This window comes from Macaca nemestrina, chromosome 7 (assembly GCF_043159975.1).
Source record: "Macaca nemestrina isolate mMacNem1 chromosome 7, mMacNem.hap1, whole genome shotgun sequence".
NCBI classification, from domain to species: Eukaryota; Metazoa; Chordata; class Mammalia; order Primates; family Cercopithecidae; genus Macaca; species Macaca nemestrina.
This window is the reverse complement of record NC_092131.1, coordinates 135047012-135118870: the sequence shown is the minus strand read 5'-3', so window position 1 is coordinate 135118870 and position 71859 is coordinate 135047012. Positions and strand designations below refer to the sequence as shown.

Below are 71859 nucleotides of genomic sequence, written 5' to 3'. Positions count from 1 at the left end.
AGGACCTCAGCTGCCTCATGTTTGGAGACTACATCAACCCCAGTGCTGTTGCCAGCCATGCTTACTACTGCTGACTGGAGGAGAGGGCAGAGCCAGGGGCTGGGAGAGGAGAGGGTAGAGCTAGCAGGGAGAAGCCAAGTGAAAGAAGGAGACGGATTCCAGCTAGGCCTTTGGTCAGAGATTCCAGGAGTTACCCCAGGCTCCTTTCTGTAATTTCCATATCCCTCCCCCTAACATTTTTCTTTTTCTTGCTATAGCAAGTTTAGGTGAGTTTTTGTTGCATGCAAATAAAATAATTTAATATTTTAATTATATATTAAATAATATAATCCCAAAATAAAATAATCTCATGTGATATAAAGAAAAGCATGGTGAGATCTCACCTCAAATGGCTACCTCTCTTTGAGCCAGCTGCTTCGTTCACATTATTTCGTTAGATTCTTTTGATGACTTCATAAGGTAGGGATTATTACTGTCTCCATTTGACAGATGAGAAAATTTAGGCCCAGAGAGGTTAAGCAGCTTTAGAAGAGTCACACAGCTGAAAGGAACTTGAGTCTGGGCTGGTTGCTTCTAGTCATAGGCAGTGTGTTGCACTCCTCCTATGCACTTACCTGCCCTTTTGGGGAGGTTTGCATCTGAAAGGCTGAGGGATCTGTTGGGCCTCCTGTGGAGCCTGTGATTCTCTGGAGTATTTGACTGTGTTCTACTAAATAAATCTGTACATGTCGAAAAGGAGCCAAGCTGACTGGCCTTTAAGTTTTCAGTGCTGGGCTGGAGGTGGCCCCCTTGGGGAACCCAGCCAAGGTCTGGCCAAGACCCCAGACCAGGCTAGTTGGCCCACAAGGCTGACATCACGTCCTGCCACAGCAATGAGGCCTGCTTGTGAGTCATGGGCTCAGATGGGCCTGGGACAGATATGGCCCTCTCCCTGACCCTGAGCCTAAGCCACCCACTCAAGGAAGCATTTCAGGGCCCAGGTGACCTTCTTTCCTCTGTTCTCCCTGACACCCATTTTGCCATAGTCACCTCTCAGGGCTCTGCTGAGTTCTGCTGAAGAGCCATGCAGGACAAGACTGAGACTAAATGAGGCTTCGCCCTCGTCCCCTTCAGGCACGGATGATTGTCCTCGGAAGGGCAGATGGAGAGAAGATGCAACACTGGCTGGGCCATGGGAAGCCATGTGATCCTAGAGGAAATAGCAGGAGACCTAGTAGCTCAGGGAAGACGCTCAGAGCCATAGCCGTGTACAGCCAGGTGGCTTCTCCAGAGACAGAGGCCAGCCCACTCCTGTCCTTTAAAATATTTAACGTTCGTTCATTTGAATTCTACGAACATATAGTTTCAAAAGAAATGGAATGAGAAAAGAAAAGAGCTTTTATCTGAAGAATGTGAGCCCTTTATCAGGCCCAGACAGGCTTTAAAATGAGACAACAATCACATCCTCATTTCCCCTTGAGCCAGGTCTTCATCTCTTGAAACTGCTGCAATTGCCATAAGTGGTTATAAATTAACCTAATAACATGGCATGGGACACTATCACCCATACCCTACAGGTTAACAATGTATACCAATCACTAATCAATGTTATTTCTGTAAACCAACAAGAATTCCCGACAACAACTTTGTATCAACCAACTCCCTGTCCCCGCTTTTTTGCCTTTAAAAATCCACTTGTAACTGCTGCTGCTAATTGGAGTATATATTCTGGACAACTTAAATCTATGCTCCCAAGGTTGCAACCTCAAGCTTGTTCCAGATAAATTGTGCTTACCTTCTTCCTTTTAGGTCCTCAGGGACCATGCTATATTATATATTTTATATATATATTATATACATATAATTTATGTACACTTATACATAAGTATAAATTATAGGCTGGGCGTGGTGGCTCACACCTGTAATCCCAGCATTTTGGGAGGCCGAGGTGGGTGGATCACAAAATCAAGAGAGCGAGACCATCCTAGCCAACATGGTGAAACCTTGTCTCTACTAAAAATACAAAAATTTGCTGGGTGTGGTGACACGTGCCTGTAGTTCCAGCTACTCGTGAGGCTGAGGCAGGAGAATTGTTTGAACCTGGGAGTTGGAGGTTGCAGTGACCTGAGATTGTGCCACTGCACTCCAGCCTGGCAACAGAGCAAGACTCCGTCTCAAAAAAAAAAAACAAAAACAAAAACAAAAAACGAATTATATGTATGTTATATATATGTATGCACATACAGTGCATACATTATTTTTTCCATGAATTAGGTTATGGACCTCCTTCCAAACTGTCAGATGTGTTCGAACCAGAGCAACTCCATCTTGAATAGGGACTGGGTAAAGTAAGACTGAGACCTACTGGGCTGCATTCCCAGGAGGTTAGGTATTCTAAGTCACAGGATGAGACAGGAGGCTGGCACAAGGGACAGGTCACAAAGACCTTGCTGATAAAAGGATGTGGTAAAGAAGCCAGCCAAAACCCACTCAAACCAAGATGGCGATGAAAGTGACCTCTGGTCATCCTCGCTGTTCATTATACACTAATTATAATGCATTGGCATGCTAAAAGACACCCACCAGCGCCATGATAGTTTACAAATGCTATGGCAATGTCAGGAATTTACCCTATATGGTCTAAAAGGGGGAGGAACCCTCAGTTCCAAGAATTACCCACCCCTTTCCTGGAAAACTCATGAATAATCCACCCCTTGTTTATCATATAATCAAGAAATAACTATTAAGTATTCTTAGCCTGGCAGTCCAAGCCACTGCTCTGCCTATGGAGTAGCCATTCTTTTATTCCTTCACTTTCCTAATAAACTTGCTTTCACTTTATGGATTTGTCTCAAATTCTTTCTTGTGCAAAATCCAAGAACCCTCTCTTGCAGTCTGGATTGGGACCACTTTCTGGCAACAAAATGAACACACAGAGATCTATGTCATTCTTGTTCATAGTTGCCTAATAGTCCATAAAATAGCCCAAAGAAAACTCAGGACAGGTTTCATTTTTGAATCCAGATGCAAGAATACTAAGAAAAATATTAACAAAAGAGATCTACTGCTGCACTAAATTAAAAGAATATTACCTCACAACCCGATAGGAGTTTATTTTAGGAATGTGAGGATGGTCAATATCAGGAACTCTGCCAACACAACTCATTAAATTGACAGATGGTGGAGGGAAACCATGCCATTCTCTCAATAGATGGTAAGAAGATTGATGTGCAGACTGGCAACCCTTCCTGATACAGCAGTAGAAAGGAATCCCAAACATGGTCAGAAATATTTACTAATACCCAACAGCAAACAAGGGGGAGATATATTAACCATATTCTCATGAAAGTCTGGAGGCAGGCAAGGCTCCGGGGTCCAGCACCACCATTATTATTTCGTATTGTCCCAACTCAACGCCCAGGTAGAGTGAAGGTGAGTGGGGCCCAAGGGCACAGTGGCATCATGGGAGGAGCTTGCACCCAGTGGTCTGTGGGGAAAATCCCTCCTCTCTATGGGAATCCCTCCTCTCTATGGGGATCCCTCTTGCCAAAGGTAAATTTATCCTGAAGCTAAAGACATTTAAGCCTCAGGGTCTCTCATTTGCACCCACCCCTTTCCAAGACCCTGTAACCAATTCTGCATTCACAATTTGGTATCCTTTTCTGTACAAATAGCCTTCCAATTGCATAGACTTCAGACCCACACACCCTGCACCCTCCCCTGTCTCCAGCTCTGCACTTTCCCCTGGATTTTAATCACTGGCCCTGACTGTGGAGGGAATGAATGAGGAAGACAGAGGAACCTGACCTGTTCAACGTCTCTTCCCTGCCTTGGCAGAGCCTTACCCACCTTGCCAGGCAACAGCTTAGCCTGGTTTTTGCTCTCATGACACCCAGGAGGTGCTGGAAGCCTGAGGGGAGTTAATCGAGTTGTGGCCTTGGATAACAGGACAGAGTCCCAAATGAGAGGGAACCACCAGGCCAAAGTGCCTGGGGCTGTGTGGCTGCAGAGAGATAGAGGCTGCAGGGAGCTGGCACTGGTGTTTGTGACTCTCTACCCCCCTGCAGCCATGATGTCTGCAACCAACTCTCCAATGGTTCAGAGAAAAACTAAAAGTAGCAAAAAATAAATTAGATAGAACGCCCAGCAATGGATGGGTCTCAGTAACTGGGCCTCAGTAACCACGACTTACTCCTCCATCTGCCTGGAGCCTCCTCTGCCCCGCCTCCTTCCTAGAGGGCCCCTTTTCCTTGCAACTCCTTTTGCTGAGCCCCTTTCCTCATCTTGGAAGGGAAGACCTCTGGGTGAAGAGGAGGAATCAGGCCACACCCATCTCCTTGGAATTCAAAGCCTCCCTAGACTCGGCTCCACACATTCTCCTCCCCATCCCTCCCTGACCTGGATCCTCACATAGTACCTGAACTTGCCATTGGCTTTCCACCACTGCAGTTTGCTCACATGGCTCCCTTGGGTTAGAATGCCATCCTTCCCTTTTCCTTACCTTTCTCCCAAACCAGGGAACCTACCCTGGTATGACCCTTGTTCTGTTATCCCACTCTGCCATCTACTAGTCACTCTGTTGCCTCCATGAACCTGGGAGCTCCAATTCCCACAGACCAGGTTGCAGTCCCTTCTGTATCTTGGGGATCTCCCGAGTGCCTGAGCCACAGTAGACACTCTACCTGTGTTTACTGCCAATGTTTTAGCTGCCAGTATGAATCTGCTGCCATTCTGGGGACTAGTTAAGCACATGTTGGGACACTCATCCAATAGAATACTATGCAGCTGTCAAGAATGGCATGGATTGGTATGGAGTAATCCAAGATCTAATAATATGTGAAAGAAGTAAGGTATATGCCTGTAAAAAGCAGCAAGCTATTATTTGTGTAAAGAAAAAACAATACATATTTGCACTAGCAAAGGTTATCTTGGGAGAGGGGAACTGGGGATCTGGGGGAATGGGGAAGAAAGGAGGGGTTTTGAGTATGTACCATGTGTATGTGAACTTAGCAAATTACCTCAAGAGTTGGGTGCTGAGGAACATGAGGAGAAGCAAGCAGGTATCAGGCCTGAGTGGAGAAGCAGCCTGGATTGCCCGTGTGGCTCTTTCTGGAGGACCCCGACACAGCCACTGGCTGCGGAGGGGTGCAGCATCCCCCCAGAATCCTCAGCACCTTGGGCATCTCCCACCCAGGCAGTGTCCCAGCCTCTGGGCCCTGCCACACCTCATGTCACCCACTGCTACACCTTTGCCGGGCTTGTGCCTTTACTGGAAGTGCCCTGCCTTTTTATTTCCACCAGCTCTGATTTAGTTTTCAAGTCCTGACACAATTCCTGCCTCTTCCCTGGAGTACCCCTGGCCCCCATTACAGGCCTCTGCCACATTTTTTTCTGCACAAGAGTCCAGTTAAGTTGAAGATGGCATGACCCTTTATCCCTACATGTTTCAGTGGGCATTTCCTAAGAACTAGGATTTTTTTTTTGGTTGTTTGTTTTACATAACAACAGTACAGTTATCAAAATCAGGATATTTCACAATGATACACTGCTATTATCTCATCCAGGAGTCAGCAAACATTTTCTATAAAGAGCCGGATATTTTCAGTTTTGCAGGCTATATGGTCTCCATTGCAACTACTCAACTCCGCCCCACTGTGCAAAAGCAGCCATAGATAAGGTGAAATTGAACGAGCATGGATGTGTTCCAATAAAACTTTATTTACAAAAACAGGCAGCAGGTCAGACCAGATTTGTCCTGAGGGCCGTAGCTTGCCAACTCCTGATGGTTCATATTCAAATTTGGCCAACTGTTCCAATAATATCCTTTTAGAGTGATATTGTTTCCTGATCTTTGTATAGATTTTAAATGTTTATCTTGAACAAATTAATGGTCTTAATCCTCCAAAATAGAACTGAAAATAACTGTGCTATTCACATGGCGATCACAGGGTTTAAAAATGTCTGAATTCATGCTGCAGCCCTGACAGGCAGTGCAGTCCTGTGACGGGTGTGGGTTTCATCTGTGTCTTCTCCTTTGTCCAGTCCTAAATGCAGCTCTGTGAAGTTCTGAATAACTTCATTTAAGGTTGCTATACAAGTCTATGTTAGGGTTCTTTGTGGTGATGACCCCTATACCAAATGACTCTGCTGGCCTCCCAGTGACCTTAGATCCTCCTTAAGGACAGGAACCAGGTTCTGTTCCTCACAGAGCCTGGCCCAGCAAGACCCGTAGACCTGGGCCAGGGTGAGGTGTGGCCTGGTGCAACGCTCCTCTGGGAGTTGCCATCTCCTATTGCTCGTGAGGCTCACTCAAGCTCAGAATGAGAAGCACCTGGCTTGCCCTCGGGCACAGTAGTGAAGGTTTAAATAAAAATGTCTCCAGCCGGGTGCGGTGGCTCACGTCTGTAATCCCAGCACTGTGGGAGGTTGAGGCAGGTGGATCACCTGAGATTGGAAGTTCGAGACCAGCCTGACCAACATGGAGAAACTCTGTCTCTACTAAAAATACAAAAGTAGCTGGGCGTGGTGGCAGGTGCCTGTAATCCCAGCTACTTGGGAGGCTGAGACAGGAGATTCGCTTGAACCCAGGAGGTGGAGGTTGCAGTGAGCCAAGATTGCGCCTCTGCACTCCAGCCTAGGCAACAAGAGAGAAACACCATCCCCCCCCCCCAAAAAAAAAAAGTCTCCAAAGAACCAGTTGTGTAGCCAGATGAATCAAGGGCCACTAAGTGTTTGCTCCAAAGGCCGCAGAGGCTGAGTAGTAGGCCCAGCTATGACAGCCAGAGAAGACAAGAAAGGCATCCAGAGACTTCTGGCTCCACTGGCCTTTCTTTCTTTCTCTCTCTGTCTTTCTCTCTCTCTCTTTTTTTTTTTTTTTTTTTTTTTAAAGAAAGAGACAGGGTCTTGTTCTGTTGCCTGGGCTGGAGTGCAGTGGTAAGATTGCAGCTTACTCCAGCCTTGAAATCCTGGGCTTAAGTGATCCTCCTACCTCAGCCTCCTAAGTAGCTAGGACTACAGGCACACACCACCATGCCTGGCTAATTAAAAAAATTTTTTTTTCTTAGAGAAATGAGGGTGTTGCTATGTTGCCTCAGCTGTTCTTGAACTCCTGGCCTCAAGTGGTCTTCCCACATTTGGCCTCCTATAATGCTAGTATTCCACGTGTGAGCCAGTACATCCCCCCCCGGGACCCTCACTGGCTTTTCCCTTGAGGAAGACTTTGTTTAGGACTATTGTGGTAGGTGTCAAGACTATCACAACAGTGGGGAGACTATATTCAACTCCAAATACAGCACAGACAGCTGAGGGTTTACAGCCAACCAGCAGAATGAAGGGTGGGAGCACGCTGTCAGTGGATGGAAGTTACTAAGAGGAGACATCAAGGGTAGGGGGATTCTTGCTAAATCAATGCAACAGGATTCTTGCTAAAACTGGGCTAGGCAGGCTGAAGACAGGATCCCAGGATGAAGCCTACTCAAAAAGAGGGCTCAGAGGAGCTGGTTTAAGTTCGCTCAAGGAGAGTCTTTGTCACATGCTATGCGATCGTAGAACCGCCCCCCCCCCCCTCCACGTTTACAGGTGAGGAAATAGAAGCTCAGAGAAGCAGTCATTTGCCTGAGGTCTGCTTTAGTCCATCTCACCCCCAGGGGGCCCGGCCCTAAGGTTCTGACCACAGCTGCCCCCTGCCCACAAGCTATAGGTAAAAGGACATGAGCCCCAGCCCTTCCTTTGCTACTGGACTCATTGCTGTGTGACCCTGCTTAAGACCAGTCCATCTCTGGGCCTCTCAACGTGACCCAAAGCCACAAGGGAGTCCTCTGGCCGAGCCATGGGAACACAGGGGAGCTGGGTAGTCCAGGCCTGGGATGGGCAGGGTACTAATTAGTGAGAGCTCCTCTGGAATGTTAAGTACCCAGCCCTGGAATGCAGCTCCTGCTGGCTGCAAATCCCCCTGCCATCAAACAGGCCTTGCCATGGCGATAAAGATCAGGGTGGGCAGGCCCCGGGGGCCCTGCCTTGGGAAGGCCACCAGGCAACACACTTCTCTAGCCTCTCCCCACAATCTCCCTCCATTAAGAGCTCACTCTATCTTAGAGCTTGAGCTTGGCTCAGAGCAAGGCTTGGTGAGTGTGCTAGGGGCCTTCTAAGGTGGCCCCCAGTGATTCCTACCTCCTGTTGTTAATGCCTTTGTGGAATGCCCTCTCCTTCAGTGTGGGCTGGGCCTAGTGAGTGGCTCCTGACAAATAGAATACAGCAAAAGTGATGGCACATCACCTCTGATATTAGGTTACAAAAAGACCATGGCTTTTGTCTTGGGCACTCTGTTGCTGTCTCTGAGTGAAGCCAGCTGTCATGAGCTGCCCAGTGGAGAGGGCCACGTGGCAAGCATATGAGAACAGTCTCCAGCCAACAGCCAGCAAGGCCAGCCAGGCCAGATAGGAACTGAGGCTTACAGACCTACAACCCACAAAAACAGAATCTTGCCAACAACCACATGAGTAGACTTAGAAGAGGATCCATCCCCAGATGAGCCATCAGATGACTGTTGACTTCATTACAGCTTGATTGCAGCCTGAGAGAGACCATGAAGCAGAGGACCCAGCTAGGAACCTATGCCCAGATTCTTGACCCAGGAAACTGTGACATCATAAATATCTGTTGTTTTAAGTTGCTAACTTTTGGGGCAAATGTTATGTAGCAATGATTAACTATTACAGCCCATATCAATCAAGTGCTTACAATGTGCCTGGCCCTCTTCCCATCACTCTTTCCCCTGGCACCCTTAGGAGGTCAGCCCATTTGATAGCCATGGAAAGTGAAGCGGGTGTGGAAGCCCAAGGCCAGGCTCTTTAATTTCAGCGCCCGTGGAACACTCAGGACATCCTGAATTTTGTTTTGTATTGTTTCGAGACAGAGTCTCCCTCTGTCACCCAGGCTGAAGTGCAGTGGCATGATCTCAGCTCTCTGAAATCTCTGCCTCCTGGATTCAAGCAATTCTCCTGCCTTAGCCTCCCAAGTAGCTGGGATCATAGGCATGTGCCACCACACCTGGCTAACTGTCATATTTTTAGTAGAGATGGGATTTCGCCGTGTTGGCCAGGCTGGTCTCAAACTCCTGACCTCAAGTGATTTGCCCACCTCGGCCTCCCGAAGTGCTAGGATTATAGGCATGAGCCTGGCCCTACCTCAGTTTTAACAAGGCATTTTCACCTGTCTGATTTCCTTGAGCTTCATAGTCAGGAATATATTATGAATCCATTGACCAGTTGAGGAAACTGAAGCCCAGAGGGGAGATGGATTGTTCAAAGTCACACAGAGTGTTAGCTGCAAAGTCATGAGACCTGACCCCAGGGTCATGAGTTCTGAGCTCAGGATCTTTACTGCACACCAGGCTGCCTCCCCTGTCCAGCCTGGCTCACACAGAATCCTATGGAATGGGGCTCAGAAGAAGGCAGACATTGGTGATTCTGAGGTCTACCGCCTGGTTTCCTTGGGGCTCAGAACTATGCATGTGCCCTTAAGGAGTGTCCCTTTGCCATCTAAGGCCTGTTTTTTGGGGTCTAAGACCTTAAGCCTGGACCCAGCCCCTACAGGAGCCTAATGGTCTTGGGCTCAAGGGAGCGAGCTCAAGGCTCCTGCTGTTCAGGGTCAGCTCCAAGGTCCTCCATCCTCAGGACACAGCCTCACTGTTCTCAGACATCCCACATGGAGGAGCCGTAAGTCCCTGCCTGGACAAGATGGGCCGAAGGTTTCCCCTGTATGGGGGCCAGGGCACATTTGGTACCCCGTGGTCTCTGTTTCCACTTGGGACCTGGGACTGACAGATTTTGGGGGTTTGGACCCTAGCAAAAAGTGGACAACATAAACAACCTCCCGGGGCACTCACCAGACACAAACACAAACAGATCCGGGTCTGTGCCGAGACTGCCTCGTCCTTCTCAGACTACAGAGAGCCCAGGGAAAGGCAAGATGGCATGGCGCCTGCTGGGGCCTCTGCCTAGACCAGGACGCTCAAGGGAGTCTGACAGGATCCGAATTTCTACAATCCTGCCAACAGAATGCTGCAGAATGAAAGAATCTCCCTCTAAAGAAGGAGGGCACATTCCTTGCTTCAAGGCCAAGGCCCTACTCCCAACAGTCAGGTGGAGAGACCATGGGCTCTCTGAGCTGAGAAAGATCTTAGGGACCATGGGCCACCCTCAGTCTCAGTCAGGACCAAACCTACCAGTTTACACCTAAGGACTGTGGCCGGGGGAGAGGGCCGGATTTGCCCAACATCACAGAGCCTGGAGTGCCAAGTCCAGTATGAGAATGAGGGTTTCTGACTCTCAGCCCAGTGCCCGGGGCTCTAGGCCAGTGGTCCTCAAACTTTGGCTTGCTTTGGAATCATCTGAAGGGCTTGCTCCAACCCAGGGGGCTAGGCCCTATGCCTGGAGTTTCTGATTCTGTAGGTCCGAGTGGGACCTGAGAAGCTGCATTTCTGACAAGGTCCAGGTGGTGCCGATGCTGCTCGTCTAGGAACACACTTGAAGAACCAGTGCCCTGGGCATTCTGTCTTCCAGATCACTCTCCTGATGGCTCCCTAAAGCAGTGCTCCACATCTTTTTTGGCACCAGGGACTGGTTTTGTGGAAGGCAATTTTTCCACATACCAGGGTGGGGAGACGGGGTATGGTTTTGAGATGAAACTGTTCCACCTCAGATCATCAGGTATTAGTTAGTTAGATTCTCATAAAAAGCACGAAACCTAAATCCCTCACACACGCAGTTCACAAGAGGGTTCACGCTCCCGTGAGAAGCTAATGTGTTGGCTGGGCGTGGTAGCTCATGCCTGTAATCCCAGCACTTTCAGAGGCTGAGGCTGGCGTTTCACCTGAGATCGGGAGTTTGAAACCAGCCTGGATAACGTGGCGAAACCTCGTCTGTACTAAAAATACAAAAATTAGCCAGACGTGGTGGCACGTGCCTGTAATCCCAGCTACTAGGGAGGCTTGAGGCAAGAGAATCGCTTGAACCCAGGAGGCAGAGGTTGCAGTGAGCCAAGATTGCACCACTGCACTCCAGCCTGGGTGACAGACTTCATCTCCCCACCTAAAAAAGAGGCGAATGTGGCAGCTGATCTGACAGCAGGGAGTGCTCTAGTGGTAATGTTTGCTGGCCCGCTGCTCACCTCCTGCTGTGGAACCCAGTTCCTAACAGGCTACGGACCAGGATCAGTTCACAGCCTGGAGGTTGGTTACCCCTGCCCTAACGCACAGAGCGAGAACAATTTGCAGAGTACCTGAGTGCCTGCCTAGGTACAAACTCCTTTGAGGGAGTGGGGTGTGTTGAAGAATCATGAAGGGCAGCACCCTGTCTTGTTCATCTTTGCGTTTATTGGCCAAGCAGCTCCCCTATTAGCTGACCTATAAAACCCACAGATGTACATGAAACACCCCAATTGTATAAGAAAACATATTTAGGAAAATTAATTTTTTTGTCATAACCTTACTGAAAGTATTCTGTTGTTGTTGTTCAGGTAAATCAAGTATTATACGGGGGAATATTTTTATTAAGGAAACTTTCAGTAGGATGTCGATGGGAAGTGAAAGAATGGTCTCTGCTGTGAAGTTTTCTGTTTCCATGCTTTGCCACTAGGGGCTGGTTTCAGCCTTCACTTTACCGTCAGTTCTCCCTATCCATGGGTTGAAAATATTTGGAAAACAAAAAAGGATGATTATGTCTGTACTACACATGTAAAAATCTATTTTCTTGTAATTGTTCCATGAATAACACAGTATAACAACTGTATAAAATAACTTTACATTGTATTAGGTATTGTAAGTAATATAGAGATAATTTAAAGTATATGAGAGGATGTGTGTAGGTTATATGCAAATAGTATACCATTTTATATAAGGACCTGAGCAGCTGTGGATTTTGGTATGCATGGGGGTCCAGGAACCAATCCCCCATGGATACTGAAGGGCAACTCTATTTTACCTTTTTGGCACTAAAGCTTCTATTCTTCTTCTTTTTTGTTTTCCGAAGGCCCAGAGAGCAAGTTTATTTGGTGAATGCTGACGGCAAACATCATCCAAGAGAGACAAGATGGGAAAGGTGTTGAGACAAGAGACCCTAGGGAAACTTCAGGCTAGATACAAAATTCACACAGGGAAAGGCATGGAGTCAGGAGACTGGGAGGGTCCTCAGCCATTCAGCACCACGCAGACGAGCTCTTCATAGTTGATACAACCATTGCTGTCCTCGTGCCCTGCCACCAGCATCTCTACTTCTTCCTCTGTCATCTTCTCACCCAGTGTGACAAGAACATGCCGGATTTCAGCACCCATGACAGTGCCATTTCCTTCCTCGTCAAACACCTGAAGTCCTTCGACATAATCCTCATAGGTGCCCTGGTCCTTGTTCTTGGCCACTGTCTGCAGCATGGGCAGAAAGTGCTCAAAGTCCAGCACCTTCACATTCATCTCATCACTCTTGGGGTTCCCCAGGACCTTGAGCACCTTGGTGTTGTTGGATTCTGGCCCAGGGCCCTCATTACGTCCCCACACTGGTGTACAGGATCTTGCCATCACCTGTTCGGTCAAACAGCTGGAACGCCTCCTTGAACTCTGCGGTCTGGTCTTCGGTGAAGTCCCACATCTTGACTGCTCAGCTCTGCGGGACCTTTTCCTGCAGTAATGGCCAGCTTCTATTCTTAAAGTGATGCTTTGGATACTGCGTAAGTGGTGGCTCTGTTGACGTGGATATAGATTCTGGATATATATGGATGTGGCCTTGGATACAAATACAGCTGCAGATGCAGAGACAAATGAGGATCTAGATAGAGATACATATACAGATACGGATAGAGATATAGTGTGTGTGTGTTTTGAAAAAAAGTACAAGCATGTCTAACATGCTGGCCTGTATGGTATATTCCTCCTCTAGGACTTCATGTTGCTTATTGTGAAGGACACAGCTTTGTCCGTCTTCCCACCAAGAACTTACATCCTCCTATGCAGATAGTAAGGAGAGGCTACGTGATCCAAGGCCCATGGGGATTGCCACTAAAGGGCCCAGGATAGAAAGAGATGGGTTTTAAGGAGATCAGAGCCAGCTTCTTGGAGGAACAGAGCCATATGAAATGACTCAAAACTAAGTTCATGGAGTACAGCTGTGATCACATGACTCCCCACCTCCCCACTGCCCATAGGAAACAAAAAGCCTGCAGCCTGGCAGATGTGGATAAGGCTCATCATCATTCAGCTGGGCCCTCCCTCTCTATCCCTCAAACTGCGGGGTAGCCCAGCCATGCCTGACTTCTGTGCACCCAGCCTTTTCTCATCACTGTGCCCTTGGCCCAGATCACCTTTCTCCAACTTCTCTGTTATCAAAGTCCTACACATCCTCCACCCAGCCTCACTCTTTCTTTAAGTTTTCAGAACCCAGGACTTTTATTTCCGGGGTGCTGGGAGCCCATATGGCCTTGTCTCATGCCTTATTACTGCGGCACAAGCTGCTGGTTATCTGCTAATCTCCATCCTTCCCTTCTTCTGTGGCAGGGGTCAGCAAGTTATAACTCATAGGCCAAATCTGGCCTGCTGCCTATTTTTGTGCTGCCTGCAAGCACGAAAGTATTTCTTTTTTGCGTTTTCTTTTTTTTAGGACAGAGTCTCCCTTTGTCACTCAGACTGAGTGGAGTTGCACAGTCTCAGTTCACTGCAGCCTCGACCTCCTTGGCTCAAGAAATCCTCCCTCCTCAGCCTCCTCCAGAGTAGCTGGGACCACAGGAGCAAGTCACCATGCTGGGCTTTTTTTTTTTTTTTTTTTTTTTTTTAGTTTTTTGTAGAGACAGGGTCTTCCTATGTTGCCCAGGCTGGTCTCAAACTCCTAGGCTTAAGCAATCTGCCCACCTCAGCCTCCCACAGTGCTGGAATTACAGGTCTGAGCCACTGGGCCTGGCCTTTTTTTACATTTTTAAGTGACTGAAAATATAAATATTTTGTGAATCATAGAAACTATATAATATTTAGATTTTATTGTCCGTAAATAAAATGTTATTGCAAGTACAGACAGGCTTATTCATTTCTATGTCTATGACTGCTTTCACTCTTTTGTAGTAGGGTAGGCAATGCCACAGATAATGTATAGCTTGCAAAGCCTGAAATATTTACTGCCTGGCCCTTTAAGAAAATGTTCACCGACCCCTGTTCTACAGTGTGAAAAGTCTGTTTGTTTCTGTTGGGCACTTGGGCTGCCTTATTAAAGACTGCATTGCCCAACTTCCCTCGCACCACCTAAGTGTGACATGGGACTAAGTTGTGACAGTGGGTTGTAAGTAGAAGTGATGTTACCTAAGGAAAGAGGACATGTCCCTCCATCTCTTTCCTCTACCCAGAATGTAGACAGGAGCCCATAATGGATATCCCAAGAGGGCAGAGTGGCAAGATGGAAGGAGCCTGGGTTCCCAGGTGACCCTGGAGTAGGATCGCCATCCCAGTCTTGGAGAATGTACCCCTGGAGAGCCACACCAGAGAGCAGTCAACTCCACTCTGACATGACCCTGACTAAGGCACCTCACATTCACCTCCCCCAGCAGAAAACAGGCTCCCTGAGGGTAAGGGCAGAGCCTGCTTCTTTCACCAGAGCTCCCAGAACACGGCCCAGCACATTGGAGACCTGGGTGTGCCCCTTACTGGCAAGTGACCTGTGGCAAATGACCTGCCTGGCCCATTTTCTCTTCTATGAAATCAGACTTAGTACCATACTCACAGGATTATTGCCAAGTTTACTAAAATGTGTGTAAAACCCCAGCCCTGTGCTGGTATGTAATAGGAGCCAAATACATCTTGGCTATTGTCAGCTATTAAGTTTTCCGAAATCCGATCCTGTCCCCCACCTCCCTGCTGTAAACCATGGCTCCCTGGTTCCCCTAAGTTTGAACTCAGTACAATGACCCGCAAGATCCTTTATACCCCGATGCTGTCCACCTCCCCAGTCTCACAGCTCATCCTCCAAATGACTCAGGCATGTGCCCCTGCCCTGGCATCCCGTCCTTCATAGCGGGGGTTGTCTTAAGGTGGGAGTGAATGAGAGAAATGTGCTAAGTCCAGATGACCCCTTGAAAATGTCTTCAGTCACTCATAGGTACAGTACCCGGACTCAGTACCTCTCAGTACGTCCAAAACAGTCTTCCTCCAATGTGGGAAAATGTGGTTACATCTTCAGTTGAGCACCAGATAAAGTAGCTGGCTTGCGTTTAGGGGCCTCATGGGATAAAAAATATGCGTCTTTAATCGGTGGAGCCACCCTCCCTGAGGATTGAAAGTTCATGCGATGCTTCTCTACTGTACTTTCAGTCCTTGTCGTGTGCCCTGTCTTCTCATGCCCAAGCCTTTGCACCTGCCACTCCTTCCACCTGGAATACCCAGCCTGCCTCTCCCCACAACAAGGCCCATTCCTCTTTCAGGCCTCTGAGCAGGTGCCACTTCCTCCAGGAAGCCTTCCCTGGCTCCCATCCATATACCCTGAAACGCCTCTGCCTGTGCAGTGGCCTCCCACTGTATGGTCACCACCTGACTGTCTCTCCGTCTTTTTATCTTTTTCACCAGGTCCTTCCTTCTCTTTTGCTCACTGCTGAATTCCCAGCGCCTAGCATCGAATTTGGTGCGCAAGAGGTGCCCAGCAAACGCCTGTGGAATGAGTGAACGGTGGGGACCGTCAGGGCTGCCTCTGCTTGCACCCGCGGGCAGGCCGGGGAGGGCAGGAAGGAGAGCGCTGTGGGGCCTTCCCTCCCCGCCGTCCTCCCAAACCCTTTCCCTGCCCAACAGGGCGCCACTGGCCTGTCCCACACCCTCTCTGCCGCCTGCCCAGTGACCTAATTATTGTTTTTTCTTCCAGCCCCGCGGAGGGGAAAACAGAAATTCCTGGTGGATGACACAGGCCCGGCGGCCGCCTGCGAGCAGAGCACGGGACCGGCTGGGCCGGCTTCGCCCGCCCTGAACCCGCCGCCCGCCCCGCCGAGGGCCGCGGAACCCGTCATCAGCTAAGTACAGAGCGGGCGGCGGGCGGGGCGGCGGCCGGGGAAATTGCCGGTTCCCGTGCCCCGCGGGGCCTGCGGGCGCCCCGAGTCTGGGGGGCCCGGGTCGGGCGGGCCGGGGTCCGGGGGATCCCGGGGGGTCGCGGGCGGCCCGGGTTCGGGTGCGCGGGTCCTGAGCTCGAGGATGGCCCCCGCTGGGGAAGGAGCCGCTGGCAGCGCAGGGGCCGCGCGCGGGGCAGGGGGCGGCGGCGGCGCCGGCGCGGGCGGGGAGGGAGGGCGCGGCCCCGGGCGCGGGGCCAGGTCCGGCGGCCCCGGGCTCCGCGGGGGACACGCGGCGAGGGCGCGGGGCTCTCGGCACTCCTCTCCCGTGGCGGGGCCCTGCCCCGGCTCTTAGAAAGAGCACTGGGCTCTGAGCCAGAGCGCCGTGGGGCCAGCGCCCCAGCCCTTAGTGGATTGCTTCATCTGCCACTCATGTCCTGCGCCCTGGAAGCTGCAGAGACAGCCTCGGCTCCCCGTGCAAGCGCTGGGCTGACAACTGACAGCGGCGACGCTTGGAATGAGACGTCTAACAGTCCAAGGGTCAACCCTTTCCACCAGGCCTGGCAGATCATAGATACTCCTTTTTCTTAACCTTATTAAGAAAAAAGGCAGTCACTCATGCCTTCTGCCAACAAATATTCATTGAGCACCTACTATGCGCTAGACACTATGTTAGGCCTTGAGGATGGAGGGGTGAATGAGACAGACAAAGCCTCACGGTTTTTTGGTGGAGACAAGCAATAAACACTTGAATACGCATCTGAGACAAGATAGCGCTGCAGATGGTGATGGGTGTCAGGGAGACCCATCACCTGAGGCCAGGAGGAAAGGCGTTGTGGGAGACAGAGGAGTTGTTCTATATAAGACTCAGTGGTCCCAGAGGAAGGCCTTCCTGGGACAGTGCCCCTTAAGCTGAGACCCGAGTAAAGTGTGGGATTCAGCAAGGCAATTTTCTAAGGGAAGGGTTTTTAGCTAAAGCAGACAGCAGGTGCAAAGGTCCCAGTCTTCTCCCCAGCCCTTGCTGGTAGAATGATCTCTCAGGCTCCTGGACCCCCAAAGCACAAGATTGCACCCCTTCTTCTGACAAGGGAGGAAGCGTGAAGCCCAGATCTGGAGTCAGACAGACCTGGCTTTACATTCTGGCCCTGCTGCCCACTAGCTGTGTGACCTTGCACACGTCACTTAGCCTCTCTGAGTGGTAGTTCCTGCATCTGTCACATGGGGGGAATGATGCTCTGTTCTTTACAGGTTTGTGTGAGGATTCAATGAAGTAACACCAAAATGTTGCAAGCCCAGACTTGGGCATCCTTATGCGCTCAAACGAATGATCTCTGGGATTCCTAAGAACTCAGCTTCTGCTTCTGAAAACTAGGTCTCTCTCTAACTCGGACTGAAAAGCGAATTTACCTTTCCCCACCCTGGCGGCCAATGAGGGGTCCCATGGTAGAACTGTGTGAAACTTGGACAAACTCTGGGAGAGGGGTCCCAGCTGGGGTCTCCTGTTGGATGCCCTTTGGAACTCAGAGCCTCGTTAATAGGAGGAGAGAGGAGCAGTTGATTGGACAGCTCCCCACCCAGTCAGCCACACTATTCGAGTCTCAGCCAGGCATTTGGTGGAGTTCAGAGAGGAGGCCTCCAGCAAGCCCAGGTCAGGGCCAAGCTGTCGCACTGGTGAGGTTCATACTTCACATTCTCACCCTCTTCCCTAGGCTTCCCCTCCCTGCCTCCTTTGCTAAACTTGTCCTTCCTTGAGAAAGGACAGGAGGTCAGTCGCTTTACAGTGACTAAGAGAAGACATCAGTCTTTGGAGATACTCCCTCATTTGACATGTGGGGAATCTGAAGCCCAGAAATGGCAGGGCTTTGCCAGAGGCTACACAGCAGTCCTGAGGATGAGAATTTATGCCAGAAACCCTTGATCTAGGGCTGTTGTCTATGGTACTTCATGGCCTAGTTCTACCCATTTTACACATGGAACAAACCGGGGCCCAAAACTGTAACATAAGCCAGCAAAGGCTTCCCAGGCCAACACTAGCAATGAGGAATGAGGAATGTACTTTAGGCGGGGCTTGGGGGAAATGGGATCCCTCCGGGACCCCTCCAATTATTCCTAGACCCACCTGCTTTGACGATGATCTCTGCCCTCATCCCCCCGCTGGCCCCGCACCAGGGAAAAGACACCTGGAGGGATCTGTAGCTATCAGCTCTCCCTCATCACCCAGGAATCCTAAATCTCCCCATCCTGACAGATCAGCCCAGTTGGGGCCCAGATCCACATTGGTGTCCTTGTCTGTCTGACTCCCGTGAGAGCTGGCTGTGATGGTTGAGCACCTGGAGGCCACTAAGGTCAGGCTGGGCACCACCTCACACTACCCCAGGGCTCTAGACCAATGCCCAGGTGGGAGCTTTTTCTCAAGACTTGGACATCAACAGCCAGGCCTGGCACCAAAAGCCTCTCCTCACCTGCAATGTTTGCTGCCAGCTGCTCTGAGGGGTTGCGTTTTATTTGTTCATTAGCTCATTCATTCATTCTTTCTTGCATTCAATATCTCTAGAGAACCTGCAAGGTGCCAGGCACTGCCCCACACATTGAGGGTGGAGCAGCAAACAAGATGGTGAGGCCCTGCCTTCTGGAGTTCACTTTCTGGGGTGGGGAGACAGGCAGTAAATCAATATACAAAAGACAGAAGATCAGACAGAGATAACAAGGTGAGGGGGTGGTGCATGATGGGGGTGTTCTTTTAGACCAGGTAGTTGAGCAGCCACCATGAAAAAGTGGGGGTGGCGGGTCGGGGGTACCTTGCCGATGTCTGGGGGAGAAATATAGAAAGAGGTGCCTGCAGATGTCAAGGTTGTGAGGCAGAAACATGCCTGGTGTTTTGGGGGATAGCAAGAAAGGTAGTGTGGCTGGAGTGAGGGGGACAGATGAGTGCGTGGGCAGGGATGAGACTGGAGAAGGGAGGGGCCGCACAGTGTGGGGGTGGGCGGACAGGGGACCCTCAAGGCACCGAGCTGCCCCACTTATTCCATGTCAGCCTCTGTCCAGCCCCTGCCTTGGGTGCACTGTGCCGTCCCGGGCAGCGTGGACATACCCCAGGAGCTCGTTATACAGCAGGCTGTCTGAGGGGCTTCTCTGCTTCCCCCGAATCCTCACACCCCTTTCACTTGTCCTAAAAGGCAGGATTAAAAGGATGGGAGGGGAAGCTGGCCTCCCCTGGGAAGATGCTGGACTCAGAAATCTCTGAATTCTAGGCTTCACCTCTGAGTAACTGCATGAACTTGGATGAGCTACTTAAACGCTCTGAACTTCCGTTTCCATATCTGGCTAAATATACCGACTACACAAACAGCTACGAAAGCTAAGCGTCCACCAGCCCCTAACCCAGCAGGTACACTCCTAGCTACAGACCCAAGAGAAATGAGCACGTGTGTCCAAAAGGCACGGACAGGGTGTTCTTGGGGGTTGTTCACAATGACCCCAAATGAGTCAACCCTGAGGTTCATCATCAGAAGAATGGCTGAAGCCGTGTGGGATAGTTGTACAGTGGAATATTGCACAGCAACAACATAAAGAAACTACTGATAGATGAAGCAACATGGAAGAATCTGACATTTTGTTGAGTGAAAGAGGCCAGACACACAAGAACACGAGCTGTGTGATTCCATTAAGCTGAATTCAATAATAGGTGAGGCTAGTCTGTGGTGAGAAAGGTCAGGATAGTGGTTACCCTCGGGGGTGCTGACTTGGAGGGGGACTGAGGGAAACTTCTGGCATGTTGGAAGTGGTTTATAGCTTTTTTTTTTTTTTTTTTGAGACGGAGTCTCACTCTGTTGCCCAGGCTGGAGGGCAGTGACACCATCTCGGCTCACTGCAAGCTCCACCTCCCAGGTTCAAGCAATTCTCCTGACTCAGCCTCCCGAGTAGCTAGGACTACAGGTGCCCAGCACCATGCCCGGATAATATTTGTATTTTTAGTAGAGACGGGGTTTCACCATATTGGTCAAGCTGGTCTCAAACTCCTGATCTCAGGTAATCCACCTGCCTCAGCCACCTAAAGTTCTGGGATTACAGGCGTGAGCCACCACGGCTGGCCGGAAGTGGTTTATATCTTGATCTGGTTGGTATCACATGCGTTTATACCTATGTGAAATTTCATTAAGCTTGAGCTCATCAAACAATTTGAGATTCATGCAAGTTGTACCATATATAAGTTAGATTTAAAAAAAAAGGCGTTTCAAAATGCCTAGTGAGCTGGTGAAGGTTAAATGGGATTGAGAATGTAGCTACGCCTGCCTCAAAATAGGGCCTTGTGAATGTTCCTGGCTCCCTAGAGCCACTCTGAGGGACAAGGGGTGCCCTCCAGCAGCCAGGCTTTGTCTAGACTGTTTTGACATCAGCTGCTGTCGACTGCTGTGACTGCCGTGACAGAGCATCAGCCAGGGTCAGGTGATATTGTGCTGTGCTGTTGGGTTTTGTTTCGTTTTGTATATATATATATATATATATTTTTTTTTTGCTTTATTTTTCCGTTGCTTTGCTTTGTGATGAGAAAATTATTGTGCTTATCATCATTTATTTTATTTATTTATTTTTGAGACTACAGTCTCACTCCGTCACCCAGGCTGGAGTGCTGTGGTGCAATCTCAGCTCACTGCAACCTCCGCCTACCAGATTCAAGCAATTCTCCTGTCTCAGCCTCCCAAGTGGCTGGGATTACAGATGTGCATCGCCATGCCCAGCTAATGTGTGTGTGTGTATTTTTTTTTTTTTTTTTTTGAGACAGAGTCTCGCTCAGTCGCCCAGGCAGGAGTGCAGTGGCCGGATCTCGGCTCACTGCAAGCTCCGCCTCCCAGGTTTACCCCATTCTCCTGCCTCAGCCTCCCGAGTAGCTGGGACTACAGGCGCCTGCCACCTCACCCAGCTAGTTTTTTTGTATTTTTTAGTAGAGACGGGGTTTCACCGTGTTAGCCAGGATGGTCTCGATCTCCCGACATTGTGATCCGCCTGTCTTGGCCTCCCAAAGTGGTGTGTGTATTTTTAATAGAGACAGGGTTTCGCCATGTTGGTCAGTCTGGTCTCGAACTCCTGACCTCAAGTGATCCACCTGCTTTGGCCTCCCAAAATGCTGAGATTGCAGGTGTGAGCCACCACGCCCAGCTGCTACTTATCATCATTCAATGAGGCAACTTGCTGGCGTTCAGGTCCCCAGGCCTGGTGTGTGCAGCAGAGACCCTGGAGTGGGGAGCCATCCCCTCCCTTTGCAGAGGAGCAGGGCTCCCCAGAGATGAGCTTGGGAGCCTTGGGTTCACCCAGCAATGGAGTGGCAATCCCCACCCCCAGCATTCCTTGGCCCACATCCCCAGTGCCCCCAAGATCAACTGGCTGGAGACAGCTGCACCACTTGTGCCTTTCCACCCTGCCCCAAAGTCACTGTCCCAGGCCCAGAGTGGGGAGTGATGTCCCCAAGGCAATACAGGAAGTCTGCAACAGAGCCAGACTAGGCCAGGGGAGGCAGGGAGAGTAAGAGGCTGAAGGCCTGGGCCACCTAGGGCACCAGCCAAGCTTCCTCCTTGAGCCCAGGTGGGGAGGCCCTTCCTGAGCAAAGGCTAGGGGTCTGTGTCCTCTCCCTGCTCTGAAGAAGGGGAACAGTTATAAGATTAACGAGGGAAGTACTTTTATCATCAGCTCAGTATCGGGGTGAGCATCGTTCCTTCTTCGCTGCCTTGATCACTCCCTGTGGTCTTCTAGTCATTGGCCTGATTCTTGGGCTACAGTCCACTCCCCTGCATGAGACTGGAAGCTCCTTGAAGGCAGGAGATGTGTCTATTTTATTCCCCACTGGATTTCCAATGGCTGTGTGAGAGATGAAGGCGTGGATGCTGAAGAACCACTCTGAAAGGGATACCAACACTGAGGGAAGCCAGTGCCAGAGAAGGAAAGGAAGGGTTACTTCTGGAGTGCGTGGTATTTGGGGCTGAGCCTTTATGGTTGTGGAGGTTTCAGGGAAAGCTGGCTGAGATGGGGTTTACAGGAGAGGGGGGGAGGCCCTGCAAGAGTGAAACCTGGACACCTGGAGATGCCAGGCCCTTCCTCTATGAGCTGAAGGTCCCTGATACTGGTGAGAGGCCAAGCTGAAACCTTTGGCCAGGGGTCAGGTGTAGGGGAAGGCAGTTCCTGGGTCCACAGGTACTGGAAGCCTGGGTGCCTACTCTCTGCTGTCCATAGGACTCCCAGTCCAGCTGGGAGAGGTGCTCCTTCTCCCTGGGGAGGGTAGGCGGCCCAGGCCTTTTCCACCAGTCACACTGGCCCTTCCATTATGGCTCTCCCTTGGAGCTTCTATTTCTAGGAGTTCCCTGTGAGCCTCCAGCCCTCTCCCTTGCTATGTGACCCAGAGAAACCCTCCAGCCCTCAGAGAGGGTCACATAGAGAGGGAGAGGCAGAGCTGGGACTAACTCCAGGCCAGGACCTCTAGCTCCACCTCCACCAGGTACAAGGTCCTTATTCAGGCTGGCTGCCACGGGGTGGCCCCAGCATCAGGTCCCACATTCTCACTGTGGTTCAGCCAGGAGCCCAGCATTCCCACACTGCCCGGGGGGACTTCTGTTGTCAGGGGCATCTTCCCTGGCAGTGCCCACGGCCCTACACCTGAACCTGAGTTCAGGGCGCTGAGAGTGCTGGCTTCAGGAAAGCCTATTCTCTGGGTCTCTACGAGGGTCTCTTCTGACACCCCCATGAGACTAGGTCTTCCCCAGGGCAGGGCCTGTGCCTCCTCCATCAGACTGGAGACTCCCTGTTCACAGTCCCCTCAAGCTTCAACTCTCCAGTCCTGTGGCACCGAATCTCACTCCAGGATCCCCCAACACCCTCAAGGCTGGTAAGATACACCCTCATGCACCTCCTACTCCAGGCCAGACCTCTCCGCAGGCTGGGGGTGGAGGCCTGGCCTGGGTCAGGTAGGGGTGTGGGGGGCAGATCTTCCAGCCCCCTCTCCCTGGAAGGCCCTTGTGGTCACGGACCACATCTTGTTTGTTCCCACGTCCCCCGTGCCAATTGCAGAGACTGGCCTAGAGTGGGCTCTGGTGACACGAACAAGGAGGATGTAGAGAAGGTGACTTGGGATGTTCCCTGAGGGGATTCAGAAAGAAGTTCCAGGCCTCCAGATCCCCATCCCCGCCAGCTCCCCAAGAGCCACAGTCTGGAATTCCACTGAGGGAGACATGTCTTTGACATTCTCTTCCTGGGAATAATTCAGAGGGTTCATTTACGATGCTCAGACCCGGAGGCTTTAGGGACTTTTGAGTCAAGAAACCGGGGTAGAAACCTGGGTGCTGGGAGATCTGGGCAGGGGTGGGTCTGCCAGCCTGCTCCTCAGCCTCCAGTGGGGAAGGGGTGAGCCCCCAGAGCGGGACTGACCTCCAGACAGGCTTGTGCTGCGGGAGCCCTTGGGGCCTATGGGAATAGCGGGGCCTCTGACAGACGCTTTATCAGGCCCTGTCGCCAGCGTTATCTGCGGCTTCTCAGCAAAGAAGGAGCTACAGTCACTCAGACCACTCCAGGCTGGGAACAAAGCAGCCGAGTCAGCTGGCGTCCCATGGCTCTACTGCCAGACCCGTAGGCTCGGCAGCCTGCGCCCCAAGCTGGGTGTTCAAGGAGGTGGCTGGCCCAGCCAGGCGACGGCTGGTCTGCTGGGACTCCCCCGATCAGAGCCTGCCATCACTGGGACCACCTCCCTTGAGCCTGTCTTCAGAAGGGGGATGGGGCATGGGGTCACTCCAGTCCTTCCAGGGCCCTGCTGAAATGTCAGCCACAAAGGATGGGACACAGAGGGGCCTGTCCAGGAACAATGGCCAAGTGTCGGCGTGGGATGAGGGCTGGGGCAGGGCTGGTCAAATGTTTACTTGGAATGATTTGAGTGGGCACCCTCAGGCCACGGGGGCAGCTGGCGCCTGGCACGGAGCCCCTCTACCCACTCTCATGGGGCACTGCAAGGATTCAGGCCCACCCCAGATGGGGCCTGAATGAGAAAGCACCCAGAGAGGGCAGCCAGCCAAGGCCTGGGCATGGTCTTTCTCTGTCAGTCTCTGCCCTCTGTTGGGGAGAAGCGGGAGCTGGGAGGGCCAGCTCCTCTCATTCAGGAAGCACCTGCTTCTCTGGTCTCCTGCAGGGCTGCCAGGAATGGTTGGGCAGATCACGCACTGCAAAAGGGCACCTTGTCGCTGAAATAAGTGGATCTGAAATTCGTGCAATGCGGTAAGGGGCTGATTTAGTCCAGAGGCTGCTTTTTGGCAATTTTCTGCTAGGAGAGGGCGCCATTGTATACGGGGCACTGGGGATGACAACATGGTTCTTCTGGTAGGAGCTCACAGGGTATTCGGAGGAGGGTTGCCAGATGTAATACAGGATGCCTAGTTGGATTTGGGTTTCAGATAATCATCAAATATACATATATAAAATATGGGATATTATAAACATTATACATGTAATGCTTTTAGTATAAGTCCCATGCATTATTGCAATGTCTGAAGTGTCATAAGGGACACCTCCCCCCGGCACGTAGGGTTAGGGCCCTGGGGCCATGCGGGAGGCTTAGCAGCCGGGCAGTGTCAGTGTCGCTGCAGAGGAGCCCGACAGGCAACAGGGACAAGATGGAGTGTGGCCTTGAAGTGCCGGGAGTGAGCGGGGCCAGGTGGGGTTGTGAGTGGGGCGCGTACTGTGGCAGGCTCCCTCTGGCGGCCGTGTGGGGAACAGGCTGCAGGGCGCCGCGGAAGAGGCCACTCCGTGAGGAGCCCCGGGCAGGGAGCGTGGAGCTGGAGAGAAACGGCTGACTCTGGACATCTGAACTTTTTATGATGGAGAACGGTAAACGTACACAAAAGTAGTGAGACGAGGCACGCCCATGTCCTCATGACCCGCGTCAACCATCATCAGATCATGGCCAATTATGTTTCATGTAAACCTCTCACCCCTCCCAGCAACGGGATTATTTTGAAGCAAATCCCAGACTTCATATTATTTCATCCATAAAAATGTCAGTATATATCACTAAAAGATAAAGCCTGGATGTATTTTGAAGCTGGAGCCACCAGGAATTTGCCCGGAGCCTTCAAGCCGCTATTAAGAGGGAGGGGCCCCTACCCCAGGAAGCTTCACACTGTGCAATTAGTTCCCCGCTCTTCTGACCACCTCTCCTAGAACTTTCTAGTTTTTTCTCCCCTAGGATAAGTCTTCCTAGGCCTGAGCCTGTTCTCTCCCCGCTCCTGACTGTGCACCCTCCTTGAGGATGCCCCCTGGGCTGTGGTCTTGGGCTCTCCAGAGCCTCCTCCCCAGAGTTCAGAGCGCCCACAGCCCTTTCCTCTCCGTAGTCCCTAGATAACGGGATTGCCTAAGTGTAGGCCTTCAAAGATGACCCCTCCTGGGAATTCAGAACAGGCAGGCACCCTGGTGAATGAGAGGAGAGCTCACAGGAAGTCACAGAACGAGGGTCAGGGACACCGATTCGAACATGAAGATACTACTAAGCGAAGAGGAGGCTCTTTGCTCTCCAGAAGGCCACCTCCTCCAGGAAGCCGTCTGGCTCTGCCTCCCTGGGAGATTTTGGGTAGGTCAATTCCCCTCTCCGGGCCTGAGACAGGAACCAGTTCCTTACACAGAGCTTCTCCTTTCTCTCTCTCCTCTCAGATTCTGCACCTGCAAAGTCCCTTGGCAGGGAGGAGCTGAGGGGCAAACTGGACTCGGAGGGAGACTGCCAGGACTTTAACTTTCGACAGGCATAGTAACCGCACTTTACAGGAGAGGAAGGTGACGTGGGAGAGGTAAAGCGACTTGACGGGTCCGCCAGTGTGCAGGGCGCACAACCAGGATTTGGGGGCAAGGCCAAACCCTCAGCCCTGGGCCCCAGGTACCAGCCGGCTTTCAAGGGCCCACACCTCTGGGCAGAATCCGGCTCAGCGGTCCAAATCCCGCAACCCTGCTACCTCCCAGCCTCCCCCAGCAGCTCTGGGAGGCCAGTGCCTCCCTCCCCACTTCATTTCACTCTGGCCCCCTTCTGTGGGCTGGGCGCAGTGGGCACCAGGCACGCCATGCTTTTCTCTCATTCGGTCCTCGTGGCAGCTCAGTGAGGGACTGTCCCCATTTCACAGAAGGGGAAACGGAGACTCCGAGAGGCGCCAGGAGCTGCCCAGGGCCACACAGCTCTGCAGTGGGGGAGAGAGGATGGAGACCTGGTGCTTTGACTGCAGGTGCTCCTTCCACTGCGTGGCAAGAACCGGCTTAGAACAGTTACCTATCTGAGGACCCAAGACCGCATGCTCGTCCTGGCTTTAGGAATCCTTTCTTGTTTTTTCTTTTCTTTTCTTTTTTTGAGATGGAGTCTCACTCTGTTGCCCAGACTGGAGTGTAGAGACACGATCTCCGCGCACTGCAACCTCCGCCTCTCCGGTTCAAGCGATTCTCCTGCCTCAGCCTGCCGAGTAGCTGGGATTAGAGGCACCCGCCACCCCACCCAGCTAATTTTTGTATTTTTAGTAAAGACGGGGTTTCTCTGTGTTGGCCAGGATGGTCTCGATCTCCTGACCTTGTGATCCGCCCGCCTCGGCCTCCCAAAGTGCTGGGATTGCAGGCGTGAGCCACCGCGCCCGGCCTTCTTGTTTTTTTTCTTACCAATAACTCCTTTATCATGTTTCAACCACATGCTCTCACTTGATCTTCCTGAAACCCCAGCGAGACAGATCTGATGATAGTTCGACTTTTATGGGCGAAGTGCCGCAAGAGACCAGCCAGGGTCGGGGTCCTTGTTCTGAAACTTTCCAGATTGTCCCCAGGCTCGCGTCGCTCCCGGGAACGGCCAATGGACGCTTGTGTTCTTCCAGCGCCCCCTACAGCCTTGCAATGGCATTAAATCACCCTGCTGGGCCAATTAGTTCTGCTTGAAAAGTTTTCTGTCTTCTCCATACTTTGCTGCTGAATCTGGGATTTTCCCTTAGGAGTTTGGTTTATTATTTATTTATTTATTTTGAGATGGAGTCTCGCTCTGTCGCCTAGGCTGGAGTGCAGTGGCACGATCATAGCTCGCTACGGCTCAACCTCCCGGGCTCAGGCGATCCTCCTGTCCCAGCCTCCCAAGCAGCTGGGACTGCAGCCCATGCCACCATGCCAGGCTTCCCCTCACAAATTTGGATCCACCTCGTCCCTCCCTGCTCAACATATTTAGCAATAGTTAAAGCATGTTTATTTTCTGAAACTTTGTCTTCAGGAAAGTAAGATATAATAAAGGCTCAACCAATTGGGGAGGTTGTCAGGCTTGAGAATCACAAGGAGTGTGGATCGCCACCAGCCTGGGAAATTTTAAGGGTGAGGTCTGTGTTCCCCCATCGTGCTAGTCCAAGGCTCTCCCAGGAAAGGGATTGTGTCTCCCTCAGGCTCCCTTGCCCGCCACATCTTGATGAGGCTCTTCAAAGCAATGACAGGGGCAGTGAGTGGGGAAGAGGTGGCCTCTGGCCTCTGCTTACATCTTGCGGTGGGTGACACCCTGTGCCTGCAACAGAGGAGGGGAGTTCTGTGTTCCCTGAGGCTCCTGCGGAGATTAGAAAGAGCCAGAAAGACCTGGCAGGTGCAGCCTGGGGCTCAGAGTCTGCACATACAGGCCTTTCTCAGAGCCCAGAGGAACTTGAACATGGGCAGCAGTGTGAGCGAATCTTTCTGACGGGGGCATATTTGAGTGGAAGACTGCTGTTCCAGGAGGCAGGAGCCTGGGATGACATTCACTGGAGAAGGGGGATGGGCCAGAAGAGGAGAGAGGGAAAGGCCAGCCTGTGTCAAAGGCCCCATGGTACCCAGGTCTCCCCTCTGAATGTCCTGCCACCAACTAGTCACCCCAACTCTGAGGTCCTGCAGGTTCCTCAACTCCTATCTCGAACATTCCCGCCCACACCTACCCCTCCTTCTGGGTTACTCCTCTTGGTTCATTCATTCATCAGGCATTCCACCTACACGTAGTTGATCATTTATCAAGTGCCAGGTGTATTTTGCTTGTTTGTTTGGTGGGAGTTTATTGAGGTACAATTTACATATTGTAAAATTCACCCTTTTTTAACATACAGTTATATGGGATCTGACAAATGTATAACAGATGTGTAAACACTGCCACAATCAAGATATAGAATATTTCCATCAACCCAGAAAATTCTTTCCTGCTCCTTGTAGTGAACCCCTCCTCCCACCTCCAGCCTCAGACAACCTCTGATCTGTTTCCTGTCCCTATAGTTTTGCCTTTTCCAGAATGCCATGTACATGAAATCATACAGTACATAACCTTTTGAATCTGACTTCTTTTGCTGGGCATCAATGCTTTTAAGAGTCATCTATGAATACGTTGCATGTATTCATAGGTGTTCCTTTTCATTGGCAAGATGGATTGCAGTGTATAGGTATACTACAATATATTTTTCTATTCACCAGATGATAAGCATTGAGTTGTTTCCAGTTTTTGGCAATTATTAATAATGCCACAGTAAATGTTCGTGTGTAGGTTTTTGTGCAAACATAAATGTTCATTTTTCTGGGATAGATGCCTAGAAGTGGAATTGTGGGTTCTCTTGTAAATGTATGTTTCACTTGATAGAAATCTGCCAAATTCTGGCTAGGCTTGGTGGCTCACGCCTGTAATCCCAGCACTTTGGGAGGCTGAGGTGGGTGGGTCACTTGAGATCAGGAGTTCGAGACCAGTGTTGCCAACATGGTGAAACCTTGTGTCTACTAAAAATACAAACATTAGCTGGGTGGTAGTGGCTCATGCCTGTAATCCCAGCTACTTGGGTGGCTGAGGCAGGAGAATCACTTGAACCCGGCAGGGCGGGTGCGGGTGCGGAGGTTGCAGTAAGCTGAGACTGTGCCGCTGCACTCCAGCCTGGGTGACAGAGTAAGACTCTGCAGAAGAAAAAAAGAAAGAAAAAAGAAAAGAAAGAGAGAGAGAGAAGAAAGAAAGAAAGAAAGAAAGAAAGAAAGAAAGAAAGAAAGGAAGGAAGGAAGGAAGGAAGGAAGGAAGGAAGGAAGGAAGGAAGGAAGGAAGGAAGGAAGGAAGGAATCTGCCAAATTCTTATTCAGAATGACTGTACCATCTCCAAAGCCATAATAACCTTTGAAGTTTAAACTTTAACTTGAGTGTCTTGAAAAATACCAGGAAGAATCTTATTCCTAACTGGAAGGATCACTTTTTTTTGGCAAATGAAAGTTTTCATTTCTCCAGGGTAGATGGGTGTGGAATTGGTGGCTTGTATATTAAGCATATTCTATAAAAACTGCCAAACTGTTTTCCAAAGTGACTGTAGCGTTTTGCATTCCTCTAGCAATGTTTGCATTTTTATTTTTCCACATCTTTATCAGGTGCTAGTCTTTAAAAATGTTTTATTATGAAAATTGGTAATATCTACAAAAGTAGAAAGAATAGTATTAATATAACGGGTCTCCGTGTGCTCATCACCAGTTTCATCAATTACACTTTCATGGTTTATCTTTTTTTTTTTTTTAAATGAAGTTTTGCTCTTGTTGCCCAAGCTGGAGTACAGTTGTGCAGTCTCGGCTCACCGCAACCTCCACTTCCCAGGTTCAAGGAATTCTCCTGCCTCAATCTCCTGAGTAGCTGGGATTACAAGCATGCGCCACCATGCCTAGCTAATTTTGTATTTTTAATAGAGATGGGGTTTCTCCATGTTGGTCAGGCTAGTCTTAAACTCCCGACCTCAGATGATCCTCCGCCCGCCTCAGCCACCCAAACTGCTGAGTGCTGAGATTACAAGCATGAGCTACTGCACCTGCCATTTTATTTTTTATTTTATTTTATTATTATTTTTTAGACAGGGTCTCACTCTTTCACCCAGGCTGGAGTGCAGTGGCATGATATCAGCTCACTGTGGCTTCAACCTCCCAGGCTGAAAGGATCCTTCTGCCTCAGCCTCCCAAGTAGCTGGGACTACAGGTGCACCACCACACCTGGCTTTTCATGGCTTATCATGTTTCATCCCCTGCTCTCCCACAATGACCAAGTTACTTCTGAAGCAAATCCTAGATGTCGTATCATTTCATTCCTATTCAGTATTATATCTAAAAGACATGGATTCCGTTTGTTTGTTTGTTTGTTTTTGAGATGCAGTTTCACTCTTATTGCCCAGGCTGGAATGCAATGGTGAGATCTCGGTTCACTGCAACCTCCACCTCCCGGGTTCAAGCCATTCTCCTGCCTCAGTCTCCCGAGTAGCTGGGATTACAGGCATGCGCCTCCATGCCCTGGTAATTTTGTATTTTTAGTAGAGATGGGGTTTCTCTATGTTGGTCAGGCTGGTCTCAAATTCCCGACCTCAGGTGATCTACCTGCCTCAGCCTCCCAAAGTGCTGGGATTACAAGCGTGATCCACCATGCCCGGCCATGGATTCTTTTTTTAAAAAGCCACAATACCCTTATCACATATAAAATGTGTGCCATTATCACTCTTCCTATCATGATATCTCCAGTCGGTGCTCACATTTTCCTTTGTCTCATGAATGTTATCATTTCTTTTTTTTCAACTTGTTTGTTTGAATCAGGATACGAATAAGGTCACTGCGTTCCCATTGGTTTATGTGTCTTTAAGTTACTTTGTTTGAAAGTCATTTGCAATAGTTTTTCTCTTTGTGGTATTAAAGTAAATTAAAATAAAGACCAGGCCTAAAGAATCCCTGAGCAAACAAAACCAGTTAGGCCTCATAAGTGACCTCAACCTTGCATGATGTGCAAACATAAGCAAACGTAACTTTAGCTATTTATTGTAAATGCTTATATTTAAAAAAATTACCAGAACCTAAGCTTAACCAATCAGAAGTAGCTAACAAACTTACGTAGTGAGGGACTTTCCCATGGGATAGATTAAATAAGGCAACTGTATAACTGTAACCAATCAAATATTTTCTTTGCTTTACTTCTGTGTTCCTTGTATAAAAACCCACCCCTTGTGTTCCCTCATTTCTGGTTTGAAACTGCCCAATTCATGAATTGTCATTTGCTCCTATAAATTCTTTAAAATTTTATTGTGCCTGAGTTTACTTTTTTCTTATTTTTAGGGACAGGGTCCAGCTTTGTCGCCCAGGCTGAAGTGCAGTAGCATGATCGTAGCTCACTGCAGCCTCAAATTCCTCGATTCTCCTGCATCAGCCTCCTGAGAAGCTAGGACTACAGGTGCATACCAGCACACCTGGCTAATATATATATTAGAAACGGGGACTTGCTATGTTCCCCAGGTTGGGCTAGAACTGCCAGCTTCAAGTGATCCTCCTGCCTCAGCCTCCTAAAGTGCTGGCAGAGGTGAGCCACTGCACCTGGCCTCAGTTTAATTTGAATGGTGGTTAAATCACTAATTCAATGTGTAGATTTATTTGCTTTATTTTGCTTTAGGTTTTTAGGATTTTTAAATCTTTTTTTTTTAGAAATTTATTTAAAGATTTTAAATTTTATTTCTGGTTCCAAAATCTATCATACAAAATATATTCAGAAAGGTGTAGCTTTTATGCCCCCTTCAATCTGTTCCCTTCCCCACAACTATTAATTTTTAAACATTATTCTTTATTATTACATTAATTTAACATGTATCACATACATAATGCATATATATTCATATCCTTCCCTCCTTTTTTTTTTTTTTTTTTTTTTTTTTTTTTGATATGAGGATCTCACCACGTTGCTCAGGCTGGACTTGAAATCCTAAATTCAAACAATCCTCCTGCTTCAACCTTGAGTAGCTGGGACTACAGGTATATGCCTCCATATTTGACTCTTCCTTTTAGGTAAGGATTAGCATGCAACGACACTTCCCTGCCTCTTGCTGTATTCGCTGTCCATCCCACTCCAGCTATCTCTCCCCAGTAGCTGGTCAAGATTGTCCTCAGTCCGCTTTATAGCCACAGAGTCCTCCATTGTGCTGGTAACCACAGGCCTCTGCTGATGGACATTTTCCTTGCTGCCATTCTTTAGCGATTACAAATTGAATTGCAATAAAACGCCCATGCTTACATCTTTTGGTATTTTTTGCTAGTGTCTCTCTAGGGTAGATTCCCAGCAATGGGATTCTTGAGTCAAAGGTTGAACATACACGCAATTTTGCTACAGCTACTGCCAATTCCCCCACAGAGGGGCTGCATCATTTTGCATTCCCGTCAGCTCTGGCTAGGAGTGCCAGTAGAACGCATTGCCAAACTTTTGGATTTTTGCCAATCTGATAGGTAGGAAGTGGTATCTTGGAGTAGTTTTAATTTGCATTTCTTTTGTTTGAGGAACGTTGATCACATTTTCACAGGGTTATGAGCCATCTGCATTTCTTTGTGCATTGTCTGTTAATATTTTCAGCCCATTTTTCTAGGAAGTTGTTCGTTTTTTCCTTCTCTACTTTCAGAAGCCGTTCACTAGAGGCATTCATGCTTTGCCTGGGATACCGGTTGCAGGTGCTTTCTGCCATTTGTCATTTGTCTTCTTTCTTTCTGTTTGTTTGTTCGCTTATTTATTCATTTATTCTGGGGATGTAGCCATGAACAGGGTGACCCCGAGGAGCTCCACTGACGTGCGCAGCCCAAGTCAGAACCTTGGATGGTCCTGGATGCGCCTCCTCCCAACCCTTCCCTGTGCTGTCCTTTCTGCCTCTGACCCCTCTCCTGCTGCCCAGTGACCACCCTGCCCCTGTCCTTCCCTGCCCGGGCCCTCAGCATCACCCAGTCTGAGCTCAGAGAGGACTGGAAACAAGCCTGGTTGTCTCTGTATCCCCTGCGACGTGCCAGACAGATCAGTGAGTGAATGAATTAATGAATGAATGAAAGAATGAATGAATTCTGTGTAGCTAAAACAGCCTCTCAGCCCAGAAAGCCAAGTCAGAGAGGAGCTTGGAAGAGCACCTTCGAGATCAAGGTTTCTTCACCCCTAGCACTCTCTTCAGACCTAACTCGGGTCTGAGTTTCTACTCCCAAATGCCTCACAGGCAATATATGACGCCTGCTTCTTTTCATAATTTAAAAGAACATTTGCTTATTGTAGAAAATGCGGAAAATACAGAGCAGTACAAAAAAAGAATTAGAAATTCTCCATTAACTCATTGCACAGAGGAAATGGCCGTGGACATTTTGGTGTATTTTTATTCAACTTTTAAAAACATATTTTATTTTTACATATTTTATTTTATATAGTGTGGACATACATATGCATACATGCCTCCTAAACATTATAACACACATATTTCCTCATGACATTAAACTTTTGCACAACATCATAATTGTAAATGATCACAGAAAAATGCCTCAAAACGAATGTATCATATCCTAGCCCCACCACTTAACCTCTCTGTGCCTCAGTTTTCTCCTCTGAAAAACAGGGATAGTAATAGTACCTCCCTGATAAGTTGCTTGTAAGGGTTCAATGTGATTATGGTGTGAGTGTGGGAAGCGTTCGGAAAGTGTCATTGTCATCATTATTAGAACTATTATTCCCTAATTGCAAACATTTAAATTCTAAGTTTATTCTATCGCAAATGACACTGTCATGAATCTCGCTGCTCGGGAGGGTTGTGTGGGAACCTCAGAGAGCTTGTTTCACCCCCTGCCCCCCAAACTAAGCACAACAGGGACAGAGAGAGCGAGGTGCGCTGGGAGGCCCCGTGGCTGAAAGTTAGGAGAACAGATCTTAGCACTGGCAGCCTGGAGAAGGAGGGCAGAGGGGTGGGGGTGTGGGGAATGGCATCTGTGAAAGCTCAGAAGCTTCTGGAAGAGCATGAGAAGTTCTGATGTGGTTGCTGGGGTGGCAGTTCCTGTCCCTATTTGACCAATGGGTAATTGAGGGCCAGGAAAGGGGTGACTTGTCTGATGACGTGGGTGGGCACCAAGTCGGAGCTTCCTGGCTCCCCGCATGCTGAAAAACATCTGTGTTTTATGGAAGAAGGAGATGAAGAAGAGGAGGAGGAGGAGGAGGAAGAATTTGGGGCTTTGGAAGCGTGCATGCCTGTGAGCCCCTGCCCAGTCAAGGTTCAGCTGTCCTGCAAAGCAACCCAGCGGGTCCTGTGAGCTGGAGGCCAGTTTGCTACGTTTGTCTCCATGGGTCTTTTCCCTGATGTCTCCCAAACACAGACACCTGGGCTGGCAGCTGGCAGGTCTCCTGAGCTCCACCCTCACCTCCCATCCCTTCAACCCAGTGGCCTTGCAGACAAAGGCTGGAAAGCCAGGTCCCATTTCCAGTCATCATCCACAGTGCATAATTAGGCAGTGCCTGCCTCGTGTTTATCTAAAGAAGGAGTGTGACCTCGGCATCAGTGCTTCTGCCAAGAGGGAAGAGCCCAGGAAGGCCCAGAGAGAGCTGAGGGCTTGGGCAGCAGGGGTTTGAGGCTTGAGAGGCCAGGCCAGCCTGTGGTATAGGCATCAACAAGCAAAGTTTGAGGACTCCTGAAAGTTCTCCAAAGTCTTACCTGCTGCCTGTCACCATTCTCAGTCCATTATTAGAACGGTAGAGTCTCAACAGTTTTCTAAATACCAAAGAAAATGCAAATTAATACTTCTTGGAGCACCTCTACCCTTTATGGTCTGAATTTGAGAACATTGCAACAGCAGCCTCGTTGCTGCACTAGTCCAAACACTTCTGTGTAACCCTCTTCCACATGCAGTGCTGAGGAGTTCTTGCTGCCTACTATTTACAGAGGGTAGTCCGAGGAATAAGAGATGTCAATCCCACGTGGTGAAAACTCTGCGCTCTAGAACTTGGGAATTATCTGCTAATAAGACCTGACATTTCTGAAGGCCATTAGGAGTTAAACCTCAGGCTCAGAATGTATAATGGGGAGGGATTCTAGATGCTTTTAGACCACTCTTCTCATGGAGTAGAAAAAAATGTAGAGAAACCTCAGAGAGGGGAAGGGACTTACCTACACCAGTTAATGGTAGAGCTGGGACTAGAACACAGGTCTCCTGATTTCAGTCTCAACTCTCCGGCACCATGTTGCCTCCCTCCATTCAAAGAGCAGTGAGGGGGCAGTCAGCACCAGCTGGAGTGTGGCAATGAAGAGCTCACAGTCCCTGCCCAAGAGGAGCTTCCAGAGTCTGACAAGGGTACGGGAACAGGCATTCATCTGAATCAGAGTGGGTGGAGTTGAGGCAGGGGTGGGTCTGAAGGACTGTGGGGAACAGGGTGGTGAGACAGATGTCAGCACATTTCCCAAGGAAGTTAACATAGGAGGTTGAAAGATGAATGGGGCTTCTTCACCAGCAGAGATAGGGAAGGGTGTTCCAGGAAACGGGAAGGGCGAACTCGTGGGAAAAGGAGGCTGATTTCTCCTGTTCCCAGGTGACAGTGGATTCCCTGCGGGCTTAACCAGGATTCCCAGCGCTCAGTGCGGACCCTCCCACCGCAGGGCCCGAGGCTGTAATCTGTAACCTTATGGGGGCATATATAGTTACAAAGAGATTGGTTGGACAGGATGGATTTTTAATCTGGTGGAAATGTGGGCATTGTGGCAGGTGATGAGAAAAATCGTTTTTTGGGTAGCAGTGGTGAAAATGCTTGCGCCGGTGCGCTGGCATGCGTGCAGGGGTGCCTCCTCCTTGGTCTCAATTCTGTTGACTTTCAAACGCAGTTTAAGAGCCATCTTCCCATGTCCAACTGTTAAGGTGGCCACTACCCCCTCCCTCTCCTGGATCATGCCATCCCCCGCTCTGAGCCTCAGTTTCTCCAAATGTAAAATGAGGCAGGTGGACTGGCTTGTCTTAAAGACCCCTTCTGCGTGGGGCTGGTTCTTTAGCCCAGTCTCTGCTTCTCTCTTTGCGGGGATGTCAGAGGCGCCCTCTCGTGGTCAATATTGGCCATGCATCCTTGGACTGGGCGCAGGTTTTTGCTTGGCCTCTGAGGGTGTGTGCTTGTGTGTGCATGTGCGTGTGAGCGGGCCTGTGTACTGGGAGTGGTTACACAGCGGTTGCGTGACAGGCTCATGACACACAGAATGCAGAACTTCGCTAACTCTCAGACCCTGATGAAAACACAGATAAAGAGGTGGGGGTCGTTTAAAATAAGGGTAAAAGCTGCTAAAAGCTTCCTGGGGTCTTTGTCTGGGACACCTAGGGTTCCAAAATGCCCTGGGCCACCCATCTTGCTAATACACTTTGAGAGCATCACTCCTCTGCTCAGAATCTCATCCTACCACCCATCTGCTGAACAGAGTAAACATCAAACTCCCGGCCCTCCAGAAAACCTGTGTCCTCACTTCTCACTCTTCTTTCCTATACCACTCCAGGTGAACTACTCCATCCTTCCCATCCCCTGCCCTCTGCTTATGCTGGGATTTTTTTCCCCAGAGCCTCCTACCCTATCCTTTAGTCCCCCATAGCACCTTTCAAGATGTGGCTAAAATGCCACCTCCTCCAGGAAGACTCCCTGAATTTTCCCACTTGGATCTGTGCTCTCCTTCCTCTGAACCTTCAGGCAACTTTGTCTCAAACTGCCTGCTGGGATGTAGACAGTTTTAGAGTTTACCCAGGTCATTTAAGTCGAACATGTCCTGTTTTGTTCCCCCTCCTCAAGCACTGGCTCCATGTCTGCTTTATATCTGGGTCCTTCTAATTACTGAGCCTTCCCCATGGCATCTAGGCATTCCTCTGCAAGGCCCTGATCCCCACTCCTTCCCTCTGCCTCCTCCTTCAGTAGGGGCTGCTGTCATGGAAGGAGGCCTGGCAGTGGAGGAAGAAGACATGAGCCTTGGGCCAGACTCTTACTGGATTCCCAACCTGCCTGCCCCGTCTTCAGCAGACAAGTGGCTACCCGGCACAATGGCTCCAGTTGCTGAACTGTGTGTGGGAGCCTGGTCTCTGGGTGCCCAAAATGAAGAGTCAGACCCAGGTCACTGCCTGAGTCTGTCTTTCAAGGACAGAAGTAAGAACTACAGGCCTAACAATAACATCCCTGGCTATTTGTAGAAGGCCGCTTGGTCAGCCCATGCTGACCAACATGAATTTCTCATACAACCCATTTTTAGATGGGGAAACAAGAGCTCAGAGAGGCTAGGTAACTTGTTCAAGATCACACAGCTCTGAGCGCAAGTGTTCAAACATAGTCCACACTTTCCATCTGTCTCCAAATCCCGTGCAGTTTCTGGAATATTTTGCTGTCACTGTGCCTTGCACAAATCCAGGATTTGACAAATTCCTGGATAATAAAAGGCAGGCATGAATGAATATATAACCAGCGCTTTCTATTTGACTTCCACACTGCCCCAGGCCCACACGCGCACGTCTGCAAGGGAACAGTGACAGAATTGGGTTTGTCTAAGAGGGTGATGGCTAGGGGGGGCCAAAGGGAGAGGTGAACCCTGCATCCCAGAGGGGTGAATTCTCTGATGTGAATCCTCTGGGTAGTAGGGAGTAACGCGTCCTGGGCATGACGGGGACTGGCACCCCCTGATGCACTGTCCCAGTTAGGGAACGTCCCACAGCCAGGGCTGGCCTGCAGGCTCAGGACTTGCAATTAATCCAAATTCTCTGAGAAGCAGGTGCCAAGTCAGGATTAGATGTACAAGAGATGTATTAGGGAACACGGCTGTGAGGGAAGATGGGGAGGCTGGGAGGACCATCCGACCACAATGCAGGTCTGTTGTGGACCTCAAGGAGCCTGCAGGGAGTGCAGCCACCTCAGGCACACACCTTGGTGATAGATTTTACAGCTCAGCTGCTGAAGCCATTGGTCAATGATGCTCCTCACAGTCAGAGATCTGAGAGGGGCATTTTCACAGCCACCACAGACCTTCTGCCTCCCAGGGCCTCCTCACCGGCCTGGCCTGGAGGACTGCCACTGGCACCCACAGTTAGAGGGAAGGAAGTTTCAGGCCTCTATAAGCCAGGAGAGAAGTTCACTACTCCGGTCCGGGCCAGGTGTCCGGCTCTGGTGGGTGGAACCATTTGCCCAGCTGTCCTTCAGCTGAGGGTTGGGGCCTGACCTCTGAAGTGAAGGCACCCACAGAGCTGGCCATTGAGGGAAACGACCAGCATCCTGGGGCATGGGCACTGGCAGGGGAGACGAGGTCTTGTGAGATGTAGGTGCCACTCTCTTGCAGAACCCACCCTTGCACCACGGCACACAGCAGCTCCATGAGGCCGGGAGCTGGTCTCTTGTGTATCTGGGTGCAGGGTGTGCACACCACCTGGCACTGACAGTGTCAGGGACTTCTGCTGGCCAGGACAGACCCCATGCCTACTCAATGGCCACCACTCGCAGGGCAGCAACATCAGGACCTGTCTTCCCCATTGGTCAGGGGTTTTGAAGCATGCGGGGAAGCAATCCAGGCTCTAGTGCTGGTTTTGGGTCTGACTCTCTCACTAACTGGAGCAAGTCCCTTACATCCCCAGGCCTCAGTTTCCTTATCTGTCGAGTGGAGATCATCACACTGATGGCAAAGAGGCCTTGTGGTATGGAGGGTTTGGGTTCAACTTTTTTTTTTGAGCTGATTTGAATCCCATTTCCCCAGTTATTTGCTATATGGTTTTAGGCAAGTTACTCAATCTCTTGAAGACTCAATTTCCCATCTACAAAATGGGAGTGAAGAAGAATCTCTTTTTCTTTCCAAGAAATGTAAATGTGAGAATTCAGTAAGGGAACGCTCAGACAGCTCTGAGCACAGCATCTGGAGCGTCGCTGTGATGTGGCAGCACTCTCTGCAGCATGCAGGCAGACACACCCCTTCCTCTCTCCTCCTTCACCTCTTCCCCAGCCCCTCTCCTCACATCTCCTTCGCTAATGGGTCAAGCAGTGGTCAGTGTCTGGCCAACAGTGGAGACTCAACCATGCGCAGAGAGTGAAAATGCACTGCGGACCTCCTGCCCAGGTAGCCCCAACCTCATTCATTCACTTCCAGAATGACAGGTGCTGTGCTGAATGCCTGGGAAGATGGCCCCAGTGTTCCTCCCCAAGGGGTTCCCAGTCACATCAGCACAGCACAGGATGGGTCCTGCTGTGCCAAAGCTCTCTGCAGGCTTGTAGGGACCCTGGCTGAGACATCTGGACACCTGGATTTCAATCCAGTCTTTGCCATACACTCCCTGTGTGGCCCTCCCCCACAAACTACATAAAAATTTCATGAGTTGGGGAAGGAGACTCAAGGGGAAGTAAGATGAGAGGATGGAAGTGAGTTGAAGAGCAGGGAGGAAGGAGCCTGGAGCCTGGGCCTCCCTGTGTTGTGGTGTGCGCCAAAATGGAAGCGGAAGTGGAAGCAGAAGCGGAAGTGGTCCTGCCAGTGGGTGTGACTGGCCTCACAGAGCGGCCAGGGCAGCAGGATGTGCCTGTGTGCCCAAGAGGGTTTCCCACAGCCCCAGGTGGATTGGACTCAGAAGCATGTTTCTGAGGGCCTGAGAGTGTGGCCCAGACAAGGCACAGAGGACAGGAGTGTCAGAGGCATTCAAACCACAGCGACTCCATCCTCAACGGGGGCTGGGGAAAATGATGCTGAGGCCTGCCCGGTTGCATTCCTAGGAGGTTAGACATTCTTAAGTCACTGGATGAGATAGGAGGGGGCCACAAGATACTGGTTACAAAGACCCCGCTGATAAAACAGGATGCAGTAAAGAAGCTCGCCCAAACCAAAATGGATGAAAGTAACCTCTGGTCATCCTCACTGCTCATTATATGCTAATTATAATGCATTAGGATGCTGAAAGACGCTCCCACCAGTCCCATGACAGTTTACAATTGTCATGGCAACATCTGAAAGTTACCCTATATGATTTAAAAGGAAGAGGAACCCTCAGTTCTGTGAAAATCCCACCCTTTTCCTGGAAAATTCATGAATAAACCATTCCTTGTTCAGCATATGATCAAGAAATAAACAAAAATAGCCAAACCAGCAGCCCTCGATGCTGCTCTGCCTGTAGAGTAGCCATTGTTTTATTCCTTTACTTTCTTCATAAACTTGCTTCCGCTTTACTCTGTTGACTCGCTGATTTTTCTTTCTTGAGACAGTGTGTTGCTCTATCTCCCGGGCTGGAGTGCAGTGGTGCAATCTCTGCTTATTGCAACCTTCACCTCCCAGGTTCAAGTGATTCTCCTGCCTCAGCCTCCCAAGTAGCTGGGATTACAGGCATGCACCACCATACCCGGCTAATTTTTGTATTTTTAGTAGAGACAGGGTTCCACCATGTTGGCCAGGCTGGTCTCGAACTCCTGACCTCAGGTGATCTGCCTGCCTCAGCCTCCCAAAGTGCTGGGATTACAGGCGTGAGCCACCGTGCCCGGCTGGAAGGTACTCATTTTATGGAAGATAACTCCTGGGTCCAAGCAAAGTGGGAGGTAGGTTAGAAGACACCTGCATAAAGCTGGAATCCCAAAGGGCTACCTCCTCAATAAAGTAGGGAAAACATGTCCACAGAGGTTTGTCTGCTTCTGTCTCAACGCAGTTGGAGCAAAGGAAAGATGGATTTTCCCTGGAATCTCTGGGACAAGCCCAGTTTCTTTTCTTTCTCTCTTTCTCTTTCTTCTTTCTTTCTTTCTTTTCTTTCTTTCTCTTTTTCTTCCTTTCTCTCTCTTTCTTCTCTCTTTCTTTCTCTTTCTTCCTTTCTCTTTCTTTATTTCTTTCTTTCCTTCTTTCTTTCTCTTTCTTTCTTTCTTTCTTTCTTTCTTTCTTTCTTTCTTTCTTTCTTTCTCTCTTTCTCTCTCTCTCTCTTTCTTTCTTCTTCTTTTTTTTTTTTAATGGAGTCTCACACTGTCACCCAGGCTAGAGTGCAATGGCGCGATCTTGGCTCACTGCAACCTCTGCCTCCCAGGTTCAAGCAATTCTCCTGCCTCAGCCTCCGAAGTAGCTGGGATTACAGGCATCCACTACCACACCTGGCTAACTTTTTGCATTTTTAGCAGAGACGGGGTTTCACTATGTTGGCCAGGTTGGTCTTGAACTCCTGACCTCGTGATCCGCCCTCCTTGGCCTCCCAAAGTGTTGGGATTACAGGCATGAGCCACCACAGCTGGCCTCGACAAACTCAGTTTTAAGTGGATGTAGCATCAGAATTCACACTGCCTGTATTGCTTCCCTCTCCAACTCCAGAAAAAAACTAACTGAAAATATAGTTTCAAGTGTTCCCCAGATGCCTGATGAAGCAATTGTGAAGACTCCCTAGAGGAACGCATTTTAAATCTAGGCTTCAAAGTATTCTCACAAATAAACTTCCAGAAACAGGAGGTTACACAAATATATATATATATATATATATATATATTTTTTTTAATGCACATACATGTATATTAAACAGAAGAGGAAATAAGCTACATGAAATGAGATTCAGCAGACATAACATTGCTGAATCAGACCAACAACAACCAAAGACATTGGAATGATCTGTTGTATTATAACATAAAATAATTATGTGTGGTTTGCTTAAAGAAATTAAAGATGCGATCAAATGTATGACAAAAGAATGAGAGATTATCAAAAGTGATCAGGTGAAGCTGAAAAAGACCAAATAGAATTTCTAGAAATGACAAATAAGTTAAAATTTAAAAATCGAATTGAAATTAAAGCCCAACGCATGAAGGGTCAATTCTGGAAAAGATGGAGTAAACACACTCTACCTTATACCTACTGGCTGTGATTCTAAACTATGGACAGGATGCATGGGCCAGCTATCTGAGAACTTGGAAACCACACAGTAGCTGATAGATTGGAGAAGGAAATAAGAATTTGAAGTATGACTGAACTGGGGTTGAGTTTCTCATTTATTTTCCCCTTGTTTTGCCTGGCCTTGACTCATAGGTAGCCCAAAACCTGGAAGAGTACACCAGGTAGGGGCAGATAGAGCTCCAGGAGAACAGAAAGAACTCCTTTTCTGGTTTGAGGAGCAGGAAGGGGGCTCCTAAAAATCAGATGTGGGAAGTTTTCCTGTTTACATTTTTTTTCCTCCATCATCTCCCACTCCAGCCACCAGGCAGCATTGCAATGGAGGCAGTGGCAATGGTGACAGCAGCATCAGCCAAGTAGGTGCCTAAAATTCTTAGAGAGAAAAAACCTCTCCTCCCGGAAGAGCTGTGAGCCCAAGAGCCTGGGGAAATTCCTGTTACTTCTGTCTCCACCCCCACACCCTAATCCCTCTGCCTTCTGTTCTTCTGCTGCTTGGCCCCAGACACAGAGGCAGTTATAAGTACATAGCAGAGCTGGGAAATTAAAGTCCTAGATTTCTGGCTGAGGGACTGGAAAAGGAGGCCCCAAAGAGCCAGAAACTGATGAGGGAGATTGTAGAGAGGAGAGAGCACAAGAGAGTGATCCCAAACCTTTGTGTATAAACTTTCAGAATCACCTCCAAACTGTGCAGCATGGATCTGATCCCATACAAAACATCAAAGTCTTTGAGAACTAGTCTACAAATGAAACCCATACAGCAAATGGCTTTGAGAACTGAACCGATATTGGTACCAGAGGCCACAGAAGGTAGGTTGGTTTTGGCAGCCTGGACCTAGCTTGGTCAATTGTCTGCTAAAAAAAAAAAAAAAAAAAAAAAATCAGCTTTCTCTTTAGGATTTAAACAAGACCACTCACTGGTTCTGTGAGTTAAAAAAAATCAAGATCCAGAGTCTCATAACATACTATTCAAAATGTTCAGGATACAATCTAAAATTACTCTGGATATGAAAAACCAGAAAAAACTCAACTCACAATAAAAAGACAATCAACTAGATGCCAATCCTGAGATAACACAGATGTTGAAATTATCAAAGATTTTAAAGCAGCTATTATAACCTTACTCCAAGAAGTAAGGGTGAACACTCTGGAATGAATGAAAAGATAGCAAGTCTCAACAAAGAAATAGAAGATATAAAGAAGAACCAAACAGAAATTATAAAACTGAAAAATACAATTTTAAAATTAAAAAAACAGTAACTGGAAAAACTAGCAGAATGGAGATGAGAGAACAAAGAGTCAGGGAACTTGAATATAGATCAATAGAAATGATCCAATCTGAACAACAAAGAGAAAAAAGATTGAAAAAATTGAACAGGGTCTCAGGGACCTGGGGAACAATACCAAAATGTCAGGTCATGTCATCAGAGTCTTGGAAGGAATGGAGCAACAGTACAGTTCAGGAAATAATAATTGAAAAAAAAACAGCTGGAAATTTCCCAGAATTACAGTTTTAAGAAATTCAGCCAACTTCAAACAGGGTAAACTCAAAGAAATGCACTGTCAGGGATATGATGGTTGAACTTCTTTAAACTAAAGAGAAAAAAATCTTGAAAGTAGTTAGAGAAAAATATAGACTTACTATCAGTATCTCATGAGAAACCATGGAGGCTAAAAGGAAATGAAACATTTTCAAAGTGCTAAAAGAAAAGAACCATCAACTCGGAGTTCTTTATCCAGTGAAAATATCCTTTAGGAATGATGGTGAAATAAAGATATCCTCATATAAAGGAAAACTAAGAGACTTTGTTGCTAGCATACTTGTTCTAAAGTAAATGCTAAAGGAAGTTTTTCAGATGGAAGGGAGATAATACCATAGGGAAACTTGGAAACACAAGAATGAATGATAAACAACAGAAGCGGTAGATTTCTGGGTAGTCTATTCCCCTTCTCTTGAGTTATCTAAAATATGATTAATAGTTGAAAGCAAAAATTATAACATTGTATGATGAGGTTTTCAATGTAGACCTAATATTTAATATATAAGATAGCCATAATAGAAAGGAAGGAGAGTGAAGGAACCTATATGATGGGAAGGTTTCTATATTCCATTTAAAGTAGTAAGTATTTCTTCAAAGCAGACATTTCTATTTAACTCTGAAAAGTTGAATATGCATATAGTAATACCTAGAAAATCCATCAAAATTTTTTACAAAGAAATGCAGTAATGAATGCAGTTTATAAATTAGAATAGAATACTAAAAAATGTTTAAATAACCTAAATAAAAAAAGGAAAGGGGAAACAGAGGAACAAAAACCAGAGGGAGCAAACAGAAACAATAAAATGACAGACCTAAATGCAAACATAGCAATAATTATGTTAAATATAAATAGTCTAAACACACCAATTAAAAGACAGAAATGATCAGAATGGATTTAAAAAAGATATAACTATATGCTGCCTATAATTATATTGATATAAAGATATAGATACATTAAAAGACTAGGATACATACACTAAAAACCACTGAACAGCACTCTTCCAATAGGTGAATTTATGCTATGTGAATTCTACCTCAGTAAAGTCATTTAAAAAAAGACTAAGATAAACCATTCAAACACCAATCAAAAGAAAGCTGGAGTGGCTATATTAATATAAGATAAAGTAAAATTTAAACTAAAGAAAATTACTAGGGATAAAAGGAGACATTACATAATGATAACAGGACCAGTTCACCAAGACAACATAACAATCCTAACTGTGTTATGTTAATAACAGGACTTAATAACAGGACTTCAAAATGCATGAAGCAAAAATTGAACTGAAAGGAGAAATGGAAAAATTCAATTACAGTTGTAAACTTTAATATTCTTCTTTCAATAATTAATAGAAGAAGTAGATAGAAAATAGCAGTGATACAGAAGGTATGAACAATCACTGACCTGGATCTAACTGGCATTTTATAGAACACTCCATCCAACAACGGCAGAAAATAAAATCTGCACGGTATAAAAGAAGCTTTGACTAGGTGCAGTGGCTCATGCCTATAATCCCAGACTTTGAGAGGTTGAAGCAGGTGGGTCACCTGAGGTCAGGAGTTCAAGGCCAGCCTGACCAACATGGTGAAATCCCGTTGCTACTAAAAATACAAAATTAGCCAGGGATGTTGGCATGTGCCTGTAGTCCTAGCTACTCCAGAGGCTGAGGCAGGAGAATTGCTAGAACCCGGGAGGCAGAAGTTGCAGTGAGCCGAGATCGCGCCATTGCACTCCAGCCTGGGCAACAACAAAAAAAAGAATCTTCACCAAGAAAGACCCTATCTTGGATTATAGAAGTAGTCTTAACAAATTTAAAATAACTGAAATCACATAAAGTATGTTATTTGATCACAATGAAATCAAACTAGAAACTGATAACAGAGCAGTAACTGGAAAGTCTCTAAATACTTTTAACACAATTTAAAACAATGAGTCAAAAAGAAAGTTTATGGGAAATTAGAAAATATTTTGAACTGAATGAAAATGAAAAAACGTCGAAATTTGTGGGATGCACCTCAAGCAATGCTTACAGGAAACTGATAGCATTAAATGCTTATATTAGAAAAGAAGAAAGACTTGAAATCAACAATCTAAGCTCTCACTTTTAGAAACTAAAAAAAAAAGAGAGAGAGAGAAATATAAACCCAAAGCAAGCAGAAATAACAAAGTCAAGAGCAAAAATCAATGAAATCGGAAACAAGAAAACAATAAAAAAATCAATGAAACAAAAGCTGGTTCTTTGAAAAGATAAATTAAATTGATAAACCTCTAGAAAGACTAAGGAAAGACAAAGACACAAATGACCAAAATCAGGAATAAGAGATAACTTACTACATCACACCTCACACACATTAAAAGGCTAATAAGGAACTACTACAAACAACTCCACAAAAAGTTGACAACTTAGATAAATGGATTAATTCCTTTAAAGCCACAAACTACCAAAAACTCACCCAAGATAGATAACCTTAATAGTTCTGTATTTGTTAAAGAAATTGAATTTATGGTTAAATACCTTCTGAAAAAGAAATCTCTAGGCTAGATAATTTCACTGGCAATTTCTACCAAATGTTTAAATAATAGATTAGAACAATTTTTTTCATGCATAATTTCTTCTAGAAAATATAAGAGAAGGAAACACTTCCCCATTTATTTTATGAAGTCAATTTTATGCTAATACCAAAACCAGGCAAGACACCACAAGGAAAAAAAACCCTGCAAACCAATATTTTTCATGAATATAGATACAAAAATATTCAACAAAATGTAACAAATCCAGTAATATATATTAAAAATAATAAGTGAGGCTTATCTCAAGAATTCAAGGCATTGAAAAACCAATCAATGTAGTCCATTCTATTAACAGACTAAAGAAGAAAAACCACATAATCATACTATTTCATGCAGAAAAAGTATTTGACTAAATTCAATATGCATTCATAAATATCAGTAAAACACTCCCAGAACATCTATGAAAACTCTGCTAAACCAAAAATAGGAGACTTCCTTAATCTGATAAAGAGATATAAAAAATATCTACATCATACCTAATTGTAAAGACTGAACGCTTTCTCTCTAATATCAGGAACAAGATAAAGATGTTCATTCCCACCAGTCCCATTGGACCTTATGCTGAAAGTTCTAGTCAGTGAATTAGACAAGACAGTAAAAGGCATAGATGTTGTAAAGGAAGAAACACAACTATCACTATTTGCAGATGACTTGATCCTATATAGGAAATCTGCCATGGTGTGAATGTTTGTTCCCTCCAAAACTCATGTCGAAACTTAATTCCCAATGTGACAATATTGGGAGATAGGGTCTTTAAGAGGTGACTGGGTCAGCTGGGCACAACGGTGACTAATGCCTGTTAATTCCAGCACTTTGGGAGGCCAAGGCAGGTGGATCACCTCAGGTCAAGAGTTCAAGACCAGCCTGACCAACACAGTGAAACCCTGTCTCTATTAAAAAATTACAAAATTAGCCTGGTGGGGTGGCACATGCCTGTAATCCCAGCTACTCGGGAGGCTGAGGCAGGAGAATCGCTTGAACCCAGGAGGTAGAGGTTGCAGTTAGCCGAGATCATGCCACTACACTCCAGCCGGGGCAACAAGAGCAAAATTCCATCTCAAAAAAAAAAAAAAAAAAAGTGGTGACTGGGTCATGATGGCTCCATCTTTATGAATGGATTAATCCATTTATAGATGAATGGATTAATGGGTTATCACAGGAATGGGGCGGTGGCTTTAGAGGAAGAGGAAGAGAGACTTGAGCATGCTTAGCCCCTTCACCATGTGATGCCCCACAGTGCCTTGGGACTCTGAGAATACCCACCAGCAAGAGGAACCTCAACGAGTGCAGCCCTTTGACCTTGGACTTCTCAGCACTGTAAGAAATAAATTCCTTTTTAAAACAAATCACCCAGTTTCAGATATTCTGTTATAAACAGCAAAAAATAGACTAAGATCCCAAGGAATCTACCAAAATAATCTAGAGCTTGTAAGAGAGTTTAACAAAGCTGCAGAATACAGAGTCAACACAAAAATCAATTAAATTTCTATACACTAGCAATGTACAATTGGAAACTAAAGTTTAAAGATGTTTGTAATAGCTCCAAAAATCGAAATAATTAGGTACAAACTGACAAACTTGCAGGATCTGTGCTGAAAATTACAAAACACTGCTGAAAGATATCAAAGAGGACCTAAATAAATGGAGGAACACACTGTGTTGTGGGACTAGAGGACTCAATATTGTTAAGATGTCAGTTCTCCCCAGATAGAACTATAAATTTAACACAACTCAAATAAAAGTGCTGGTAAGATTTTTCTGTTTTTTAGACAGAGACAAGTTGCATTTAATATTTATATGGAACTAGACCAACCAAAATAATTTTGGAAAATAATAAAGTTGGAGGACTCAGCTACCCAATTTGAAGACTTACTATAGAGCTAAAATCAACCACGTTGTAGGACATAAATCAAGTACCAATATATTCCAGATAATTTGTATCAATCAGAAAACATTTACTGAGTGTAATGTAATTAATTAATTAATTAATATTATTATTATTTTTGAGACAGAGTTTCACTCTATAACCCAAGCTGGAGTGCACTGACATGATCACAGCTCACTGCAACCTCAAACTCTTGGGCTCAAGCAATCCTCCTGCCTCATCCTCCCTAGTAGCTGGTACCCCAGGTGTGCACCACAATGCCTGGCTAATTTTTAAAATATTTTTGTAGAGATGGGGTTTTGCTGTATTGCTCAGGCTGGTCTCGAACTCCTGCGCTCAAATGATCCTCCTGCCTCAGCCTCCCATGTAGCTGGGAATACAGCTGTGAGCCAGTGTTGCTTATTATAATGACTAATAAAATGGACAAACTTCGTTCCAGTTTCCTGGAGGATAATGGCAACCATCTGAGTCCAAATATCTACATATAGCCTTCAAAAATCACATAGACCCACAAGAAGAACAAATGCAATAATTTTACAGCATGACAAGCTTCAATATACATTGGAGTAGGGAATCAATTCATGTGTGCACAAGAGTAGGAAAATAAACATTGAAACCAACAGAACAAGCTCCAGGGCCCATGCTACAGTGGAGTCAAGTAGAGGCTACAGGGAAAAAGGAAGCCTGCAGCAGGGGTGTAATGGTGGTAGGGTTTAAGGAAAATCACTCCCAAAAGGTCAGAGTCTTACCCTGAGTGGGGAAATGCTGATGGATCAGAGCACTGTCAGTTGGGGAACTGAGGGGAGTGACTTGAGAATGTGTAGGAGAGGGGTATCCAATCTTCTGGCTTCCCTGGGCCACATGGGAAGAAGAAAAATTGTCTTGGACCACACATAAAATACACCAACACTAACAATAGTTGACAAGCTAAAGAAAAAAAATGCAAAACAATCTTATAATGTTTTAAGAAAGTTTATGAATTTGTGTTGCACCACATTCAAAGCTGTCCTGGGCCGTGTGCAGCCCATGGGCTGAAGGCTGGACAAGCTTGGTACGGGACAAGAGGTGCAATCTTTTAAGGAACCATTTTTGTGTGAGAGGGAGATGACTTGAAGGAGGATGAATCTGTTAGATCCCTGAAGATGGAGGGAAATAAGGAAGCAAGCGGTGGAAATTAAGGGTTCTACAGAAACAAAATAAACTTTCCATTAAAGCAACTTCATTTTGCTATGACGCAGAAGAGGACACTCTTGAGCTAAGACACTTATGGTCCCAAATCCTTACCCTTGCCTGCAAAGAATCACCTGTAATTGCTGCTCTAGAAAAATAGAAGATATTTAAAATAAACATAAAATAGTATGCAGTGTCTACACAAACCTAGTATAAAACAGAAACTGAGGATTAACATATTTCAGGGGCCAAACTTCTGTCTCCAAAATCAACGATGAAGCAGAGCAAAACTATTGCAGAATACCCCAACCTAATTAAATATTATTCAACAAGCATTTGCAGGTATGAAAAAATAAAAACCCACCTCAAATCAGAAATGGGAATGCCCAGAAAATAGATGACAAGATAAAGATTAGAAAGATACAAAAGGAGAGTTTATCAAACCCTCAGGAAAGAAATGGAAGAAAAACACAAGGTCATCGCAGAAATGAAGTCTAAATGACAAGGTGCCCATGGGAAAATAGACAGACTGAAAATATTACAGGAGAGAAATGAAATAGCTAAGAGAACAAAAATGAAATAAAGGGATCAAGAAAGATCAGAGAGAAATTGATGTATAGAGAAGGCAATCAAAGAAGAGTCAACCTTTTTTTTAATCATTGGAATCCTTAAAAAGGGAGAAAAAAACCCAACAACTAAACAGAACTAAAATTTAAAACTATCATACAATAAAACTCTCTGGAAATAAAATAAGACCTGAATCTATGTATTTAAAGGGCTTACTCTGTTCATGGGAAAATAGATATGGAACAGTCCATTCCAAGACTTTAGACTTCAAGGATAAAGACACATATTCTCTAGGCTTCAAATTTAAAAAGACCAATTCCCTTATATTGGAAAGAAGATCAGGTTGGCATCAGATTTCTCAATGGCAACATATGAAGAAAGGCTACAATGAAACAACAATTTTTTTTTCTTTTTTCTTTGTTTTTTGAGACAGAGCCTCGCTCTTGTCGCCTAGGCCGGAGTGCAGTGGCATGACCTCAGCTCACTGCAACCTCCGCCTCCTGGTTCAAGCGATTCTCCTGCCTCAGCTCCCAAGTAGCTGGGATTATGGGCCCCTGCCACAATGCTTGGCAATTTTTGTAGTTTTAGTAGATGCGGGGTTTCACCATGTTGGCCAGGCTGGTCTCAAACTCCTGAGCTCAGGTGATCCACCCGCCTCAGCCTCCCAAAGTGTTGAGATTACAGGCGTGAGCCACCGTGCCCGGCCTTGAAACATTTTCAAGAAACTCAACGAAAGAAAGTATAAGCAAAGTATTTTAGGTCCAGACACACATAAACATAAAGGCTACCCAACAGTTGTGAACATGCAAAGAACCAGAACGCTGTTCTTACAAATTGTTCCTGAGGAATCCACTGGAAGACCATTATTATTCTAACAATGACACCTGGGTTCTTTCCTGTCTTTCCTGGGCCACTGTTGTGTGACTTTGGTAAGTAAGTCACTTTCTGTATTTGGGCTGTGACTTTGAGATCTTTGAAGCCCTTTGGCCTCATCTGTGTTGGTTTTACTTGACCCTTTTTTTTTTTTTGTAAGATAGAGTCTCGCTCTGTCACCAGGCTGGAGTGCAGTGGTGCGATCTTGGCTCACTGCAACCTCTGCCTCCCGGGTTCAAGTGATTCTCCTGTCTCAGCCTCCTGAGTAGCTGGGACTACAGGTGCACACCACCACATCCAGCTAATTTTTAAATTTTTTTAGTAGAGATGAGGTTTCACCATGTTGGCCAGTATGGTCTCAGTCTCTTGATCTCGTGATCCACCTGCCTTGGCCTCCCAAAGTGCTGGGATTACAGGCATGAGCCACCGCGCCCGGTCTTTACTTGGTCTTCATAAAGATCCTGGGACTGAAGACTTGGTGAAATGAAGTAGAGAGAGCAGAATCCTGTGGTCAGATGATCTTGTGTTGGAAAACTTTCTCTACCCCCACCAAACCATCCATCCGTCCACCCGTCCACTCATTCATCCACCCATCCACCCATCCATCCATCCATCCATCCACCCACCCCCCCACCCACCCATCCACTCATGAAATATTTGAGAACCTCCAATGTGCTAGGCACACTGCTAGGCTCTGTGGATACAGAGGTGAGCCAAGCACATCCCAGGAACTTATATTCTAGTGGGGGAGGTAGACATTTAACTAATAATCACACAGATGTATTATTACAAATTGTGGTAAGGACTCTGAAGAAAGTATGGAGGATTTTTTGAACATGAGCAGAGGTTGGTAATGGGAGACGCCAGGAAAGGCTTCCCTGAGAAGATATTTGGGGCTGAGCTGTGTAAGATCGGGGAGGCTTCCAGGTGAAGGGGGTGGGGCAGGGCATTCTGGGCAGAGGTGAAAGCATGGACGAAACTTCCTGTGGTAAGTGGAAGCACAAATCCTTGTGCAATATGGCAGGAACTAGAGACCCAGTGAGGTTAGAGAGATGGGGCCAGGCCCCTGGCTGAGGATGGGGTCTTTCTGTAATAGCAATGACAACATTTAAAACGGTCTGAAACGGAAAGGCATGATTGAAATCGTGCATTAAAAGGATAATTCTGACTGCACTGGGGAGAATGACCCAATGGAGGTGAGGGTGGGCAAGAAGGGACATGGGAACATCAGGTATTTGCTGTGCAGCCTTGGGTGTGTCATTCAACTTCTCTGTGCCTCAATCTTCTCACCTGTAAAGTGGGGATAACAACAGCCAACAAGTCGCTATGAAAATAAAATGACATCAAGAGTGTGAAATGGGCCCGGCGCGGTGGCTCAAGCCTGTAATCCCAGCACTTTGGGAGGCCGAGATGGGCGGATCACGAGGTCAGGAGATCAAGACCATCCTGGCTAACACGGTGAAACCCCATCTCTACTAAAAAATACAAAAAACTAGCTGGGCGAGGTGGCGGGCCCCTGTAGTCCCAGCTACTCGGGAGGCTGAGGCAGGGGAATGGAGTGAACCCGGGAGGCAGAGCTTGCAGTGAGCTGAGATCCGGCACTGCGCTCCAGCTTGGGTGACAGAGTGAGACTCCATCTCAAAAAAAAAAAAAAAAAAAAGAGTGTGAAATGGGCCGGGTGCCGTGGCTCACTCCTATAATCCCAACGCTTTGGGAGGCCAAGGTGGGCAGATCACTTGAGGTCAGGAGGTTGAGACCAGCCTGGCCAACATGGTGAAACCCCGTCTCTACTAAAAATATAAAAATTAGTCAGGTGTGGTGGCGTGTGCCTGTAATCCCAGCTACTTGGGAGGCTGAGGCAGGAGAACTGCTTGAACCCAGGAGCCAGAGGTTGCAGTGAGCCAAGATCATGCCACCACACACCAGCCTGGGTGACAGAGTGAGACTCCATTTCGAAACACAACAACAACAACAACAACAACAACAACAACAACAACAACAACAGAATGTAAAATGCCCTGGCACAGAAGAGGAAGTTCAGCAACTAAGGCTCTATTTTGCTATTACCTTAGAAAAGGTGAAATCTCTGAAAAAAGTTTACTGTGTCTTCTTTTCCCCTCTTCTCTCTCCCTCTTTGGGCTCTCCACTCCCCTCCCAACTTTAGCAATGTCTATGATGAGAATTGAATGGAACTTGAGTTTTAGTACAGCAAAGTCATGCTTTGGAAGATAGTGTAAGGCCCATGTATTATTGAATAGGAGAGGGTCCCTGGGATCAATTTCCCCCTCTCCTTTCTTACCCCTGGCAACATTTGTGAGGCTGTAGCTCAGAGCTCTCCAGATCTCTAAGAAGATGAATAAGAGTAAAAACTTTCCTTGCAGGACCATCATTTCCAAGGGAAGCATGAAAAGTTCCTATTGCTCTTGCTTTCTTTCCACCTCTCCTCCCCTCTCTCTTCCCCTCTCTTCCCCTCCCCTTCTCTTCCTACTTTTTTTATTTTTATTTTTTTGTTTAACTTTAAGTTCTGGGATACATGTGCAGAATATGCAGGTTTGTTACATAGGTATACATGTGCCATGGTGGTTTGCTGCACCTATCAACCTAATATCTAGGTTTTAAGTCCCGCATGCTTTAGGTATTTGTCCTAATGCTCTCCCTCCCCTTGCCCCCCACTCCCCAACAGGCCCCAGTGTGTGATGTTCTACTCCCTGTGTCCACGTGTTCTCATTGTCTAACTCCTACTTATGAGTGAGAACATGTGGTGTTTGATTTTCTGTTCCTGTGTTAGTTTGCTGAGAATGATGACTTCCAGCTTCATCCATGTCCCTGCAAAGGACATGAACTCATTCTTTTTTATGGCTGCATAGTATTCCATGGTATATATATGTGCCACATTTTCTTTATCCAGTCTATCATTGATGGGCATTTGGGTTGGTTCCAAGTCTTTGCTATTGTAAATAGTGCTGCAATAAACATAAGCGTGTATATATCTTTATAGTAAAATGATTTATAATCCTTTGGGTATATACCCAATAATGGGATTGCTTTGTCAAATTGTATTTCTGGTTCTAGATCCTTGAGGAGTCGCCACAGTGTCTTCCAGAATGGCTGAACTAATTTACACTCCCATCAACAGTGTAAAAGCATTCCTATTTCTCCACAACCTCAACAGCATCTGTTGTTTCCTGACTTTTTAATGATCACCACTCTAACTGGCATGAGATGGTATCTCATTGTGGTTTTGATTTGCATTTCTCTAGTGACCTGTGATGATGAGCTTTTTTTCATAGGTTTGTTGGCTGCATACATGTCTTCTTTTGAGAAGTGTCTATTCATATCCTTCGCCCACTTTTTGATGGGATTGTTAGTTTTTTTCTTGTAAATTTATTTAAGTTCCTTGTAGATTCTGGATATGAGCCCTTTGTCAGATGGGTAGATTGCAAAAATTTTCTCCCATTCTGTAGGTTGCCTGTTCACTCTGATGATAGTTTATTTTGCTGTGCAGAAGCTCTTTACTTTGATTAGATCCCATTTGTCAATTTTGGCTTTTGTTGCAATTGCTTTTAGTGTTTCAGTCATGGAGCCTTGCCCATGGCTATGTTCTGAATGGTATTGCCTAGGTTTTCTTCTAGTTTTTTTATGGTCTTGGGTTTTACATTTAAGTCTTTAATCCATCTTGAGTTAATTTTTGTATAAGGTGTAAGGAAGGGGTCCAGTTTCTGTTTTTTGCACATGGCTAGCCAGTTTTCCCAGCACCATTTATTAAATAGGGAGTCCTTTCCCCATTGCTTGTTTTTGTCAGGTTTGTTGAAGATCAGACGGTTGTAGACCCTTCCCACTTTTCATGTTGCTTCAGGGAACATGAACTGTAGGTTGAGAATTGCTAATCTGAAATCCAAAATCTGAAATGTGCCAAAATCCGAAATTTTTGAGCACCTACATGATGCCACAAGTGGAAAATTCCACACCTGACTTTGTGTAGGGTGTCACAGGCACACAACACACACTTTGCTCAGCATCCCCAGTTGCTTATTGGCAGCAAATGAATTCAAAGTCTGGAATGATGGTGGTGCCAAACAACCACGGACTGTACACATGGGTGGCTGAGATCATGACACCTTTGCTTTCTGAGGACTCAATCTACGTGAACTCTGTTTTATTTACAAAATTATTTAAAATGTTATATAAAATTGCCTTCAGGCTATGTGTATAAGGTGTGTATGAGACATAAATGAATTTGGTGTTTAGGTTTGGGTTCTGTCCCCAAGATAGCTCATTTTATATATGCAAATATTCCAAAATCAAAAAAAAATCCAAAATTTGAAACACTTCTGTTCCCAAGCATTTCAGATAAAAAAAATACTCAACCTGTAGTTTGAAGCTGCAACTCACTGAGCCCTGAGACAGTTAGAACCCAGCTTTGTGAAATCTCCATTCTGTTACACAGTGGGAGAATGACAATTGGAACAACCATTCATTGTATGCATATGGGCTGCAAAGGCTGGGCTCAGAGTCTTGCATGGTGATACTTTTATTGATTTATTATTTTTATGGGTATGATGATGTTTTTTATTTTTTATTTATTTTTTATTTTTATTTATTTATTTATTTTTGAGACGGAGTCTAGCTCTGTCGCCCAGGCTGGAGTGCAGTGGCCGGATGTTAGCTCACTGCAAGCTCCGCCTCCCAGGTTCAGGGCATTCTCCTGCCTCATCCTCCCGAGTAGCTGGGACTACAGGTGCCCACCACCACGCCCGGCTAGATTTTTTTTTTATATTTTTTAGTAGAGACGGGGTTTCAACATGTTAGCCAGGATGGTCTCGATCTCCTGACCTCGTGATCCGCCCGTCTCGGCCTCCCAAAGTGCTGGGATTACAGGCTTGAGCCACCGCGCCCGGCTGATGATGCTTTTTAAATTGAGGTTTAGGTTTAATGTACATATGGTAAAGTGCACCACACGCTCTAATCTTGCGTGCACAGCTCAATGACATTCTGCCTATGTAACCACCACCCAAATAAAAATCTAGAACATTTCCAGCACTCTAGGAGGTTTCCTTGTGTCTTCCTCCCAGTAAGTACCACCCCTACCCTCAGAGGTCACAATTATTTTGACCTCTGTCACCATTGTTTAGTGGTGCCTGATTTTGAATTTCACAGACAGGGAATCTACAGTATGTACTCTTTTACTAAATCTGATGTCTGTGAGATTCAGTCATACTGTTGCATGTAGCTGTACATTGCTTATTTTCATTGCTGTATAGTGTTTCGTTATATGAATATACCACACTTTACTTATCCATTATTCTATTGATGGACATTTGAGTTGTTTCCAGTTTGGGGCTGTTAGGAGCACTGTTGTTATGAACGCTCTCTAGCACAAGTCCTTAGGTAAACACGTGCACTAATTTCTGTTGGGCATGGGCCGAGGAGTAGAATTGCCAGGTCATAGCTTATGTATATGTCCAGCTTTCATAGATAATGTCAAACAGTTTCCAAAGTGGTTGAACTATATTGCATTCCCACTGGCAGCTGAGTGACAGAAATAAAATTCAAACCTGCTCAATCAAAAAGTGTATAGGCTCACACAACCAAACCATGGGACAAAGGAGGGTGCAGCTGCCTTGAGGTGGAGGAGACCCACCAGGTTCTCTTTGCTTCTCTCTGTATGTCAACATCATTCTCTCTGGCTAAAGACTTCTTTCCTCTACAGGCCAGCCTGTCTTCACATGTCCCAGCTTCGCTATCACAGACAGAAATCCCCTCTTTCCTTAATTTCAATTCAAAAAGTTCTAGGGAAGGCCACTGACTGGCCCAACCTGGATTTTGCACCAACCCTTGAGGGCCTGTGATTGGCAGCCTCCATTAGGGTTGGAGGAGGGGATGAACAATTCCCTTCAAAGATAGGAGGTGCTCTCCCCAGACTGCTGGGGAGTTGTCTACAGCTCTGCTTCGGGGGCAGCAGTTTGGTGGAGAGAACAGGGCAGTGGAGTCAGCTGTCTGAGCTTCGTTCTCAGTTCTGCCGCATCCTCCTCCTAGCTGTGTGACCCTGAGCAAGTCACCTCACCCTTTAGTTTTCTAATGGATAAGATGGAACAAATGCCTACCTCACAAGATTCTTGTGAGTATTAAATAAATCCTAATAGTTGAAGACTCTTGCCCATAATAGATGCTTAGTAAATGTCCTTTCTGTCCCTGCCCCATCAGAGCAGGAGTTCCTGCAGCATTGGGATGTGAGTCCTCTGGGACAGTGATCTGTGTCTAAGAATTGCTTCCTCTTGTGGCTGGTTGAGGAAATAATGACTGAGGGAGAAGGTCACCACTGGGGATGGAATATATGCCTCCTGGTGGCTCCATCAAATTGTGGGAAAGGAGAGATTTGGAGGCTGAGTCAGTTAGGAATTATGTTCCCAGTGATTCCCCAAACAGCAACTTAAACAAATGAAGGGTCTTTTCCTTTATTTGAGTAAAAGGAATATGGTGGTAGGCAACTCAGTGGGTCCTCAGTGCAGTCGAGGTCCCAGAATCCTTCCTGCCACTCCTGGTCCCAAGTTGGCTGCTCTGCCACTCATAGAGCACCCACAGCCCTGGAGCAGGGAGGGTCCAAAGGCATGTGTCGGCTGAGCTTGTCCCCTTTTAAGGGACTTTCCTAGAAGTTTCACCCAACAGTCTCCCCACCTCATTGACTGTGCCTCCTCTGTGAGGGCTGCAAGGGAGATGAAAAAATGTCCTGCAAGGGCACCACAAATATAGCTGTTATGGTCCTGAGACAATACCAAGACCTCATTAGCAGAGGCTGGCAGTTTCCCCTGAGAAATTCTGGGAGTGTCATCTCAGGGTGGGGAATAACTAATCACTACGGAAGACACATTTTCCCTTCCAGGATGTCCACTTAAATGAACATGGAGAGCTGGTTCCAGGAACCCACCTTAGGGCATCAATGTCAGACAAACAAGTAGCAGAGAGAAGAGTTGCCTGGAGGAGGAGGAGTCACTGAGTCCAGGCAGCAGCTGTGTGCAGACTAGACCTGGGCCACCAGTCAGTGCCCACTGAGGCCATCACCATAGCCTCTCCTAAGGAAAACTCCTGTGTGCTCCAGGCTGCCATGTTCTGTCCCAAGTAAGCCTGCTCCACCCACTGCCCCTTGGTCTCAGCTGATTGGACAAAAGGCTGACATTCAACCCACAGACAGCCAATACACCGGCCAGCCAGCCACTTGGCTCAAAAACTTCTCTAGGCTGTTCAGATTGCTGGGCTCAGGAACTTGATCTAACTGGAAAGAACTAGCAGGTGGGAGCAGAAGAAAAAGGATGCTGACAACAGGGAAATGTTCTGTGGCTGGGCATGTGGACTTATCCTAGATCCCTCGTGGTCCTTCAGCAACCTGTCCAATGAGGGATCCAGCTCAGATCTCTCTAGCTTCCCTCCCAGCTCCAGGTGATCTTCCCCACAGCAAACTTCCCCAACTTGAGCTAGGTCAGGAGGGCTTCTGCTCCATGCCTCACGCCAGCCTTTGGCAGTTTTACGCCAAGGTCATCAGGTGCTTCAAATAGAAATATTAGTTGGTTCCAATGATGAAATTACAGTCAAGCTTTGGGAAATTCATTCCAGTGAGGGTGAAACATCTGACATTATTGAGAATATTCTTGTAAATTCGGTTTAAAAGTTCAGCGTTAAAGACGGAAGAATTTGTGTTTGTGAATATGGATATACATTTCAGTAGAACATAGCAGCAAAACAATATTTACATCCAATTAGGAAATCCATAGTAGAAATGAACTTGAAATTGATGGTGGTGCACATGTAATTGAAAACTGGAATAAAACAAGCTGTTATGGTGTATCAACTGAAGTAGAAACTGTAGTTATCTATAAATTTATAGACATAAATTTATAGACATAAATTTATAGACATAAATGCATACACAAAAGAGTAATTATACTACAATATTTTTGAGGCAAAAGTGATGTTGAATATAAAACATATTTCAGCACAATGGCAGGGCCATGTCTGGGCACCTGCCTCAGATACATATTTTAAGAGGGCACAAAAAACACAGTAATCAAGACAACCAATATTTTTAAACAATATTTTAAAAATCAAAATTAATGCAAAAATGCATGATGAACAAAATACCAAAATTTTAAGTAAAGGCAAGATCAGTATTATTGATTTTTCTTTTGCCTCAGGCTCCAATGTGGCTTGGCACAACCCAGCACAGCAATATGTTTTCTGTTTTTGATGTCTATCGTCAGTCGAATTTTTTAAATGTTTGAGTCTTTGAAGAATTGCCTTGTAAATCATTTTAAGTGTGTACAATGAAATTGAACATTTTGTAAACGAGTCCTCTAAATTTTGTTCAAAAGTAATTGGAAACTTTTAATCAGAGTGTTCAACAAGTGTGGCAAAATAAGTTTAAATTTTGAAACTTGTATCAAATTTCAGGTATTGAAAACAGGGTTTTTAGCAAGTGTCATTTATTGCACCCTGAAAACCATTACTGTTATGTCCCAAAAGCAAGGGAGGAGCTGAATAAATTAAGTAATGACAGTTCAAATGGTAAGCAAGATTTAATTTAGAGATTTTGTCGTTTTTGTTTGGAATGTCTTGACTTGCAGGGAGAATATTTTGAAGGTGTTCCTACTTTTAATTGGGAAAATTTATATTTTGTAGTTGAATTGAATGGAAGACAGATGGCTTATGGTTTTGTATCATCTACAGTAGGCAAAATGTTAAACAAAATGACAAAGTCAATTTATGTGATGAATTTTAACTTCTCATAATATTCGTTAAAGAAAGGTATTATAGCCGGGCATGGTGGCTTATGCTAGTAATCCCATTTTCTGGGGATGCTGATGGGAGAGGGTCACCTGAGCCCAGGATTTCAAGGTGCAGTGAGCTATGATCTCACCACTGCACTCCAGCCTGGAAGACAGTGAGATCCCATCTCTAAAAAATTCTTTTAAATTTTTTAAGGTGTTATAAATGGTGGCAAAAAGACACTCCCTGTGAAAATATTTGGGCTGAAATAGTTAAGTTGTTTCTGTCTAAAGAAATTAGAATTGAGAATATCCTCCATTTAGTAGATTTTTCTCTGAATTTACCAGGTACCTTTGTAGAGAAACTATATTCTCATTAAAAATATTACAATTTACAGAGAAGAGTCCATGATGGATGTCAACAGTTTACATTTTACTAATCATAAAAAGTGACTTAGAGATGGTTACAGGTAATTCTCTGAGGGGGCTTTTTAAAAAAGATCATGTTTTAAAAAACGCACCTTCCTTAGAAAAATACCAGTGACACATTATTAGACACATATGGCTAAGAAATTGATTAAAGTACATGAATATGTGCCAAAATTTTTCTCTTATACTGTTTCTAATGCTTGGATAATAAATATAAAATTTTAAAAAAATATAATTTACACAGATATGTTATTTTTAAATAAGCTCTTAATTTTAGAATAGTTTTATATTTCCAGAGAAATGGTGAAGATTACAGAAAGCTTCCATATACTCCACACCTAGCTTCCCCTATAATTAACATCTTACATGTTAGGTACACTTGTTATAATTAATGAACCAATATGGATACATTTTAAATAATTAGAGCCCATACCTTATTCAGAGTTCCTTAGTTTCAACCTAATGTTGTTTTTCTCTTGTGGGCTCCCATCCAGGATGTCACGTTGCATTTAGTTATCATGTTTCCATAGGCTTGATCACCTGGCCAAGATAGTGTCTGTCAGTTTCTCCGTTGCAAAGTTACTCTTCCCCTTCCCATACTGTAGTCTTTGGAAGGAAGTCACTATGCACATTCCACACTGAAGGAATAGAGAGTTATGCACCCCTTCTGAGGGTGGAGTATCTACAGAAATTATTTGAAATTCTCCTGCACTGGAGATGTATCTCTTCTCCCTATTTATTCATTTATTCAATCACTAATTTGGAGCACTATGGACTCGTGGGTATTTATTTTATCCTTTAGGTTATAATTAAACACTTCTTTATTTTGTTGCTTAAGTTGTTCCAGTTTTGGCCATTGGGAACTCTTTCAGTTGGCTCCTGTGTCCCTTTGACTCATCCCCTCATTGTGTTTTTTTGTTTGTTTGTTCATTTGTTATGTAGCATTTCCTTATTTTCTGGAATTACAAGATGCTCCAGGCTTCTCTAGTATATTTTCTGCCCCAGTCCTAAAATCAACCATTTCTCCAAGGAGCCCTGGTTCCTTTAATTGGAGGATGAAGTAGAAACCTAGATCTGGGAGCTACGTGTGCTGGTGAGGAGTCATTGCTTCTAGGCCCTCTCTAAAGTTTTGTTGCTTCTAGGCTCTCTAAGCTGGCAGAGCAAGGAAACTTAAGTGTGTATATATTTATGTACATGCAGTTATAAATATTTCATATGTAACCATCTATATCTATATTAAGTTAACATGGTTTCATACTGATGTGCTCAGCTCTAATTCATTACCACATAGGTCATTCTAGCCCCCATCCTTGCTAATCTGTAACTCCCCACTCCAACAGTGAAAAACCTGGCTCCCACCATCCACCATCCATTTACTTAATTGTTCAATTCCAGTGTTACATTAGAAGTTTTGGAATTGCTCATCTGTACCCCCATGAGAAACCACTTTATCAACTAAAGTACTGTTCTTATGTGCAGGTCCATTTGCCTTTCGTCTTATAGACGCCATTCATTCCCAAAGTAACTTAGGTCAGAACCTCTTTCCCCATCTCCTTCAGTGAGGCTGTTTCATACATACAGTTAGGTTCTTTTATCACAATCTGTACTCCATCTTCAGATTTCCCCAACCTTCTAAAGTGTTATTTTCAAATTTTTTATACAGTGAGAATCACACTTTGTGCTGTAAAGTTCTATGGGTTTTGACAAATGCATAGTGTCATGTATCCATCGTTATAATATTATAGGATAGTTTTACTGTCCTAAACAATCCATCCTCTGTGCCTCACTTATTCAACACCTCCTCCCACAAACCTCTGGTGACCTTTCTCTTTAGTTTTGCCTTTTCTAGAGTGTTATATAAATGAAATCATACAATATCTAGCTTTTTAGGTTGGCTTCTTTCGCTTAGCAATATACATTTAGTATTACATTACATGGATGTATGGATGTACCACAGTATGCTTATCCATGAACCCACTGAAGGACATCTTGGTTGCTTCCAGTTTTTGGTGATTATGAGTAAAGTTGCTATAAACATTTAGGTTTTTGTGTAGACATAAATTTTTTAAATCAGTTGGATAAATGCCCAGGAGCATGATTTCTGGATCATATGGTAAAACTATGCTTAGCTTTGTAAGAAACTTCCAAATATCTTCTAAAGTGGCTATACTATTTTGCATTCCCACTAGTAATCAGTGAGAGTTCCCTTTGCTATGTATCCTCTCCAGCGATTGATGTTGTTGGTGGTTTAGATTTTAGCCATTCTAGCAGGTGTGTGGTAGCATCTAATTGTTGTTTTAATTTGCATTTCCCTAAAGCTAAATTATGTGAAGCGTCTTTTTATATGCTTATTTGCCATCCTTATAGCTTCATTGGTGAGGCGTCCAGATCTTTTGCCCATTTTTTTATTGAGTTGTTTGCTTTCTTATTGTTCAGTTTTAAGAGTTCTTTGTGTATTTTAGATACAAGTTCTTTATCAGATCTGTGTTTTGCAAACATTTTCTCTCTGTCTGTAGTTTTTCATTTTATTCCCTTAACAGTGTGTTTCTCAGAGATATGTTATTTGCTAGAATTAGTTTTACTTTTAAAAATAGCTCTTGAATAGAAATATTTTATAGATCTATGAATACAAAAACAATGTCAGTCAATAGTAAATATTTCAGGTCAGGCGTGGTGGTTCATGTCTGTAATCCCAGCACTTTGGGAGGCCAAGGGAGGAGGATTGCTTGAGGTCAGGAGTTCAAGACCAGCCTGGCAACATAGTGAGACCCCCCCATATCTATTTAAAAATAGTAAATATTTCAAAATATTACATAATTTAAGTTATTTTTAGCATAATCTTTCACTATTAAAATACCTGGTTTGAACAATAAATAATCACCAAACTTCAGAGGCAGTGGCCAGGAGTATGGTCTAGCATGGGCACTTCCTATCTAGCCTGTGGAGATGGCAGGCAGCAGAGGAGTTCTGAGGTGCCAGATGTCTGTCCTGCTGCAGGTTCTTACTAGCCAGTTTAGCAGCCACTGCCCTTCCTGAATAACGTGAAGCCTAGGTTTGCTCTGCTCCCTCCATTTGTTCCCAGGGGGACAGGTGACAGGCCACCATCACCAGCCTAACCTCTTGGGCAGGACTCCCTCTTCAGCTTATTGGCTCTTCCTGGTAAAGCTCAGACCTTTGAGGATGTAGGGCTTTGGTTCTAGTTAAACAGATAACTCATTCATAGACTTCTTCATTCCCATAGGACTTTTCCCTGCCAAATATTTCACAGGTTCTCAACCTCACATGTTAAGATCAATTGCTGGCCGGGCGTGGTGGCTCACGCCTGTAATCCCAGCACTTTGGGAGGCTGAGGCAGGTGGACTGCCTGAGGTCAGGAGACCAGCCTGGCCAACATGGTGAAACCCTGACCCTACTAAAAATACAAAAATTAGTCAGGCATGGTGGCGTGCACCTGTAATCCCAGCTACTTGGGAGGCTGAGGCAGGAGAATCACTTGAACTTGAGAGGCAGAGGTTGCAGTGAGCCGAGATTGCATCATTGCACTCCAGCCTGGGAAACAACAGTGAAACTCCATCTCAAAAAAAAAAGGATCAGTTGCTAAATGCCCTTGACGCTTCTCATTTGAATACCTGCCATCCTACTGCAAACAACAATGAATCTGCTTGAGGATTTTTTTTTTTTTTTTAGCCTGTCCTGAGGGTAGAGGAAAAGGCTGGGAAGGTCATGATCCTGAGAGCAGCTGTCAATCAATAATGGTGAAATAAAGGATAAAGTGTTGCTTCCTCCTCTCTTTTCAGGTGGGACAACTTTGAAGTGTGTTTTATACAGGCTCTCCTACAGTTGCCAAGTGGGATGAGCTTGGCTGCCTACAGCAGTGACCAGCTTATCAATGCATGGGTATTGCTTTCCTTTCCTTCCCTCTCACTCATCGTCAATTTCCTTCCAGTGCTTCCTGGGATCACCTCCCAAGTCAATTGCTTGCACTCAGATTCTTTTCTCAGTATCTGCTTATCTCAAAGAGCCAAAGTCACACTGCAGCAAGTGCTAGAACTAGACTTCATGTCTTTTGCTCCTGAACTGATGTGGTTTTATATCATAAAGTGAGCAAGCTGCTCCTGCTCCATCCCAGCTCCTAAGAGACCTGAAGCTCATTCCGCCGATGCCTCAGGGGTCAAGAATAAGCCAAATGAGACTGGCCACAGAGGACGTTGTACTCAAATGGGGGATTGGACTTCACCTGAAGCAGAGATCTTGATGCTTCCCTCCAGCAGCCTCTGGGAAGAGAGCACGCAGGCACTGAAAGGGGGGTGCAGCTGACGCAGCCACGATGAGCATAAAAGTTATGTGAAGTCTCATGTCTTACCTTAAATGTGGTACAAAGTTTGCGTTCTGCTCTCCAATATGTCTGAGTTTAAAAACAGGAAAATAATAACTTACTAGCAAATCAATGTGGGCTCCAGGAGGAGGGCCCTGTCCTTCCCACTGTCCTGAGTTCTGCAGCAGGAGAGGGCAGTGAAGGGCATGCAGGTGGCTGAGGCCATGCTATTTTTATCACGCCTCCTTGTTCTGCACTAGACTTTCATGAATGATTTTTCTATGTCATTAAAATACCTTCAAAAAGCATTATTGTTGTGGCGGTGTAATTGTCACCCAGCATCTGTTTCACAATTTGCTGACCCACTTTCTTATTATTGAATATGTGGTTAAATCCCAGTGGCAAACATGCTGTGATGAACATCTTGGCACATAGGACTTGACCTAAGTTCCCATGACTTTCCTTGGGTGCTTTTTAGGAGAGTTCAGTGCTCTGAAGTGTGGGCCCTGGACCCAGGCTCCCAGGCTCTGCCAGGCACTGCCCCTTCCAGCTATTGTACTGATGTGATGTCAGGTAAGTGACAAGGGGCCATGCCTCAATTTCTCATGGTATGGGAAAAGCCCAGCTGGGAACCCTGGGCACCTGGGAGAGGGGCTCCAATGAAGGGAACTTGGGTGGAAACGGGAGAAGGGTGGGGAGGGCAACGTGGGGAGGGCCTGCTTCTCTTGATTCCTCCTAACTTTTGTTCCACTTCTACACACATTGACACTCTGTCAGGGGCAGAGGTGTTACTGGAAAGGGGTCCAGATCCAGACCCCGAGAGAGTTCTTGGATCTCATGCAAGAAAGAATTCAGGGTGAGTCTGTAGAGTAAAGTGAAAGCAAGTTTATTAGAGAAGTAAGGAAACAAAAGGATGGCTACTCCAAAGGCAGAGCAGTGGCATGGGCTGCTTGACTGAGTAAACTTACAGTTATTTCTTGATTATATTTTATGCTAAACAAGGGGTGGATTATTCATGAGTTTTCCAGGAAAGGGGTGGGGATTTCCCAGAACTGAGGATTCCTCCCCCATTAGACCATATAGGGTAACTTCTCCACGTTGCCATGACATTTGTAAACTGTCATGGCGCTGATGGGAGTGACTTTCAGCATGCTCATGAATTAGAATGAACATATAATGAGGAATGAGGATGACCAGAGGTCACTTTCATTGCCTCTTGGTTTTGGTGGGTTTTGGCTGGTTTCTTTACCACATCCTGTTTTATCAGCAGGGTCTTTGTGATCTGTATCTTTTTTTTTTTTTTTTTTTTTTTTGAGACAGAGTCTAGCTCTGTCGCCCAGGCTGGAGTGCAGTGGCCGGATCTCAGCTCACTGCAAGCTCCGCCTCCCGGGTTTACGCCATTCTCCTGCCTCAGCCTCCCAAGTAGCTGGGACTACAGGCACCCGCCACCTCGCCCGGCTAGTTTTTTGTATTTTTAGTAGAGACGGGGTTTCACCATGTTAGCCAGGATGGTCTCGATCTCCTGACCTTGTGATCCGCCCGTCTCGGCCTCCCAAAGTGCTGGGATTACAGGCTTGAGCCACCGCGCCCGGCCAATGATCTGTATCTTGTGGTGACCTCCTACCTCATCCTGTGACTAAGTATGCCTAATCTACCAGGAATGCAGCCCAGCAGCTCTCAGCCTCATTTTACCCAACAGTTATTCAAGATGGAGTCAGTCTGGTTCAAACGCCTCTGACAGAGGGGTCAGAAATATCACTTGCTCCAACTTTCTGCCTTTATAGATGAGGAAACTGAAGCGCACAGTGACCCAACCAAGGTCTCATGGAGCCAGTAGAAAACCCCTCATTCTGACGTTGAGCTGAGTCCCCTGCCACACTGCAGCCCAGGGCCCAGAGCCCAGTCTCATGCTTGTCCCCTGCCTAGACATCTCATTGTCTCCCCAGGATAGAGGTTCAAACGAAAGCCCCTCCTGGTCTGGCTAGAAAACGTGCAGCCGCCGTCAGAACGGCACCCTTGGCACGGGAGTCTGGGGAGTAGTTCTCCAAAGACAGAGTGTGCTGTTTATGGAAGGGAGGCCGTTTAGCTGAGGACTGTCTGCAAAGGGGTATTTGAGTGGGGCAGATATACTGCTGCCCACTTTGGGAAGCCTAGGGAATGTCTCCAGTCCCAGCAGGTGCAGCCTGTGCCTCATGCTGTAGGCACCATCACAGAGATGCTGAGGCCAGCCCCCTTTCTCACTGATAGTGTACTTGAGAAACTCACACCCACCCAACCTGCTTCCAGCTCTTAAGCCTTTTCCTGTCCCTGATCCTGCGTGCCCCTCACCACAGCCCCAGAAGGAAGGTGATCTTCTCTGCGTTTTACAGATGAGGAAGCTGAGCCTGGAAGACATCACACAGGCTGTCCAAGTGTGGGAGACACTGTTGATGGCCACCCACTTTCTGGAGGCCGTCTCTTCCCAAGCACACCAGCGGCTTCCCCCTGTGAGGAGCTGCGGCTCAGCCCGTGGGCTCTCTCTGGCTACAGGAATGTGCTCAGCCCATGGTGACATCCCTGGAAGCACCCCCGCCCCACAATTAATGAAGGTCGGAAGTTGGGGAATAAATACTCAAGCTTCTCACTCTTAGGTGGTGGGAGGGGTCGGGGGACAATGCTGAGGTGTGTTCCACACCATCTCCCAGCAGTCCCCTGTGGGACTGGGCTCCAGGACTTCCAGGTTTCCAACTCAGAGATGATTCCAATGCAGATGCTCTCAGAACGTGGGAAAGAGTTTATGAACTATTCAGTGAAAAAAAGAACCTTCAATTGTTTGCATTTTATAACCACAGCTACGTGAAAATGTGTGTCTAGCTTGTGGGTAAAGGTGAGAAGAGAAAGCACATGTCTGGGTGTTATGTTGCGTTTGGGTGGTGGGATTTGGGGTGAGCATCTTCCCTCTCCCTGATAGAATTCTAGAATCAGACTGGCCTGGGCTGGAATCATGCCTCCACCATTCATTCTAGTCTACTGGTCATATTGAGAGACAAACCATGCCAGAGCATGCAGAGGAAGGACCAACATTTTCGGCAGCAGGTATGACTGACTCCTCAAGCCCTCTTTGAGCTCCAGCTTGCTCAGGTCTGCTCACCCCTCTATTCTGGCTGATCCCCGAATCAGCACCTGGTTCCTGGAGTAGAGGCCTTGGTCAGAGAGGGCCTCGAAGCTGGTGAGCTGGGCAATGGGGCCTGACTGATTCAGGGTCATCCCCTCAATGGAGGGCTGACACTTGGAACTTACTACTAAACTGCCTCACTGATGCCTGGGTATCAGGAGCAGTGCCTTGCCCCTTAAATTGCCCTCCTGGGGGGAATTATCCACAGCCCAATGTTGTGCTTGTCTGATGCTGGATGACGGCACAAATAACAATGGTGTTTGTCCTTAGATGGCCCCCACCCAGTGAACAAATCCATCAGTGGGACAGATGGGCTATGGGAGGGGACGTACCATGGAATGCTCTCTTTTGGTTTAGGCTCAGGGACGTCAGATTCCAAAGGCCTGTGGTGTTGGGAATGTGGGGTGTCATAGCCCAGAGCTGCCAAGCTAGACAGGGCCTCAAGGAGATGGGAGGAAAGGAGAGGGAGGCCAAAGGAAATCTGGCTGTGAGGCTGAAAAGAGGCCAGAAAGTGATAGAATGGATCAACAGGAATTTGCTTGTGAGTATAAGAGAAATAAGGCAAGTCCTTGATTGATCACAGGGTGTTGGTTATAGGAAGCCTAGAGTTGATGCATAGTAGGTCCTCAAAAAGTATTTGTGGTGCTAGACAGTTGTTCTATCAGCTTGGAACATCCTTCCTTCCCCACTGCTATGTGTGTAGCTCTACCTTTCTGTCCAGAGTCTGCTGAACGGCCCCTCCTTGATGAGGCCTTCCCTGATAACACTCCCTTCCCCGCTGTGGTCCATGTCATTTCCTTTTCAAGTTCACACTTACCTATATTCATTGCTCACCTTTTCTTTTCTTTTCTTTTCCTTTCTTTTTTCATTTTTTTTTTGTTTTGTTTTGTTTTTTGAGACTGAGTTTCGCTCTGTCGCCCAGACTGGAGTGCAATAGCATGATCTTAGCTCACTGCAACCTCTGCCTCCTGGGTTCGCATGATTCTGTCACCTCAGCCTCCAGAGTAGCTGGGATTACAGACGTGTGCCACCACGCCCAGCTAATTGTTTGTGTTTTTAGTAGAGAGGGGGTTTCACCATGTTGGCCAGGCTGGTCTCAAACTCCTGACCTCAGGTGATACACCCACCTCGGCCTCCCAAAGTGCTGGGATTATAGGCGTGAGCCCATGCCCAGCCCATTGCTCACCTTTTCTACCAGGCGACAGGCTTCTTATCTATGATAGATTCATTTGGGCCTGAATACTGTAACTGCTCATAGAAGGTCCTTAATGGATATTTGTTAAATGAATAGAAAATGTGTCAATGTTCACCAGGCCAGACTCCCTTGGTTGGGCAGGGTCCTGGCCCCATCCACCCTGGCTGTGGTCAAAGCCTGAGAGTCGGCCTGCAGAGCTTCATTGGACTTCTCCAGTCTACTCTAAATGCTGGTGAATGGGGTAGACTTTGGCACTGTGATGTCTCTTCTTGGTGTTTCTGAGATTACCAACCAGATCACAGAGGAGCAGGGTGACAACAAATGTTTGGGGTCATGAATGTGAGGGACAGGATATTTAAAAGCATCTTGGATGGGAAAGACACTTGAGCAAGCTGAGGGGCTGTGCCAGCAGCCATTCACACCCATCTACAGCCCCTCACCTTCACCCCTTGTTTAGTTCCCATCCTCATCTCCCAATCTTCAGAGTGGCTATGACTGTGTCCCCACATGGCTCCCAGTTGCACGTCATGGCTTCTGATATCTTATGGATCATCCCTCCAATTGAGCCTCTGGCCTCATGCTCTGAACTCTTCAATCCATTCACTGTCCACGTACAAGGAGTCTGAAACAAGGTGCCAACAATGCAGTAATAATCTAGTTGGAGAAACAGGCACTCATAGGCAAAAAAGGAATGAATGACCCCAGGCTGGTTGAACACAGAGTAGTGGGCACCTTTAGAAGACTTACGAACCCACAGGATCACACCTCTGGAAACTGCCTCCTGGTGCCACTGAGGTGGGTGGTCAGGGATCCCAGTGTTAGAGGATCCCATTCCCTGGCCACAGGGAATTGGGTCAGTGATGAACATGTCACCGAAGATGGACCTGGCAGATTCTTGCCCAGGGATGGAGGCCTCAGGTGCTACTGGGCAGGCCCCTCAAGTGGCTGGGTTGATTCCATGTACACTTGGAACTGTAGGATATTTCTAGACCTTGTTTCTATTTCTCCTACTACTTTCTTCCCTTCTCAATGCACACTGGCCTTCCTCACCTGGAAGGAAACACAGCTGCTGAACAGTTCTGAGTTTTGCCTCTTGAGCCTTCAACTACTGGAGAAGTGCTCATTCCCTCGGTCTTACGAGAAACATTCCAGAAGGACTCTGACTGCCCCACCTTGGGGCAGGTATCCATTCCCGGTCTAGTCACCTCTGGTCAGAGGTGGTGTGGCAGAGTTGGGTCATGCCAGCCTGTCCCTGTCTGGGAGAAGAAGTTATCTCATCCCCCAAGGTTGCTTGCTTCAGACACAATCTTGAACAAAGGTTGGGGCACAGAGCAGTAGGTCAGGGACTTGCACTCCTGTTATACCCAGCAAGAACATGTGGGGACAGACACTCAGGGACACTTGGGGCCTGTGGAAGACTGTGTCTCCCAACAATGCTGTGACGTGAAAACTCATGACCTCCATTACACAGGTCAGGGAATCAAGGCTCAGAGAGCTTCAGTGACTTGCTTGAGTGCTCTCACAGTGGACAAATGGCTTACTCTTTGTTGGGGACATGGAGGTGGGAGGTCAGGACTAGCCTGTGGACTCTGTGATGAGGTACTGGATTGAATATTCTGGGGGTTCAGAGAAAGACCACAGACACCGTATCAGTCTCCTCAAGCTACCATAACAAAATACCAGAGACTGGGGGGTTTAAACAACAGATGTTTATTTCTCACTGTTCTGGAGGCTGGGAAGTCCAAGACCAGGGTGTTGGCTGAGTCACTTCCTGGTGGGGGCTTGTGTACTTGAGTTGAGGGGGGGAGAGAGAGAGAGAGCTCTCTCTAATGTCTTTTCTCATAAGGACAATGTTATAGACTGAATGTTTATGTCCCCCAAAAATTTATATATAAAAATCCTAACTTCCAATATGATGCTGTTAGTAGGTGGGGCCTTTGGGGGGTGATTAAGTCAGAAATTGGAGCCCTCATGAGTGTGATTAGTACCCTAATTAAAGGGACCTCAGAGAGCGCTCTCACCCTCTTTCTGCCATGTTAAAATACAAGGGGAAATTGGCAGTCTGCAACCCAGAAGACAGACCTGACTAGAACCCAACCATTCTGACACCCTGATCTTGGACTTCCAGCCTCCAGAAACATGAGAAATAAATTTGTGTTGTTTATAAGCCACCCAGTCTATGATATTTTGTTACACAGCTGGAACTGAGACAGACACTAATCCTACTGTGAGGGCCCCACCCTCAAGACCCCACCTAACTCTAGTTACCTCCCAAAGGCCCCATCTCCTAGCACCATTGCACTGGGGGTTAAGATGTCAACAAACATATTTTCTTTTAAGAAAATTGCACATATAATTTTTTTGAGACAAGGTCTCTCTCTGTTGCTCAGTCTGGAGTACAGTGGCACGATCTTGGCTCACTGCAGCCTTGGCTTCCTGGGCTCAAGCAATCCTCCCACCTCAGCCTCCCAAAGTAGCTGGGACTACAGGGGCCCACCACCATGCCTGGCCATTTTTTTTTTTTTTTTTAACATAGAGATGGAGTCTCACTATGTTGCCCAGGCGGGTCTTGAACTCCTGGCCTCAAGTGATCCACCCACCTTGGCCTCCCAAAGTGCTAGGATTACAGGAGTGAGCCACTGCACCTGGTCAAAAATATATTTTCTTTTTCTTTTACTTTTGGCAAGCTGTGATCAACATATAGATTTTGAGGTTACACAAACATTCAGTCTATAACAGATACTTTAGCCCAAAGCAATCTGATCTTCATTAATGAACTACTGAAAGCATCATCTCTCCTATTATAAAAGTAACACATGCTTGTGTTAAAAAGAAAAAAAAAATGTAATAGAAGCAAAGAGTAGAACGTGTCAGGCCACCTCCAGTCTCCCTCCCCAAAGATAACCACTATCTTGTGTACAAGGAGGCCTCTTACAAAACTTAAAGAGACTGGAAGCAAGTGGAAATCACGGTCTTTTCATGTTTCAGACAAAACATCAGTAAGGCTGTGGGAACCTTTGGATTGTAGCATTTTAAACAGCTTGACCATTATATCTTATATATTGATATTTTTAAAGTAAAGAAAGTAGATGTAAAAATCTCTAGCCTAAGATTTTATCCTTATCCTTGAAAGACGGCTGGAGGCCAATCCCTCAGGGTGATCCCCTCTCCAGTCCTTGGGCTCATGACCTAAGGAGGATGACATATGTGACCCAGGACTCTGGGACCACCCCAAGGATTCAGTAAGTTCTCAGCAGGCCTCTGCCTCGAGCCCTGCAGGCTGAGCCCTAGCAGACCCTGAGAGGCCGCTGAGTCCAGCTCCTCCACTGCAGTGATGAGGAGTTAAGGCCCAGAGGGGGCGAGCTGCTTTCTCAGGGTCACACAGCCCAGGGGCTCATGCTCCCAGCCAGGGCTTCCCAAAGCCCTCCATGACACTGTAAAACTTACACTGGGCCAGGCATGGTGGCTCATGCCTGTAATCCCAGCACTTTGGGAGGCTGAGGTGGGCGGATCACCTGAGGTCAGGAGTTCAAGACCAGCCTCACCAACATGGTGAAACCCGTCTCTACTAAAAATACAGAAATGAGCCAGACGTGGTGGCAGGCGCCTGTAATCCCAGCTACTCAGGAGGCCGAGGCAGGGGAATGGCTTGAACCCGGGAGGTGGAGGTTGCAGTGAGCCGGGATCGCACCACTGCAGTCCTGCCTGGGCGACAGAGCAAGACTCTGTCTCA

At 46.7% G+C, this 71859-nt stretch overlaps 1 long non-coding RNA gene and 1 pseudogene across 5 annotated transcripts; one reads left to right on the top strand and one right to left on the bottom strand.

The window, feature by feature from the left end:
* Positions 1 to 12014: 12014 nt before the first annotated feature.
* LOC105488169 (myosin light polypeptide 6-like) lies at positions 12015 to 12672 on the bottom strand (annotated as a pseudogene).
* Positions 12673 to 16357: 3685 nt separating this feature from the next.
* On the top strand, positions 16358 to 64065 carry LOC105488151 (uncharacterized). Of its 5 annotated transcripts, none has more exons than XR_011626416.1 (4): positions 16358 to 25850; positions 31129 to 31243; positions 31751 to 31815; positions 36725 to 37373. It is a non-coding gene; the product is annotated as an uncharacterized lncRNA (long non-coding RNA). The 5 variants fall into 5 exon arrangements; XR_011626418.1 differs by lacking the exon at positions 36725 to 37373 and having other exon boundaries at positions 16358 to 22912; positions 24203 to 25850; positions 31751 to 33725; XR_011626419.1 differs by lacking the exon at positions 36725 to 37373 and having other exon boundaries at positions 16358 to 24897; positions 25463 to 25850; positions 31751 to 33725.
* The last annotated feature ends 7794 nt before the right edge of the window (positions 64066 to 71859 follow it).